This window comes from Cibotium barometz, chromosome 55, assembly GCF_041138505.1.
Source record: "Cibotium barometz isolate CiBa-2024 chromosome 55, ASM4113850v1, whole genome shotgun sequence".
NCBI lineage: Eukaryota > Viridiplantae > Streptophyta > Polypodiopsida > Cyatheales > Cibotiaceae > Cibotium > Cibotium barometz.
In genome coordinates, this window is record NC_141100.1 from 10950180 (window position 1) to 11022268 (window position 72089).

A 72089-nucleotide genomic window follows, 5' to 3' on the forward strand; every position below is an offset into this window, starting at 1 on the left:
AAGAATAGGGTTCCAAGTAGCATCCTCCTCTACGCGAGATGGTGCCTTGCTTTGATTGCAGCTCATAATTCCATTGAGCCAGACGTGCATACCCTTCCCTTTTTGTAATTGATTTGAGCCCTTTGCACTTGCCTGCTTACGACCTTTCACCTTGGTTGCTTGTTTGGCCTTCCCCACTGCGACACTTGGCATCCTTGGATGACAATAAAAGATGCATGGAAACAAAGTGTTAGCACCGCTTTTAGTTCCCAACATGTATTTGAGGGTCTTGAGATCACCACCAAGGTGCCACTCTATTTCAAAGTCACCAGTGCGGCCAGGCACATGCAAGACTTCACCATTTGATTGCCTGTGTATCACTCCTTGAATACCTGTATGGGTGAAGTACCACCTCAGACTGTCATGGTCCTCGTGCGGAAGGGTCCATGCCGCCTGCCACCATATGTTCTTCTCAGACTGCACTCTAAAGTAATCTTGCTTGCGTCGCTTTGTGTGCAAGTTATTCTCCGCATCACCTATTTCATCTTCGCCGTCTAAGCTCTTTCGCTTCAATGCCCTGCTCATGAGTGTCAGACTTGTACGTTCCACCCTTTGGCCCTTTACAACTTGACATTCATCCAATTTGAGGACAAATATAGCCTTTCCTTCCGTCTCCTCTAATGTCATATCATAAAACTAAATCATAGCTCGTTGAAGCGCCTCCACCTCGACGTAAACATTGTTAAACTTGTTGTAAGCAAAATCTTTTGAATTTGACATTGGCATGCTACCATCCACCCATCTGTAGCCACCTAGCAAGTCGGCAATATTGTTGTTTGCTGACTTCCTTGCCATAACTATACTGTATGGTGTTGGAAGTATAGATTGTGTCATTTCTTTGCCTTGTAGACGTGCTGTGATGCAAGTATACAAAGCCCTGTATCCCTTATCTCACTGATACCTGCTGTGTCGCACACAGTGAGCATGTCAACGGGACTGACAATCTGCTCGAATTCCTTGAGAAAATACTTTTGAATCCTGTCACGCAACGCACCATTTATTGGATTGGTTATCATATTGATTACTTTTTGCTCTGGAATAATGTGCTCAAGGATAGACTCCTCAGTATTGGAACAACCTAATATTGCTTTAGCACATTCCCTAGACATCACATAGTTCAGAGTCAATGACATAACTATATGAAAAAGGAATGTAATGCTAGTTTTGAAGCTGTGATTACCTTGTTTGACGCACACGTCGCTTGGTTGCGAGCCCCCCCATCTTTGGAAACAAGACTCAGAGGCTTGCGCTTTCGTTGCCTTGCATTATATCCCACGGGGAGGTGAGTGAAATGATCGACACGTCGGCGAAGGTTCCGAGTTGTCACACCTTCATCAAGCTTCATCTTATGCTCTGCATCCTCCTTCTCTAGATCCTTGACTCGAGCCAGCATATGTTCCTTTGTGGCCATGAAAGTTGATGCACATTCTCCCTTTTCCGCCTTGCATAATTCCAGAAGCTTCTTGAGGTGATTTTGATTTGAGAGTTCCTGCAAGTACAAAGAATAGAGCCTCTGACAGTACCCTAAGAAACCATTATAACCGTCACCCAAGAAGCGTACGACCTACGTGATATTACGAAAAGGGGGAGGTGCACCAGTCTGTGGATCAAGGGGATAAATGCTTCCATCAGTCCTCCAAAGATCAATGGCTTTTGCACCTTGAAGTCATAGCACCTCAGCAGGAATACATCCCTTCGTTCGATTACTTCGCATTGTGGCATACTCCTCGTCTAAGTCCACGTGTAAGCGAAACTTTGATTGCTTGTTGGTGATGTCCCGTAGAGCCATTGTACCTAGCAAATGGAGATGGAGGAGATGTAGATGGATACAGAGATGGAAATGTGGATGGTGATGGAGATGATGGAGATGGAGGATGGAGGTGGAGGATGGAAATGTGGATGGTGATGGAGGAGATGAAGATGGAGATGGTGATGGAGATGGAGGTGGAGGAGATGCAGATGGATACAGAGATGGAAATGGAGGCCTTGAGGAGATAGATATGGAGAGCTTGCTAGTGATGGAGATGGAGAGCTTCAGCTTGCAAGGATGTGTAGATCTGTACCTTCACAGGAGGGGATGGTGAGCTCTTCCATGAGAGCTAGTGGAGAGGATGATAGATATGGAGAGCTTGCTAGTGATGGAGATGGAGAGCTTCAGCTTGCAAGGATGTGTAGATCTGTACCTTCACAGGAGGGGATGGTGAGCTCTTCCATGAGAGCTGGTGGAGAGGATGATGGAGTAGGAGGTCCAGATCTGCAGGCCATGGCTCCTAGAGAGAGAAAAAGAAGCCCTTACCCAAGTAAAACACCCTAAACTCGTTTTAGAGAGAGAGTGTAGAGAGAGAGTAGGATTTGCAGCACCTCCAAAAAGGGAGGGAACAAAGTGACGAAAATTTTCAAATATTCTTTGTGAAAGGTACTTCACTACAAGACAAAAAGGCAGTTAGGTCCATATTCCTTCCCAAGGACAGAAGATCTAATGATTAGATCACCTTTTGGCCTATTTTCTTTTTTGTAGAAAAGGAAAAATGCATTTTCAGGCCTAGGCCACTAGCTTGGTCAAAGCTTGATTAGCATTTTAAGCATTTCGCTAAGTGTCCAAATAAAAGGGCCCAATAAGACCCCAAACAAGTCCTAATGTGTTATCATGTACCAAAGAGATAGGTGTGAGCTCACGGGATGTATTTGATACGTTGTTGCCTCTATTTATAGGTGGGAATTCAAATGTAAGTCCTAATGAGGCAAATATTCAGCCTATGCAGATTTCAAACGACATCATAGATCAGCCTATTTTTGATGCAGATTTACAGGATGTAATTTATGAGGATAGGGCTGAAAATGAGCAGGCTAGAGGAATGCCTAAATGGCTGGTGCAAACCTTGCGTGATAGTAAAATTGATGCACCTATTTCTAGTCGTACTCGTTCAGGTTTTCAGTATGCCTCTTATGCATCAAATTGTTATGCTTTGGCTGTGTCTAGTATGTGTAAAGAGGAAGAACCTCTTTCATTTGATGAGGCACAAAAATCAAAAAATTGGTTGGCTGCAATGCAAAGTGAATATGATGCTATAATGAAGAATGGTACATGGTCTTTGTGTGATTTGCCTATTGGTAAAAAGGTCATTGGATGTAAGTGGGTTTTTAATTTGAAACAAAAGCCAGATGGCAGTGTTGATCGCTATAAGGCTAGACTTGTTGCAAAGGGTTATGCTCAAGAAAAGGGCATTGATTTTGATGAGACCTTTGCTCCCACTTGTCGTATGACTACCATTCGTAGCATTTGTGCATTGGTAGCTCATAATGGTTGGAATGTACATCAGTTGGATATAAAGACTGTGTTCTTGAATGGAGATTTGCATAAGGAGGTGTACGTATCGCAGCCTCGTGGGGTTTTGTTCAAAGAGGGTAGGAAAACAAAGTGTGCAGGTTGAAAAAGGCTTTGTATGGTTTAAAGCAAGCTCCACGAGCTTGGTATGAAAAGATACATGCATATTTGACTGCACATGGTTTTCAGAATAGTCCAACAGAAAGCACTTTGTATGTTAAACGGGTGGATGATGTACATCTAATCATTGCTCTCTATGTCAATGACATGCTGCTCACAGGACCAAATGAGAGTCATATTGCTGATTTTAAGGCTGATTTGAATGCCTCTTTTGAGATGTCAGATTTGGGGCATTTGCATCATTATTTGGGGATACAATTTAAGCAGTGTGATGGAGGTATTGCTTTGTGTCAAACAAAATATATTGAGACATTGTTGCGGAGATTTGGCCTTGAAGACTGCAAGCCTATTGCTACTCCAATGGAGACAGGTTTGAAGTTGAGTCTTCATGATGGTGGAGATCACTTTGATGTTACACTCTATCAAACAGCTATTGGTTGCCTCATTTATGTATGCATTACGAGGCCGGACATTCAGTTTGTAGTCTCACAGGTGAGTAGGTTTATGCATAGCCCAGGGTCTCAGCATTGGAAGGCAGTTAAACGCATCTTTCGCTACTTGAGTGGCACCATACATCTTGGGTTGTTTTATCCCAAGGGGGGATCGTTGCCGCCAGATTTACATGCCCTTTCGGACTCAGATTGGGCTGGTTGCTATGACACAAGAGTGTCCACAAGTGGTTTTTGTTTCATGCTCGGTAGCTCATGCATATCTTGGTTGAGCAAGAAGCAACCTACTGTGGCCACTTCTAGTTGTGAAGCTGAGTACAGGGCAGCTTTCACAGCTACGGTTGAGTGTGTGTGGCTCAGACGGCTTATGGGGCTGACTTGGGTGTTGGACAGGAGTCTGCCACCTCTATCTACACTGACAGTCAGAGCACATTGGCAGTTGCGAGAAACCCAGTTTTTCATGCTCGCACAAAGCACATTGAGATGCATTATCACTATGTTAGGGAGAGACTCTCAGCAGGAGAGATCAGCTTGGCATATGTGCCAACACAAGACAACCTCGTCGATCTTTTCACAAAGGCGCTTCCTCATGAGAAGTTTGAAGCTTTCCACAAAGCTTTGGGCTTGCTCCCCTTTGTGGACTGATCTACTTTGGGCATGGCACTTCCCTATACATGAGTGCCAGCTCTTGTTCACACCATCACTCCCAGGGGAGATTTGTTGCCATATATATAGGTAGTGATGTGTGTGAACACACTTAGGACCGCCGGGGCACTTTTTCCCTCTTTAGAAGGTTTTTTCCCCCGGCTTGTATATACGCCCATCATTCTAGGGCTAACTTATCTTTGTACATTGACACAATCTAATACACTGTGTGTTGTGTGCATTCTTGCTTTTCTTCTCCAAGCTTTGTGTGCTTTCCTGCAACCCTAATTCCAACACTTCATTGTAGTACCTATACGAGTAAAGTCTACTGCCACGCATCAACATCTAATGATCTTGGGGATTTATAGTAGCTATACGAGTAAAGTCTACTACCACGTATCAACATCTCATGATCTTGAATCCCCAAGAAAAGGATGATGAGTAAATGTTGGGAAAAGAAGTAAAAGGAATTCAGAAAAGCAGTGGAGTTGGAGAAATCTTTAAGTTTGGAGAAGTACACACACACGGCCTACCCATTGCCCATGCACTTCACTTGCATATTTCACTATGGGCATCACTTTTTTTCTTTCTTTCACATTTGCCCACCATGGCATGCACATACACATTCACCTGCAAAACTAACCTCATGTCAACACCAACCCTCTAGGAACATCTCTGGATAGGAAAACCATGGCAAACCCCTAGTATGGCAGGCCCCCCTGACCCATCGCTAGGTACCCTCCAAAGAGCTTCAGTGCATGCAACCTCTGCTTCCACTCTAATTCAACACAACTCAACCTCATCCGCCGATGTATAAAGATGAGCATCATGTTGTGGGGTCTAGGCATATTATCATGTCACACGAACAAGGTTCATCATCTATTAGAGTTGTATGCCGCTTCGCACTGTCCTTGCCACATTGGCTCCATCCTTGGCAATCTTCCCCAATAACAAATTCATATTTAATTTGCCATGGATCTCAAAAACATGTGCATGCACAAAGCTTGTCTGTGCCAAATATCTTCGTATCTCTCACTAATGGTAGACAAAACTTTCTCTCTCACGTCTAGAGAAGTCGAAACTCCCTATTTTTCTATCTTGCATATCATTCTCTCTAGGAAGTGGGGGAGGAGGAATAATGGATTCTCTCTCTCTCTCTCTCTCTCTCTCTCTCTCTCTCTCTCTCTCTCTCTCAACAAGTGGAGTGCTCGATATATAACACTCGTCCCATGTTTGACATTTTGTATCGCATATGGCACGTTTTAATATAATGTTACCACCTTACGTTTTTAAAGGTTGTAATCTTAAATTGAATAATCCTTAAAAAGAGTTTGGCCTTTCGAGTTTAACGAGGCACATCTATGCCTAGTTGAGCCCAGCTCGAAAAACAAACAAAGTTTAATTAATACAACATAAAGAGTATTCTCAATATATATAAACCAATACTCAACCCGCGCGTTGCTATGGTGTAAAAGAGACATTAAGAAGTAAAATGCAAGAATGGAAGCCGAAATAGAAAGGGTCAAATCAAGAATGGAAGCCGTAATACAAAGGGTCGAATTAAGAATGGAAGCCAAAATACAAAGGGTGAAATCGATGGGGATTTTTTCCTCTTATTTTTTAGAAATTGAGGATTTCTTTTTTCTCTCCTCTCCTTGTGCATTGGTTGTCCATGGTTGATATGTAATAGATATGCAACCCAAAAACCTAAAAGGTACTCGCAATATAAATATGATATATACAACATAAAGAATGGCCAAGGTTAGGCTAATGATCCAAGATTAGGCTAATCATCTTTGCTTCATTACCTAGTTGTTAGCTAGACCACTATTACGCTAATCATCTCTGCCGCGGATCTTCATTACCTATGGTGTTTTTTTTTTTTTTCCCTTTGGTGGGCAAAATAGCAGCAAGCGGGTTCATGACAGCAACGGAAAGATGGCCCAAAAAAAAACTGTAGCGAAACAAAAAAATTAATTTAATAAATTTGAACGGCGGTGATGACATCGAGCGTCCGTAGTCCAACGGTCAGGATAATTGCCTTCCAAGCAATAGACCCGGGTTCGACTCCCGGCGAACGCATCCATTTTGAGAGGAAATATGGCCTTAAGAGGAAGGGTGTGTTCTTATGGCGGTCCATGTGGAGGATTTGTTATAGGACTTGTCCTCCCTAGGTCACCTTTTTTTGCCTTGCCTTTCAATCCATCATTGCCCTCCTCTGTGTATCGTTGCTTTAAATGCTATATCCACTCTCATGCCTGAGAAAATTTCTACATGATTCTCTCACCCCCACCCTGAACTCCTCTCTATGTTGGGCAACTGACACTACTTGTTGCTATCAATGGACGCAATACAGCTAATCCTATCCCCTTGAAGCTCTGTCTTTAGCACCAACCAATACATTCAACTTTGTTTTGAAGGTAATCCAATTCATCACAACAGAAGATGAAGGGCCTTTAATGGCATCAAGTTGAGGGGAATGGTCCACATCGAGGTATGAATAGAAGTAGCCATCTATATTCGCATACACTCTTTTTACAAGTATATTCACACTACTCATTTTGAGTGGTATATTGACTAATAGGAATGGCACCCCAACTAATCTCAATATAACCTCTTTCCTTTACTCCCCCCTCTGTGCTATTATCACCCTAACCTCATTGCCCCTTTCTTATATTCCTACCACCACTAACGAATCTCCCTTTCCCCTTCTAACCCACCTTCTAGAACCCTTTTCTCCCTTAACTCCTAAACTCACTTGTTTTCCCCTCCATTATCATGAGATAAAGAGCAAGGTATCACCCCTAGCTTCTCTCTAATCCCCTATAACACACTATACCAAAACTCTCTCTCTCTCTCTCTCTCTCTCTCTCTCTCTCTCTCTCTCTCTCTCTCTCTCACACACACACACACGTGTCCATGCATGCACACACGTTTCCAAGATAAACGAAGAGGTGAAAGGAAGCCCTATGAGAGAAACTTGGTAACACGTAAGCAATGGTTGCAAGGAAAATAAATGAAGTGAGTTAGTACCTCTCAAAATCCAAATAAGAAGATTATCATAAACATGCTTGATGAAAATATATGCTTGATTTGTGGGAGGGATTGCTTAATGGAACTACAACAATTAAGTGGAAAGGGTCGATATTAGTAAAGAGACGAGTAATTTGTAACCCTGCAGTCATCACCTATGGCCTTAGAGCTGCAAACTGCAACTTCCCTATGTGGGTGCGCTAGTTCATCTGTTGCATCCTCACTCTATTGTCACACTGAAATGCTCCTTTGCCAGTGAAAACTCTTCCTCACCATCCGATCTTAGACATTTGATCTGCATAGCTTTTTCCTTCTCGACCAACGCTTTACTTTAAATCTTTGAAAGTGAGAAAACACCTCACTTTTCACCTTCATAAAATAAACCCAGACTTTTCTCGTGTGATCACCATCAATGAATGTAACATAATACCTATAACCTGTAATTGTTGCAATCTTGGTGGTTGGTCCCCATACATCCAAATGTATAACATCCAATGGCTTTGCACTTACATGCTTTTCATGTGGGAAAGCATGCTTGGCCCTCTTACCAAGCTGGCATGCTTCACATACTTTATGCATACCATCAACCTTAAACTCTGGTACACCTACAACATTATTTTGAGCCTGCATAGACTTCAACCGCTATATATTCACATGACCAATGTGCTTGTGCCATATGTTAATATCTACAATGACACCTGTCCCACATGCGCAAACATGGCTACCTTCACCTCAGGCATATTCACATCCAAAGTAAACATCTTGCCATTTTTGTTACCCTTTGCAATCAAGGGATAGTGATTTTTGAAGTCTTCCACAAAACATGCTTGAGGATCAAACCTCACTTCCAGACCCTAACGATCTGTCTAACATATGTAATATTTAGAACATGAAGTACATCTACCAACAAGTACTTCATTTTGTCATCCTGTATAGACAATGGCACATTACCAACATGTGCAATGGCACATTACCAACATGTGCAATGGGATGCGCAGTATCATCACTTGTTTCTACATAACCTGATTTTTCCAGGGAATGCAAGGAGGTGATTATGCAAAACCCTCTATTTCAAGATATGGGATCTCTTACCCTATGGGGTGTTCGGTTTCCAATGGCACTTGTCCTCTGTCAACCTAGCTTTGAGGAGACAACAACTTCCTATGGTTGAGCACATGTTATGAGAATGCTCTCGTGGATCCCTTTGTGTTGAGTTAGTCTCCTTGTTGACACTAGCTCTTTACCCGTGTTCCTTATTCCTCATCCAAACAGAGAAGAATTGGAACTTGGTCCCGTGGTGGTAAAGGTGCTTCTAATGTGGACTCCTCTATAAAGAGTGGGACTCTTGCCTTGCGATGTGTGCTTGCTTTTGGGTGTATTGTGGGACATTTGTCCTTGGTGGTATAGCAAAAGAGAAATGTCTCATTTTATCGTAACTAGAACTTGGTTCTGTGGTAAAGGTGCTTCTATTGTGGGCTCCTGTCGGAGAACGGGACTCTTGCCTTGCATTATTATGTCTGCTTGCTTTGGATGTATTGTGAAACACTTATCCTTGGTGTGGTATAGCAAAAGAGAGATGTCCCATTTGTCGGAACTGTAATTTTTGGGCTACTTGTTGGTCATGGTAGTTATTTGGGATAATCCAAGCTCAAAGTTGACACCAAAGGTTTGAAACACTGCAGCATTGGACATAGCTTGACCGCTTCTTATGGGAGAGAACCTTGAGGTTCCTGGCTCGGCTTCGTCTCCTTCAATGGAGCTACGTCCAAAAAAAGGACGATTGCATTTCTTCTTTATAAAATTTAAGGCATTGTTTACAGAGTCAGTTAATAAATCCGAAGCTCGTAGGACTTTGGTAGCTCCTAATTCTAGGTGTTCCGTTGTTCCTCTGCTCACGCCTATGTTTTGTTGGCTCATTTCTTCCCAAAGCTTCTCACTTAAGATGGATACGAAGGAGTCTAGCCTTCTTAAAAGGGGAGCACTCTGATGAGTGCTCATCTCAAAGTCTTGGTGGTTTGAGGAAGTGTGGTTTAATGCACTATAGTTGATTGTGTTATTGTTTCTTGCAGCCCAAATTGGGTCCTCTAGACTCGCATCTACAAGCTCATGTATACAGGTTCCTATCTGCAAGTTCACGTCTTTTTTATATGAACTAGGCTCACGCAATTCCCTTTTATGAAATAAGCCTACTTAGGGCACAAAAATGTAGGAATTGGACTGGGCCTATGAAAGGGTTGATGTGCACTTTCCTTTTATGAAATAAGCCTACTTAGGGTATGGCAATCTAGAAACTAGGCTTATGATAGGATCGATGTGCACTTATTACGAAGGGCAAGAATTTTCCTTTGAGTTTGTATATGGTATAGATTATATGATAAGAAAATCTTCCAAGGACATGAGTAGGTGTGTCCGTACGAGTCTTTATGGTAGTAATAATTGGTTCATACAATGTTAGGTATACCTACCTCGACTCACATCTCCACGTTCTCGTGTGTAGGATCACGTCTCTTGTGTCTAGGCTCACTGTTCACATCTCCAAGCTCACATCTGCAAACTCATGTGTACAAGCTTATGTATTTTTGTGCGGGAGTGTGGGCTCACGTCCCCTACCCGAGAGTTGGTTTGGCATGGTTTTTGGTAGTTTTGTGGTTTTTTGGACTTGATGGTGTATGCTTAATGGTCCTAGTCATAATTAAGGATTGTTATACAATAAATTAAGTGTTTTTTAATTTTTTGTTAGTTTGGAATGCTTTTAAGCTACCAATTCAACAATGCATGAAAACATCATGAAAATTTATAAAATGCATGAATAAAATTGATAGCCCACTCTAATCTAACCTAATGGAGCTCAATGCTTCTTGCCTTAAAGCAATGAAATCTAAGCCTTTTAGGCTCAGATTTCATGCAAAATCAAGGCTTTTTTCTTCCAATTGATGAACAAACTTCAAACCAAAATCAAAAGCAACAAACAAACACATCCAAATCTCTAAAGCTATATGTTTTTCGAAGTGTGACCTTCTAATAAATACCGTGCGGCAATATTAGGTAATCCTAAGTTTGGAATGGAGGAAAAATGGAGCTAAGCCCTAGGCTAGTTCCTCAACACAGCGGCACCAAATTTGTTCAAGTCAAGAGCTTACCTTAGCCTTACTGAAGCGTGTTAGCTGCAAACTACAGCTTCCCTATGTGGGTGTGCTAGCACGTCTGTTGCATCCTCACACCGGCATGCTTCTTTGCCAATGGGGTGAAGGTAGGGCTCTCTATGCCTCGATGGAGGCAACAAAAGTTCTATCTTCACAGTGGTTCTCTGTCATGAAATGCAAGGGAAGAAGAAGAAGAAGCTGATGCAAAGAAGAAGAAGAAGCTAATGCAAAGAAGAAAACCTATAATAAAACCTGCTTAGCATATATCCATCAGGCAATCAAGATTCAATGGCATAGAAGCAATGCAAGAAGAGGGAAGAGGAGAGTTCACAAAGTAAGCTATTACAAGGAAATGATTGTGTCTTGCTTATTTCAAAAATGGTATGACCTCTATTACTAGTCTTAAGCAACTATGTACACGGAGTCCGTAGACTTTCCCTATTCGAAATTAAGTGTATGGTAAGGTTGCTTTATATATTCCAACGACGTCTTACAAAAAAAAGAAGAAGATAAGTGCACTTTCTAGCAAGTAAGATGGAAAAGCACCTCTTAGTGGGTCCGGCACGTGAAACCATGTTAACCTACGGAGTGGTTTGTGTGTGTGTGTGTGTGTGTGTGTGTGTGTGTGTGTGTGTGTGTGTGTGTGTGTGTGTGTTGTTTGGACCACAAATTTGGCATAAATCTTATAGGTCATTTTGGCATTTTACAGTTGTTAACATAATTTCTTTCTCTTCTTCTTCTCCTCGTCCTCGTCCTTCTCTCTCTCTCTCTCTCTCTCTCTCTCTCTCTCTCTCTCTCTCTCTCTCTCTCTGTGCATGCATGCATGCATGCGTGCATTTACAAATAACCTCTAAAATATCTTCTAATTCATAACACCATTATAGATCTCTCTGAGTGAAGTGTTTGCTTGCTATTTTCCACCCATGAAATGTCTGTAGATAGCACAATTATTGCATGAATTTAGCCTTAGAACACACATGTCCATCCAAAGATTTCCTACCAAAAATGTTAGTGTAAATTCAAATGCATGGGCCTTAGCATATTTTATTTATCTTAATAGAAGATATGGTTCCTATGTGGGAGTTTCCTTGGTGGTGGTCATGCAAATTAACTTGTTCGACTAGATGGGGCTCTAACCAAAAGTGGCCATTTTGTGCTTATGCACCATCATTTAAAGGCTAATGGTTTAGTAAGGTCGGCCTTGTGCAACCTTCACTTCTTATCGTGATAAATAGCACACAATAGATTGTTCTATTTGAGCTGAAGCACCTAGTTCTCACATCCCACCTCATCGTAGATGACACACTTTTTGAGGCTAATGTTTCTTTTGCCTTGAATGATTAGTTGGGGTGTCCTCCCACTCTTATGTTCCTAGAGCTCCATGGAACTTACGGGATCTTGTATGTCACTTGGTGTGTCTTCTTCTTTTTTGAGCTTTGCAAGACTCTTTTGGGGACTTGACCTTCAATTAAACCACCATTTACATATGGTGCTTTGCATGGACAACACCTTCCTTGTGGGTTCTTCAAGCCCTTCCATGTTGTTCTTGAGCTTTAAATATTTGCTTGCATCATAGCATTCTTGTTTGAGGCTTGATGGTAAGGAGCTTATCATGTAAGGCTAGTACAAGAATCAGAAGAAGGGGCTCAAACTTTATCATTAACCCACATACTAGCAACAAGAACCAGGTTGACATTTTCTTTTAATAGAATCATAGTGAGTCCACCAACCCTTAGAAAAGTTGCAATAATAATGACTAGAATATATTCCAAAGATCAAGCACACACACACACACACACACACGCACACATACAATACATCATAGTACGGACTTCTTTTCATTCTTGATATTCATTGGTTTCATGCTCTTCTAACCTCCACCAATGCATGCCCACACGATTTTCCCGGATGGATTCCTAACACACATTTATCAACAACTCATGATTTATGTGTCTCTTCTAACCTCCACCAATGCACACCCACGATTTTCCCAAATGGATTCCTAACACATGTTTATCAACTACTCGCATGATTTATATTTTAAAATGTCTCTACAACCAAAGCATTTGTGTGTACATATTGTCATTTTTTCTTCAACACACAACATACTAATCTACAATATTTTAAACTAATCTCACATTAAATAACAAAAGGGTGCTCAATAAGAGTGTCTTAGTTCTTTAGAAATAATGAAACTAGACATGCACAACTCCCAACCAACGCTACTCCAATGGGAATATCCCTTTCTCATTTTCTCTAGTTTTCACCAATCAACAATCAGTTGGGTGCATTATGGGACTCCATCCTCCCTTCGCCTTTAAAGCTAGGCAAATGCCAACATGACTCATCGAGAACAAAAAGCACAACTAAACTTAACACACACCAAAGGCTCAATTGTCAAAGGTCTTAGGTCTTCATTTGTTGTGTACCTTGTTTTTCACCATGTCTAGTGCATGCATGATTTTTCTGATTTGATTTTTATGATAGAGTCCGTTTGTTGTCTTTTGCCATGTATCATGCATACCTAATTCTTGTTGATTTGATTCTCATAACAACATGGTTTCTATGCAAGAATATCGTGTCATACAAAAGTGTGAATGAAAGGTGGAGTGCTCCTCCTCTTGATGAAACATATTGTTCCTATATGTTCCATGTTTCCATGTGTTAATTCATTATCGTGTATTGTTCTCTCTTTTTTTTGCCGTGTAGCATTCATAGTATAATATTTTAGTATGCCTTTATTTACTTCACTCATTCTCATCAATCTACTTTGAGTGTCATGCTTCTCCTTATCTCTACTTGCTTACTGCATCACCTGTGCAAAAAAAGGTTTATCACACACGAGAGAATGAGTGATTGTCCCTCTAATCACTCCCTCTCACACGAGAGAATGAGTGATTGCCTCTAATCACATGTTTAATATAATGTGTGGTATGAGTGGATTTGGTTGCCTACTTGGATACTGATAAACAAAAATAGAGTAGAGAAATATAATGATCTCTGGAAGCAACTTACACAACTAGAAAAGAGTAAAGCAGCCCTTATTTTCATAGCACTAGTACTTTCAATACTCAAATTCATTACATAGAAACAAAAATCTTAAAAATGCAGCCTTACTGCTGCAATCCAAGTGCTTACTTCCATGTGCACCTTAAATCTTTGTTCGATAAAAGCAAATATCACAACAAACCATAGAAAATATGCACAGTATGGAAACACGGGAATGGCAACTCAACGTTACAAGGTCACATGTATAACAAACAAATATTGATGCAAGAATCACCTTCATGCCAATGTAGCAATGGGAGAGCTCACATGTATGATCACTTAAAACTGTGCGCCCCATCTATCTTCAGCCTTCTCAACAGCTGAAAGCCAATTTTTTGCAACAAAGCAGAGCATTTACCATGATGAAGGGCCATTTAAACCAGCCACATCTCTCTCTCTCTCTCTCTCTCTCTCTCTCGTGGCATCCTCCTGTCACCCTTGTATAAGGCAAACAATGCATGATTGTGGGAGGTTCAGATGTGAAACTTCATATGAATAATGGGCAAATCAGACAGGTAATTGAACTGTACCACCATCGGCTCGAAACCGCTGTTACATCTGTAAAAATTTACCTGGCACCACCATCCTTCATTTTCATTCACGCGCACAACGGAGAACATATTGGAAGCATAAGACTACAAAATCACATCCACAGGCATAATATCATGCTATGTTGGTAAGGAGAGAGAAGAAAGATCACTAGAGTCCTCTATGGCACCATTAGCCAACGATATTTTAAACAAACACTTGACCATGATAAATTGAGCATATCAAAAGCCTCAACTCTGGGAATGCACTGGTTTAAAACCCAATAAAGTGTCGCTGACAAATCATCACCAACCCTATCATCATCCTGAGAGAAGATCCAGAGTTGCTGCTACCAAGTAACACAGGTGGTCTATGAGGCTCTATGGCCTTCAGTTAAAAGGAAAATGTGAGTGACACAACTAAAGAAACCTTCAAAGATGCAACTTCCTAGTGCTTGAATGTAGATAAACAGCATTAATTGTACCATGGGATGTTCTCTACTGCCATCCACAGGGGCATCACCTGTCCACCTCAGTAGGATCTCATGCTTTCACGACTCTAGGCAACATGCTCAACAATCCCTCCATAGTTTCCACACCAAAATGTCATTCTGCACCAAAATCAATGCTGATCCTCCTCCTCAGATAAGGAGCTCCTGGCTCTGGTTCTCCCACAGCATAAAAGCTTTCCTGCATCTCCGCCCCTCTCTTTCTTCCAAGCTTTCTTTAAGCCTGCCTCTACCAAGTCAATATACTGCATGGTTGCATGATGCATCCAAGCTTCTCAGTGTTCATATCAACAAGCTTATGAAATCTGGACCTTACACCCTTCGTATATATTTCAATCAAGAAATATTATCAAAAACCTTGCTTGCGAATAGATGTCTAGTAAGCTCATGAAGTATATTACCCTACTTTGACCATGGGGATTCAACCATCAAATTTCCAACATGTCTATGGCAGGATAAAAAGTATTTGTACCAAAATGAGAACTGGAAGACACAAAAAGTGAACAGCTAACTGGCTCAGATACAAAGAAAGCTTTATAAGAGAATTGATGAGCTATTACAGAAACAACTCAAGCCAGAAGGAAGAGACTCAAGTTAAGTAGTGACAGGAAAGGAGAGACCACATCAGTGAGTAGTGACTCAGGCATCGAAGAGACCACAACTGGAGAGGAGAGGCAAAGATCTAACAGAACCATTAACTAGATAATTGTCAAGCCCAAGTACCCTACATGCTTAAGCGCTAGGATATAGACATAAACATGCGTCTCTAAGAATGCCATAAAGCTGTGGACTTATAAGATACAAATAAGATATGTGCCATTGATTATGGTAACGTCTAAGCTATGACAAAAGAAATCTTCCTGGGGGACTCAGGAGATAAAAAGGGCAGCTGAGAGAACCTAGCCCTGCCCACTTTGCTTTGATATAACTCTTTAACCACATTAAGACCTTGAAGCTTTACTCCTTAAGCATCATTTATCACATCCATTATTATGTCCATAAGGCAAGTGTACATTACATTGCAAGTTAAGTTGATCTATAGGATCTCATAAGCCAGATTTGGAACTACGATGATGCTGATGCTTGTGCTTTGACCTCTCCCTCCGAAGACTAACGTTGTTGTCGTCCAGCCCATCATCCATTTGCCACCTACTCTCTTCTATATTGTCCTCCACAGGTGGTAATTCTACCAGATGGAGACTTCTCAACTTATGTTTATCAGAGATTTGTGGAGAAGTATGACTTGATTTGTGTTTCTTGTGGCTTGGAGCTTCCATGGCAACATCCTCCAGCAAACCGGTTCCTGCTGATACATCCTTCAGACCTTCTGACTTATGCCTCTTACGCCGCCTCTTCTTCTTCACTTCATCTCCAGAATCATGGTCTATCATCTCAGCTTTAACGTGGCTGTGATGCTTCCTTTCACTGTGTGTTTTCTCCATCTCGATGCTACCTCCATCGTCACTGAGAAAATCACGGTGGTGATGCCTATCCTTTGTTTCTGAAGCACCCTTGACATGTAGATCAGAATAAACCAATTTTTCTCCTTCGAAAGCCATCCTCTTGGTCCTGTGACGGCTCAAATGAATACCCTCTGCAACAGCTGCTTCGAAATTTGACACTCTGGTGCCATCGTGTTTAACATAGCTACTGTACGCGTGCTTCTCAAAGGTGACAGCATCACGTCTCCCTAAACTGCTTTGTTTGCTCAACTTGAGAGGGCCCTCCTCTCTCAAGGCCCTTATCCTAGCATTTTGGTTATCTTCCCTGTCAGAGTTCACTCTCTCAGAGGTGGACCGGTCATGAAACTTACTACTTTTCCTTGTCACAGAAGAGAGAGGCTTAGTGTTTTGCTGCCTCTTTTGAGAATACAATCTGTGGTCCATAGAATCATCAAAAGCTGAATCATCATCTGACTCATCATCAAAGTGATGGTGAACCGTATGCTCGTCTGGTCTCTCTAATAAAAGTTTCCTGCTGTGCTTTAGTTTGCTCTTACTGCTCACTGTCTCCTTTGAGTAGCTCTGGTCAAAATCACGCCTCCAAGAAGTGCCCTGAAATTTATCACTCGAAGGCCGCTGCTTATGCAGGCTGTAGTCGGAGCCTGAAGAGAGAGATTGCCCACCAACACCACCACCTACCGACTGAGGCTTTTCTTCCGATGGTTCTCTGATTAGCACAATCAAAACAAACCAGAGAAATGGATGTTTTACAGATTGCAAAAATCCAAAACAGCTAATGTATAAAAATCAAGCTGCTGGCTGCCACCTTTCCTGCTGCTCCTGCGTGATCCTGCGCCTGCGCTCACGTTCCTGAAGTTCCATAAACTCCTCCCTGCTTAAAGGCCTCTCCCTTGGAGCCATCATTCTAGGAGAAATACCACTCAAGAATCTGCTGACCATACAGGATAGATTGGAAAAAAAAACATATTAGAGAGTGAGCTACACGTACTTGCCCCAAAGAGCAAGCAACCTGCATATCAAGGTCCACTCACCCATGCATTGGGGGATTTGGATACATTGGAGGTGTGTAAGATGAAACGCCATACGGACCAATTGGTAATGCCGGGGCACCATACGGCATGGCTGAGCATGGGCCATACATTCCTTCCCCATAACTCAAAGGCAAGGGTCTAACATGTACAACTGGTTGTCCCGGCCAGTACATATCCTGACCATATGGAGTAATACCTCGAGGAGGAACTGGTCCCACTGGCAAGGTAAGAAACTGGGTAAGATTTTTAGAAGCGAAGCCATGGCTTCGAGTCATCGTTTCTAAAACACTACATGGCTACTGACCTGGATGAAACATACCCCGCTGTGGCGGATAGGTTGCAATATTGTCCCCTCCGTTTCCAGTACAATGGCGGGCTAAATGATCTGGGGAGCCGCATAGATAGCAAAATCTGTTTGCCTAAAGTGGGTGCAGAAGAAACACTTTATTACACTAATAACTATCATGAACTGGGAGAAACTTGGTATGCATTCCGAATCAGGGCCACAACATACCTTCCTGGGTTTGCCTGTAACGATGTGTTCAGCCACACCATCTGACACAGAGGCCGGACGAATGTACGGCTTCTTTTTCTTCTTACCTGGTACCAAATAAAAAAACATTACAAACTGTACACGACACCCTTCTTGGCATCTTTTGCATATTGCTTGCATTCTCTAACAAACCTGACCCAAGCATAATCATTTGGCCTCATTGCCACTAGCTCTGCTACAAAAATCAATACTACACTTCCATCTGTTTCATGTTTACACTCACCTGCAAATGAGGCATCTCCTGCATGTGCCACAGATTTACTGCCCTCAACTACACTCTTCTCTTTCGAGCCAATAGCAGACTCACAAACAGAGTCATCAACCACCAACAAATCAGGCCGATTCTCAATCACCACCGTAGTCAATGCATCCTTCATGCTAAAAGATGGCTTGCGCAACTGTGTCAGGGTGGGGGAGGACACCTTAGCAGCTTTGGTGGCAGACTCCACATCTGCAAGCCAACATGACTTGACTAACCTAGTACAAATCAAGCTTTAAGCAGATTAAGATGGCATCTCGAGCCAAACTTTTACGTTAACTTTCTTACCGGCACCTTCATCGGGTAGTGTTGGATCTAGCTGTGCATTCGTGAACCGATCAATTGCTTGACGTAGGGCTACGTTGGGAAGCAAATCACCATTTTTTGATTTTCCGGAGCCACATTGAGGACACATCCCTTTCTCCAGCAAAGCTTGCCTTATACCTATATAACAGGTTGCCCAAACACACAAGCTAGTCGCATTCATATAAAACATCTGAAATTTCATGCTGCCAAATGCACCTTATTGAAACAAAAAATGAGAAGCTTCCAAGGAATAGGACAATGTTACTGAAGCCGCCTACATGTATCACAAAAGCTGTATTGACAGCAAGGGATCATTACAGCCTCCTTGAATATTCCTTGGCACAAAGAGCACAAAAGCTCGGGAGGAAGTGGATCAGCCTCCTTAGCAAAAACACTTGAGAAATTGAAGCCCAAGAATCAGTTGAAAATGCAAAATAAATAAGCCAAATTATTGACAAAATTTCTGATGAATGTCTGCATTTAAGGCCTGCATCAAGACCAAAAATATTGATAAATGTCTGCCATAGTGCAAGAAAAACTTCATTACTTATTTGGTTGCATAATGACTGCTCCCAAGATACTCGAATCTTCATGATCCACTTTCAGCCGTGTTCCCCTCTTCATGTCATAAGCTGGATTCCCATTGGTTGGACAGTGCTGAATAAAATGTCCTTGTTTTACCCAACATAAAAAAGAAGGCCACCAATAAGTAATAGCTTTTACCAAATCGTAGTGAACCCCACTCCCCCCCCCCCCCTCACCCAACCCCCCAAAAGGAAGTTAGGGTTACAACAAAGACAGCCAACAAAATCCCACATAGATTCTTACCACGCTGACCACATCGATGACAAACATAGCCTGAAGGAGGAATAGCCCTACCATAACCATGTCCTGTATTCAAAAACAGCACTTTTTTGAATTTATGCAAGATCCAATAAAGCTTAAACTGATTGATGCCCATCAAACAGGAGCTCCCTCTTACCTTTTGCAATGTTTCCCCCAATAACATCCCTTCCATAGCCTCGAGAACTAGAAAACGTTTCTTGAGTGAGCCTGCCAACCTTCACCCATTAGGGACTCAAATCACATTGAGGCAAGGGAGTTGCACTCATGTAACACGCAGATGCATAAAAAGGAAGGGTTTTTTTAATGTAAAAACCTAAGTGTATGGGGTGAATAAAGGTTAAAAATCTTTGTTTCATGTATATAAGAGGGTATACACTCCACACTTCTTGCAAACACGTGGGTATTTCTCAAAGAGGTCCTGCATGCAAGTGGCGATTCCAGCATCCCACTCTGATGTGTGCCACTTGCATGCAGGATCCCTTGAGAAATACATGTGTATGCAAGAAGTGTGGAGTCTATACCCTTATATGCACGATTGAGCCCGATTCCAGCATCCCACTCTGACGTGTCGGTTAACCATTATGCTCAAAAACCAAAGAGTTTTCATGTAAACAAAAGATAGCTCTCTTATTCTGGCAGAGAATCTCTAGCCCTCTCACTTGGAACCCTGCTGCAGCTGTCAGTTCACGCTCCTTGCTATAGCAATCTTCCCAACACAGGCCGAGCAGCTAAGTGCCTAGACAGTGCCAAATAGGCTCTTGAGGGCAGTAGCTGGGTGGCAGAAACAGCTAACCGACCAGCGGCCAGCCTTTTAGGCCATTCAAGCCATAAATAGCACCCCATCCCCTCCTTAAGGTGAACTGGTCCTTTAAAAGCCAAAAGAATGGTTCATATTACTCCTAAAAAAAAGCATTCAATAATGACCAACACCTAGGAAGGCCCAAAATGTTTCTACCTTTGCCAGGTTGACCAAATATCACTGTGAAAAACCACCAACAATGCACAAAAAAGGAAGCACAGACTACACCCTATCTTAAAGACGATGTTAAATCTGACCTCTTCCCGTCTGTAGCATTCTTTGCAATTAGAGCTGACGCATTGCTGATCTCATCTGCTTCAACATGTGTCAAAGCAGACTCATCAACTGCATAGAGATCGACCCCAAAATCATCCATATCATAAAGCTCATCCAACTGCCAAAACAGTCAAGCATGGAAACTCAAGAAAGGGGGAAAAAACAAGCCAGGTGCTGCTGCCAAGGCAGTCATACAAGTACAATTGCATGTGAAATAGCAAAAGGGGGGACTAGTATGATCAGGGGAAGGAGAGCTAACAAAAAATCCGCTAAGGTGCCACATTACCAAGCAGTCCTTACCATCAATTCCACCCAACAGCCTTCTAACCCCATGGCTTGTACATCCATTTGGAGTGTCCTACAAGAGGGCAGCATACTTACATGTCATAGAAGGCAGTTAAGCAGAAATCACCTGAATGACTTGGTTGTTGGTGGGTCCCATTGACATAGAAAGTAGCAAGCCTCACAAGTTTTTATCTGATCAAACTACCTTCTTGGTCAGAAGCTCTTGGTACCAAAGGCCACGAATACAACTCTGTTTCACCTTGGCTTCTTGCCCTTCATGATGGATCCGGCTTAATAGGGCCAACCGGGGCAGACTGGCATAACATGGCATGAAACCCTCAAAATTTATGCACCCAACTCTACACAGGAGAGGACTTTTTGTCACTCAGCACCTATGTCTATGTTGATGCAAGGATCACCACAAGGTGTAGATTTGCAAGGTTTGAGAAAATGCATTAAGAGACCAAGGTTAAGGATGGTAAGTAGGTGTGTACACTACGCTAACCACCCAAGGGTATAAAGATGTCAGGTACCCTATCTATTTACACATGCTATAATTGCTGAAGCAATGCCTCGGCATCCATACATTGGGCGCTTCCATATCAATACTGGGAAACATCAGGTCAAGCAAAACCACTTACAGTTGAAGTCAAAGCCAATTGTGCGGCATCACCATTCTTGTTGTCAGGGGGAGATGGTCGTTCCTCCAAAGCATCATCTTCAAATCTGCAACAAAAGTGCAAAGTATAGGTTGATGAATAAAAGCCCTAGAAAATCTGCAATAGGTGTATACACCGTATGCAGTCAGACAGCTCAAAACAACACCATGCCTGCCAGAAAATGGCAATGTTACAAACACTAGCGTTCAGCAAGCTCCACAACCCATCTTCCCTATACAACTCAATTGGTCTGATGTCAGCAATTTGCATGTTCGATATACACAGCTATACCTGTTCATACCACCCAACTTACAAGATGCAGTCTGCCACAGATCCCAAAATGGCCCCATGCATGCCCACAGACGGGGTCACAAGAGTTGATCAATTGCTGGGCAAGATGGTGATGCACTTACCATCTCAAATACGTGCATCACTTTTTTAAGGGCTGCTCACATGTGCCCTTTTTTATAGCCTGGCTAGGATTGCTATAAATCTACGCAAAATTTATGCTTTCTGTTTTTTTTAAAACATTCTAGAACCTTTGCATTCATCAAGCAAGCATGAATTCAAAAGCATACAAGCAAGCAAGAAGAGGGAAGGAGAGCTCACAAGTAAACTATTGCAAGGGAATGATTGTGTATTGCTTATTGTCAAAAATGACTTATATACAAGTGACAAGTTTTCACACTAGGCCAGCCAAACTTAAAAATGGTCCGGATTCTATATTCGTTGATCACCAGTGGCAGGCTCAGCACCATCACATGGGAGGAGCTTGTGCCCATGGTCTTGGACCAGGAAGAGCGATTCACGAACCCTCCACAAGGCGGAGGTTTTGAGGCCTTAACTGGCCAACGGTCGAAAGGCCGTAATAACAACAACAAGGGCAAAGGGAAGGCTTCATTGGAGAAGTCTTTTGAGAAGAAGCCCGACTCAGACCGAGAGAAACTGAAGGCCGAGAGGACCTGTAATGATTGTGGTGAGAAAGGCCACTATTGGAGGAAGTGTCCTAAGCGGACTGGGAAGAGTGTCGATTCTTCAGCTTCAGCCGCAATGACTCCAACCTTTGTGCACTTGGAGATGTTGGTCACGGATGTTTCATCTTCTTCGAGCGAGGAGGCAATTGGAATTCTTGATAGTGGTGCTTCCAGGCACATGACTCCTTCCCGTGACTTCTTTCTGGATCTAAAACGGCAGTCAGGTCGCATTTTCATTGGCGACAATTCCACCACACTGATACACAGTGAGGGCCGGATGGAGATCATTCCGGATAGCAGAGGGGGGAAGCATTCCTCTCGTGTTCTTTACGTCCAAGCACTTGGTTTCCATCTGTTGTCAATGCATGAGGTGTGCAAGACTAGCTTCCGGGTGGAGTTTGAGGAGCATTCTGTTGCTCTACGGGACCGCGAGACTGGCCAAGTTGTTTGGGAAGGCAGCGTGGAGAATGGTATATACAAACTCTCCGCACTCTCCTCTTTGACAGGTTCTCAGATTGGTGATTTGTGGCACTTTCGGTTTGGCCACTTGAATGTGGATGCACTACGGCGAGCTTTCCGGGACCAGATGGTGGTTGGCTTGCCAGATGTTGGCAGCAAGCAAGGACGTTGTAGTTCTTGCATTCATGGTAAGCAGCACAAGGAATCTTTTCCAAAGCAGGCTTCCAGGCGGGCTTCGAAACCTTTGGAGTTGGTACACACTGACTTGTGTGGACCTAAGTAGACTACATCCTTGGGAGGTTCTTTGTACTTTATGCTGCTTATTGATGATTGTTCCAGATTCACATGGGTTTATTTCCTTTCACAGAAGGACCAAGCTTTTGCTCGGTTCAAGGAGTGGCATGTGATGGTGGAGAAAGAGTCTAGCTTGCAGGTGATGACTCTTCGGGCTGACAAAGGAGGAGAATTTTCTTCCAATGCTTTCGTGAGATTTTGTGCGGAATATGGCATCAAGCGGGAGCTGGCCAATACAGGTTCACCGTCAGAGAATGGAGTAGTTGAACGTAAAAACAGGACTGTGGTGAGATGGCGAGGACGATGCTGGAGCATCGTGATCTTCCTCGTCCACTTTGGGGAGAGGCTGTGGCTATGGGTGTCCATATCCTCAACCGTTCTCCGACGACTTCAGTACCGAGCATGACTCCCTTTGAGGCATATTTTAGCAGAAACCTGATGTCTCCCATTTCCATGTGTTTGGGAGCGATGCATATGTTCACATTCCGAAGAAGCAGAGGGGGAAGCTCAACTCAAAGTCCCAAAAGCTTGTCTTTGTGGGTTATAACTCTCTTTCCAAGGATACAGGTTGTATGATCCAGAGAGGAACGAGTGTCACATGCACTCTGCACTCAGTGCATGGTGACAAGATGGCTCATCATCAGAAGTGCAACATTTGTACAGTTTTAGAACCCAGTAGGATGATATTTGTCGTACGCCGTGACCCCATTGTACATCCTCAGTCCAGGATAAGTCAGGCACGAGCTACGCAGGTCATTCCTCAGCCTTAGTGGGTCAGTCAGTCAGTCAAGTCCCTTAACCCACTTGGAGAGAATCATTCATGCATGTAGAGTCAGTAGAAGCCTTAGGGTTTGCATCAGAAAGCACTCTGCATCTTGCATAATATGCATACATATGCCTGTGCATCATTTAGAACATCCCCAAAGCCTTAGGGAATTTACTGGGATTTATCTGGTATTTTTTCCATATTTATTAGTATTTATTTATCATTATTTGCATTATTGGGCATTTATAAATATTAACTTTATTAAATGACCAACCTCCAGTTAGTATAAATAGGCTTGCCTAGAGCCTCTTTTGCTCATTCAGTCTTCATTGTGCTAAGAGCTCTCCTCTCTCTTGCTTTCAGCCTAAGACTAATCCAGCCCTAGTGCCCATAAGCTTTCTTCTCCAGCCCCTTGAGATCCATAGCTTCAGCCCAGCCCTAGGTGCCTGTCTTCAGCCTCTTTCAGCCCTGAATTCAGCATCAGTTCATGCCCACAGTTCAGCCCACAGATCAGCATAGTTTAACGCCAGCAATCAGCCTTCATATCTGCGTTTTTGCACAGCCGTACAGCAGAAGACCTCTGCGTTTTTCTGTCCAGCAGCCTCAGTTCCCTGCAGCTTCTGTCCAGCAGCCCCAAGACACCTGCGTTTCAGTCCATCAGCACTCCAGACACCTGCGTTTCTATCCACAGCAGATTCCAGCCCTGAAGCAACAGTCTACAGCAGTTTCCAGCCCTGAAACAGTTGTTTGCATCAGTGTCCAGCATTCTGTGCATCATCAACACATTCAGCAGTCATCTGGTGAGGGTAACACAGCATTCATATGTGTTTTCAGCATTCTAACAGTGTGTAGAACAGTCCACCTTCTTCTTCTTTGAGCCTCAGGTGTGCAGCCCTACCTCATGCCCTTGGGAGGAGTGCATAGGCTCGAGATCAAGTCATTGAGGTGTTTCTACAGCAGTGTACAGATCAGCCGCTCTCCGATCCTCCGAGATCTTGCGTTTGGCTTATCTACAGTCCAAAGTCATTCTCTCTAAAGTAATAAAGCAAATACTATCTCGTTATTGGGATAGGGGGCCCTTCAGTGGGTAATTCGGGACCCCATCTGGTGTACAGTTCTCATATCTCTCTCTCTCGTCTCTTTAAAGTTTGAAGTAAATGAAATGGATTGCTAAACTCACGAAACTCAGGATACAGAAGACGGTGTGAGCATATTGTGTGACAGGATCAACCAATACAAAGACTTCCGCTGCATATCACAACGAGGTTGTTGTCAGCACGGATGTGGTCTTTGATGGGCATGTTCCGGTTTCCACTGTTGATGAGCCGCCACTTCTTGGAGATCTAGAAGTTTATGATGATGATTCCCAGTCTATTGTTCCAGCTCGACAGCCTCAGTCAGTTGAGGAGGTTGAGCCCGCAGCTGGAGATGAGCCCCCACAGCATCAAGAGACTCCGCGTTCTGTTCGAGTACCCAGGTGGTTGGTGGACACCCTTCGGGAGTCAGGTGTCACGGAGCTTCCCTCCGAATGGACCACAGAGGATGGACCTCGAAGATCGCACAGAGTTCATGATAAAAGTCATTCAGCAAAGCTTTTACAGGTAAACTATGCTTTGATGTCTCGTATCATGCGGGGCAAAGAGCCCACCTTCCACAAGGTGTAGTTGGAACCATCCAACCTTGCAGACTCAGAGAACATATGAAGAGAAGTCGGAGCAGCCATCACAAAAGCTTGGGCTCAATCTCAAAAATATGCACAATCTCAGAAGAAGAAGTGTCCTCTATAGGTACCAAGTGTCATGTGCACAGTGTGTATCTACCGTGTGCTATACGCACACAAGACTAGCTTCGAGGTTTGGGGAAGCTTGGAGCTAGGCAGGCTGATTGGCGAGCTGAGTTACGGATAGACTAACGGACGGGCACCCTAGTATGGACGGGCGGGCGCCCAAGTGTGGACGCCCGATGACCAGCCAAGAGCCTATAAAAGGGTGGCCAAGGTTAGTCATTAGTTCATAGTCTCGCGTGTCTTTGTGAGAGCTCTATGGTCACGAGCCTGGATCTAGTGCAGACGTGCACCTGCTTAATGTAGCCGAGGCCGGCAGCAGTCTCGAGGCCCGCAAGGGTAGCTTCGTGGCGGTATGGGACGTCACAAGGTAGAGATTGGTCGGTGCGTCCATCTAGTTAGCTCAGCTCATGGCTCGGTGGGGACAACCAAGACTTGTGGGCTTACCCATGGCTCTCAAGGTTGGGAGTGAGTCAGGCCTGCACCCCCTTCACGTTGTTTGGTTTGTTTGCAGGTTTCGAGTCTTGTACCAAGAGCGTTCTACGAGGTGATTCTATGGGGATTTGACAGTGGTATCAGAGCAAGCCTCGAGAACAAGTAAGTCGGTAGGTAGAGAAAAAGAGGTCAAAGAAAGGTATGAGTTCGAGAAGATTGCTGTTTTTTCTGTGCATACTACTGTTTTTCAAATTCAGCATGATTGCTTTTGCATCGTAGGAATCCGTGATGAAGGTTTTGGTCTTGTATGGGTTGTATTTTACAATAAGAAGGGCTATGTTTGCAATTGTGTGAACTCTTGGGAAAGAGAGAGAAGAAGTAAAAGCATGTCGACTATAAATCAGTAAGAAAGCGAGAGAGAGAGAGAGAGAGAGAGAGAGGTAGCGATGTCTGTAGCGTTTGACGGCTGTGTGTTGTTTGAGTGCTGTGTGACGCCTGATGGGTTGCTCAGCTTTATGAGCGAAGAAGGCCGTCGAGTGGACAAGCGCTCGTAGGCAAGCCTCGCACGTGGGCTGGTATGTGCACGCAGGCAGTCGGGCCAGGTACGTGTACTCGCTGGCGGCCAGGTACGTTTGCAATCGATCAAGTATGCACGCATAACCAGGCGTAGGCGCACGTGTATGCGCACAGCCGATTGCAGGTGCATGAAAACAGGCGTACGGGTGGCAGGCGATGGGCGCTAAGGTACTGCAAAAATTAGCGCAAAGCATATGCGTGGTGATTTTTTTTTAGCTTTCGTTTTTTTTTTAAAAAAACCCATGCCTTGTTTATTTTGCTTTTGTTTTTTGCTGAACCTTAGTGAAAGGGTTTAAAAAACCCAAGTGTTGCTTTATAATTGTTTTTTTTTAAGAAAACAAAATATATATATGTTGGGTTTTATGCTGTATATGCACCCAGAGGAGTGCTAGTGATCATCAGTAGATTACTGGGGCACTTTTTACTTCAGTTAGTGGAGGTTTTTTCCCCCAGTTTAGCTTAGTTTCACTTATAAACAGTTTATAAGTGTTTTGGTCCACCCGGCACATTTTATGGCCGGACATGTGAACACATCTTTTAGGTCACTTTATTATGTGGCTATTGTACTTCACATTATCAACTGAATACACAACAAGAGTCATGTTCTCTCTCTGCTTCCCACGCTTGTGTTTGCTGTACCTCCAAACCCTAACCCTAATAGCTGAAAGCCTTCATTTGGTATCAGAGCCTCCAGGTTGCCCTTGCCCTGCCCATACTCTTCAACACTGGTATCCGTACTGTTCAGTAGCTCTATCGGCAACTGCCCGTACAGGTAAAGCTTTGCCTGCAACAGTCCATACACAGTAGCTGCTCGTACAACTTCGCCGACAGCTACTGTCCTGCTCCGTACACTTGTGCAGTACCCGTACTGTTCTCTGTCTTCGCAGACTGCGCCTCTGTACAAACCTGCACAGGACAATACTGTACTGTGGTCGCCTTGTTGTGATCTGCCCAGGCGACCTACTCTGTAACTGGTCGCCTTGCTCCGTACAGTGCACAGTACAGAACACGACTGCAGTCGTACAATCAACGTACCTGCACAATACAGCTGACCAGAACCTGCTACGCACATCTGTCTACATTCGCCTCCTACTTCCGTACTGTACCTGCTCGCCTAGCTTCCGTACCTGCTTCCATACAGTACCAGTCGACTATACTGTGCTACCAATCGACTGTACCTGCACAGTACAGTCAACTGTACTTGTTCATTACAACTACCACAACCTACTCAGTACAACTGTGGTAAGCATTACAAGTTTTGATTTTTGGGCATTTTTATTTTCTCTGTGAAAATCTACAGGCAGATACAGGCAGACTTTCTTGCAAAGAAAACTCTACAAGTTTCTTGCAAGGTTTTGGTTGCAGTAATTTTGGGCATTTTTGGGCATTTTGGCACTGTGTAAGCCATTTTTGCTGCTCTACTCAGTCACTGGTGCATTGTGTTGCACATTCAGAGGATTGAGAGTGCAGGCATATTTGGGTAAACTGTATTCAGTGGAGTACAATTGCTTTCAGGATTCTTGCTATTGGGTTTTTTGATACACAGGTACAACATTGTGCATTGGCATAATGGCAAATCAACAGCAGAGTGATGTATTCACGTATTTGTCTAAGGAAGACAAATTGGACGACACGAACTACTCCTTGTGGAGTTTTATGCTGAAAAATGTGCTTGTGGCAAAAGGTCTTTGGGATTTTGTTAGTGGTGATGAACCACGTCCAGGTCCATTGGCTTCAGAGACTCCTCCCCAAGGGGGTGCTCGTGGACGAGGACAACAAGTACAGGCTCCAGGTCAGCCATTGCCTGTTCAAAGGACAAATGCTCAGAAGACATGGGATGCCAGAGATGCACAAGCTTTGTCACTCATTGCATTGTCAGTACAGAGGTCTATTATACCTCATATTCGTTCAGCTGGCTCTTCACAGAATGCATGGGTGACTTTGGAGCAGATGTATGCTGCTCGTAATGAGGCTCGGATCTCATTTTTGAAAAGAGAGCTGGATAATCAGAAAATGAATGAAGGAGATGATATGTCTAGCAGCTTGAACAAGCTGCAGGATTCGAGAGAGCAACTCATCAATGTGGATGAGATTATTCCTGAGACACAGCTTGTGTCCACCATCTTGCACTCTTTGCCAAGATCTTACTTGGCTTTTCATACCTCTTTGAACCTCAGCATGAGGAATGCTGTTGAACCCCTCAAGTATCAGGAACTTGTTGCTCTCTTGGTACAAGAAGAGCAAATGAGGAAGAATATGAATATGAACACAAGTGCTTAACAAGCATTTACCACAGGTCAAAAGGGAAAAGGCAAATCTCAGCCACAGAGTTCAAATCAGAATTCAGGTGATGGTGGTTCATCTCAGGATACCAAGAAAAGTGATGGACAGCCCAAGAAGAAGGGCAAATGTCATTACTGTAAGAAGCCAGGTCACTACATCACAGAGTGTAGAAAGAGGATTGCCAAAGAGAAGGCAAAAGAATCTCGGATGTCTGTAAATGATGCCTCTAAAGCTCCTCCAGAGACTGCTTCTTTTGTTGAGGACAGGGATTACTGTTTCTATACATGCAGCTATGATGCCTCTTGGTCTTCACAGGCACTCAGTATGACAGAGCATGCATGTACTTGGTATTTTGATAGTGGTGCTTCAAAGCATATCACATCTCGCAGGGATTTGTTTTGTCATGTAGGCCCTGCCCCTGTTGGCAAAACTGTGCAGTGTGCCAACAATGCTTCATATCCAGTTCGTGGCATTGGGGAGATTCAGCTCACAGCCATTGATGGCTCTATTCTTCGCCTTACAGATGCCTTATATGTACCATGGATAAAGAAGAATTTGTTGTCCATTTCTTCTTTGGCACATTGTGGTATGCAAGTCCACTTTGATGATGATAAATGCATGGTCAGAGACAAAGCTAATGCTTTGACCTTGATGCTTACTGGTACATTATGTCATGGACTTTATCAATTGGATGCATTTCAGCCAGTGGATCAGTTTGCTTATAATGCATTCACTCTTACTCCAGCTATGGTTGATGCGGAGTTATGGCATGCTCGCATGAGGCATGTAAATTTTGGTAGTCTTATGCTTATGCAGCGACATAACATGTTTACAGACCTACCTCTCATGGAGAAGCCTCCAGATCACATTTGTGAAGGATGTATTTTGGGAAAAATGCATAGGTTTTCCTTCCCACGTGATCAGGCTCTACGAGCAACTGCAAAGTTGTAGCTTATACATAGTGATCTTTGTGGTCCCATGCAGACGAAGTCATTAGGTGGTTGCTTCTATTTTGCTACATTTATTGATGACTTCTCTCGTATATGCTGGGTCTATCCTTTGACACAGAAATCACAGGTATATGATGCATTTTTGGCCTTTGTAGCACTTGCTGAAACAGAGTCAGGATGCAAGGTTAAGACTCTCCGTTCTGACCGAGGGGGGGAATATATGTCACACATGTTGAATTCCTTTCTTGAGAGTAGAGGTATAAAACATCAGTTTACTACTCCTTATACTCCACAGCAGAATGGGGTTGCAGAAAGGAAGACTCGGTCACTCATGGAGATGGCCAGATGTATGCTAAAGGCAAAGAGGCTACCACATATCTTTTGGGTGGAAGCTGTCATGTGTGCTTGTCATACTTTGAATCAATGTCCCACAAAGGCATTGGTTTCCATTACTCCTTTTGAGGCTTGGCATGGCCGCAAGCCTTCCGTATCACATTTTTGTATCTTTGGGTGTCTTGCATATGCACACATACCCAAAGAGTTGAGGAGGAAGTTGGATGATAAAGCCACAAAATGCATTTTTGTTGGGTATAGCCGTGAGAGCAAGGGCTACCGGTTATATGACCCACTATCCAGGAAGATATTCACTAGTCGGGATGTGATTTTTGATGAAAAATCAGAAATATCCATGGCTGGTTATGATGCAAATCAGGCTAAAAATGATGTGTTTGAAGGTCTACTACCTATGGAGTTTCATTCCACAGTTGGTGATCCAACTCATGAGGGTACAAGACAGCCAGCAAATCATGAAGGTGGTGCAAAAATTCAGCAGCAAATTGAGCCAGAAGCTGAACCAAATATGGGGCAGCAGGCACCACAGGTTAGACACATACCTAGATTGTCACGTGCACACCAGTCAGGTGTACAGTGACATGGCATCATATTAGCATCATAGACATCATCAGGCATTTTAGGGTCATGGTATGAGTTGGATTCAGCACATTAGCCATATAGACCAGCATTTAGGGCTTGTGGAGGCAGCCGACAGCCTGTGTACGTCAGCCGACAGGATGCTTACTTCAGCCAGCATTTATGCTATTTATTGGCATTATTTATTCAGTCGTGGGCTTCTGACATCTGGCCGACTGCATTAATGCTGGCCGACCAGCAGCTTTCATGCATATATATACAGGCGCCTCTCCATTCAGCCAATCAAGCTCATCATTCAAGCATTCAGCAGTGTACTCCAACGCATCTCCTCCAGGAAGCTTTGGGAGCAGCAGTTACAGCTAACGCATCATCATCAGCACCATCTTCAGCAAACGCATCATCATCAGCACCATCTTCAGCAAACGCATCATCATCAGCCATCAGATCTGCAAACGCATCTGCGTTTCATCATCAGGTCAGCATTCAGCATCTGTTCCAAAGCCTCCCTTCAGCGTTTCCTTCCCAAGAGACAAGGGAAAGATAGTGGACAGCAGTTCCTACAGTTCATTCAGCATATTCAGCATATAGGCAGCATATTCAGCAGTATAGATCCATTTGGATCTCATTGTAACCGCATTCATTCATCTAATATAGCTGCATTGCATTGACACATATCTGTCCATCTCTTAAACATCATTAAGTGCAGTTTAGTTAGACTAAGGTTGTGATTACTACGGTCTTAACCCCTCCCATGTCACATTGGTATCAGAGCGTTACAGGGTAACCAGCCTTAGAGCATGTTCAGTTCATCAGTCATTCAGTCAGACATCATGTTAATCGCTTCCGCACAATTAAACCCAGTTCTCAAAATTTTGCAAGCCACCCTTAGGGATTTTCCCTTAGGTCTGCATCAGTAACCCATCCATCTGCATTCTTGCACAGCATATAGGGTTGCACATGGCTTGCATAACAGGCATCCTAGCAGTCATCTTAGCAGTCAGTCTTGCATACATGTTGCCCATGAACTCTCAAGGAAGAATGACATCCATCATCAAAGGAGGACATAAGTTTTGGACTTCAACTGGCAGCAGTAGGGGGTTTCTCTTCCACAGAAGACGGAAGTTTGCTCCAACATCGCCTCACGAGGTTCAGAGCTTCAGGTACGACGGAGATGGTAGGTGAAAGGTTTCCAGAGGCAGGTTAGAGGTGACTCAGGTATTTGCCATTCAGTTCCCGCAGTACATAGAGTCTTGGCTCAAAGGATTTCACTCCTGCAGACGGCCTCAGTCCCGGCAGCAGAAGACAGAAGGGGGCAGTGGTTCGGAGGAGAAGGATCACAGAGGAGTCGAAGGTTGCCAGATTTATCACCCAGCAACAGTTTAGCAGCGGGGAATGTCACGTGCACACCAGTCAGGTGTCCAGTGACATGGCATCATATTAGCATCATAGACATCATCAGGCATTTTAGGGTCATGGTATGAGTTGGATTCAGCACATTAGCCATATAGACCAGCATTTAGGGCTTGTGGAGGCAGCCGACAGCCTGTGTACGTCAGCCGACAGGATGCTTACTTCAGCCAGCATTTATGCTATTTATTGGCATTATTTATTCAGTCGTGGGCTTCTGACATCTGGCCGACTGCATTAATGCTGGCCGACCAGCAGCTTTCATGCATATATATACAGGCGCCTCTCCATTCAGCCAATCAAGCTCATCATTCAAGCATTCAGCAGTGTACTCCAACGCATCTCCTCCAGGAAGCTTTGGGAGCAGCAGTTACAGCTAACGCATCATCATCAGCACCATCTTCAGCAAACGCATCATCATCAGCCATCAGATCTGCAAACGCATCTGCGTTTCATCATCAGGTCAGCATTCAGCATCTGTTCCAAAGCCTCCCTTCAGCGTTTCCTTCCCAGGAGACAAGGGAAAGATAGTGGACAGCAGTTCCTACAGTTCATTCAGCATATTCAGCATATAGGCAGCATATTCAGCAGTATAGATCCATTTGGATCTCATTGTAACCGCATTCATTCATCTAATATAGCTGCATTGCATTGACACATATCTGTCTATCTCTTAAACATCATTAAGTGCAGTTTAGTTAGACTAAGGTTGTGATTACTACGGTCTTAACCCCTCTCATGTCACATAGATGGTATTTGAGAACATTACAGGACAGCCATCTAGAGCGTCCTCTTGCTGGTCGTACTCGTAGGGAGACACGGACCAATGAGCATGCACACATCATGGATTTGAATATGGTTATGGCAGCCAGTTTATAGGATGATAATGAGCCTGATTCATTTGTGGATGCACGAGATAATGTGCATTGGAACAAAGCCATGCAGGATGAGCTTGATTCTATTAAAAGGAATCAAACATGGGATTCGGTTGATCTGCCCAAAGGCAAGAAAGCAATTGGTACTAAGTGGGTCTATAAGTTGAAAAGACATGCAGATGGATCCATTGACAGGTACAAAGCCTGTCTAGTTGCAAAGGGCTATGCACAGAAGAAGGGCATTGATTATGAGGAGACATTTGCTCCTACATCCCGTATGTCGACACTTAGGTGTGTCATTGCATTGGCTGCACATCGTGGTTGGGTTGTTCACCAGTTGGACATAAAGACTGCTTTCCTACATGGGGACCTCGAGGAGGAAGTTTATGTATATCAGCCCATAGGTTTTGCAGAACATGGTCATGAAGGGAAAGTATGCAGGCTGAAAAAGGCCTTGTATGGTTTGAAACAAGCTCCACGAGCTTGGTATGCAAAGATAGATGCTTTCCTACTCACTCAAGGATTTGTGAACAGTCCATCAGAAGCCACCTTGTATGTAAAGAAAGAAGAGACAGATCTGCTGGTCATCAGTCTTTATGTAGATGATCTCTTGCTCATGGAATCTAATGATGACAAAATTGCAGCTTTTAAAGAGATACTGCAACAGACATTTGACATGTCTGATTTGGGGCTTGTACACTACTTGGCATACAGTTTGTGCAGGATAACAGAGGCATTGGGCTATTGCAATCTCGGTATGTTGCTAAACTTCTGGAGAAGTTTAAATTTCAGGATTGCAAGCCTATTAGCACTCCTATGGAGCCTAGGATGAAACTGTCACTAAAAGATGACAGTATTTCCTTTGATGCCACTACATATGCTCAGGCTGTTGGGTGCCTTATTTATTTGTGTACTACACGGCCAGATATTCAGTATGCCGTATCTCAGTTGAGCAGATTCATGCACAGCCCGCGGTTGTCACATTGGCAAGCTGTGAACCGTGTATTCCGGTACTTGCAGGGTACCTTGTCTCTTGGATTGCTTTATCCTGAGGGGGGTGACATGCAGTTATACGCTTACAGTGATTCAGATTGGGCTGGTGATTTTGATACCAGACATTCCACTAGTGGAAATTGTTTTTTTCTTGGCTCTTCATGCATTTCTTGGCTAAGCAAGAAACAGACCACAGTGGCCACTTCGTCTTGTGAGGCAGAGTACAGAGCAGCCTACACTACTACTGTTGAGTGTGTTTGGCTGCGTCGTCTCATGACTGATATGGATATTTCAGTGGAGGAGCCTACACCTATCTATGCTAATAGTCAGAGTGCCATTGCTGTGGCCAGGAATCTTGTGTTTCATGCTCGCACGAAACACATTGAGATTCACTATCATTTTGTTCGGGAGAGACTCCAGGCAGGTGATATCAGTTTGATCTACTGTCCTACAGATCAGAATGTGGCAGACATCTTCACCAAGGCATTACCACGTCCGAAATTCGAAGCATTCCGCACTGCTTTGAATTTGTTTCCTTTTGGTGGATGATGTACAGTGATCACATATCACTCCAGGGAGGTTTGTTGGGTTTTATGTTGTATATGCACCCAGAGGAGTGCTAGTGATCATCAGTAGATTACTGGGGCACTTTTTACTTCAGTTAGTGGAGGTTTTTTCCCCCAGTTTAGCTTACTTTCACTTATAAACAGTTTATGAGTGTTTTGGTCCACCCGGCACATTTTATGGCTGGACATGTGAACACATCTTTTAGGTCACTTTATTATGTGGCTATTGTACTTCACATTATCAACTGAATACACAACAAGAGTCGTGTTCTCTCTCTGCTTCCCACGCTTGTGTTTGCTATGCCTCCAAACCCTAACCCTAACAGCTGAAAGCCTTCAATATATCTATATATATATATTGTAATACGCGGAAGCTCTGGGTAGTCTTCTTTCAGCCCTAAACACTCTTGGAAACCTTCTGATGCAAAAGTGCACCATCTGATGCAAAAACGCAGGTAGAGAGAGAGTAGAGAGAGAGAGTGAGAAGTGCTGGAATTTCAGTGTATACTATGGTACAAAAAGGTACATATCTTTGCAGCCCTTGGCTGCCCTCTTGAAAAGGTGACAACACACCAAAAACTGCCCTAGACTAGGACTCCTAATGACTCATACCCCTAGTGGGTTGAATGAATAAACCATAGAGCAAGGGGGGCTATTTATAGCCCCTTGGACTACATGGGGAACTGGCCGACTGCTGGTCGGCCAGTTCATATTTCATTAATTCCTTTTCCAAGCACAGCCGACTGGATCTGATCATGTTCTTGAGGCGCCTGCTGCCAGCACCCTCTGTCCTGCAGCCGACAGCCCTCTGGTACTGCTGACGTCAGCCTCCATGCAGCCGATAGCCTTCTGATCCATGCTTTGCTCCAAGTCCTGCTCCATGTCCATCTTCTACTGGTTCATGGTCTTTATCTGTTTGCCCCTTCTGGATCTAGCCCTGAGAATGTCCATGGCATCTGTGATGCACATGACATATATATATATATATATATATATATACCCAAAAAAAACACAAAAGCAAAAGCTAAGAGTTTAAAGTTGCTCTCGAAGAGTTTAAAGTTGTTCTCGAAGCTTCTTCCTCGGAACTTCAAGCACAAATCACCGCGCAAATGCAAGCTTTATAGAACTCCGTCTCTTTGTTGACCACTACCCTATCTACTCTTTCGGGTATGGATACTTTGGCATCTGCTTTAGGCCCCAATATTACTCCGGAACAGTTTGGGGGCGAGCAAAAGCAACGTACCAAGGAGATAGTGGACACTAGGCTACATAAGTGGCAGGTCCATTTTCAGTTTCATCCATATGACGATGGCAAAAAGATCCAATTAGCAACAGGTTTCCTCTCAGGCAAAGCTTTGCTTTGGTGGAAAGAACTCAACCCTAAACCAACAACTTGGGCACAGTTCGAAGAAGTCTTTAACAGAAAGAGTTCCTCAAGAAAGAGGATGACTATGATGTTGTTGCCCGGTTTGCTACTTTGACCATGACCTCGCAGAACCTTACTCGTGAGGTCTATCTCCAGAAATTTAGAAACTTGTAGAAGAAAGCTACGAAGATGGATCTTACAACTCTTTTGGGTTTCTTCGTAGCCGGTTTACCCGACTCATACCGTTTACAGTTTAAAAACAACAAATGCAAAACTTTGGACAAGGCCATTCATTCTGCTCGTATCTATGATGATACAATGGTCTCTTCCAAGTCTAAACCCGTGACCGAGCAGAGGAACAAGCACAAAAGAAAGTTCTCCGCACCGATGGCTAGCACGACAGAAGGAAAGTCTTCGAACCAACTTTCGAAGAATTCAACTTCGACCCCAGCGAAGAAAAAACGTCTCCTTAAGGCTTTGAAGCTCAAGAAGGAGAGACATTGCTTCATCTGCGAAGAAAAAGGACACATGCGTAACGAGTGCCCGAAGCAAAAGAGTGCAAAGACCAACGCAGGACCCAAGTCAAAGGAAGCTAACTAGTTGTCTTCGACAAGTACGTCAGATACTGTACTTTCTCGCTCTAGTTCATGTTCTGATTGTCTGTTCAACTCTAAATTTTTTGGCGTGCATGATCTTCTCTGAGTTTATGGGGAAGTGAATGGCCATAGACTCCACATTCTTCTAGACCCTGGCAGCTCACACAACTTTGTTAATTACAAACTTGTGCAGAAATTGGGTCTTGACACAACACCTAGTGATCATACCTATGAGGTACGCCTACCTACGGATCGGCAACTATGGGATCGAAAGGTGGAGACACTACCGATCCGGATTCAAGACTACGAAGATACTCTGGAATGCTATATTATGCACCTAGAGCATGTAGACTTGTTATTAGGGATTGAGTGGTTTAAGACTCTTCAAGTCCAGTTAGATTGGTTTCATACTTTTTCTTTTGAACATAGGAATACCCAGTATTGTATCTTAGGTGATTGTATATAACCCTCTCAGGGACCTCTTGTAAATACAGTTGATTTTGGAAATATAATGGATTCTTCTTTGTTTTATGCTTTCCATTGTATCTTGATTCCACTTTCTTCATTTCTCATACCTACTATGGATGTTAATGAATTAAGTGTGTTTGAAAGCAAAGAATTAAAGAAGATACTTGATTCGTTTCAAGATGTATTTCCTAAGGAACCGCCATCAGGCTTACCACCCGAAAGGGCAATAGATCATCGTATTGACCTGGTCCCTGTTGCTCACCCTGTTAGTATTCCACCTTACAAGATGAGCCACACTGAGGAAGATGAGTTGGCCAAACAACTCGAAGATTATTTGAGGATGGGCCAGATTCGTCCAAGTAAATCACCTTGGGGTGCACCTATGTTGCTTAGGAGAAAGAAGAACAACACCTAGAGAATGTGTATAGATTATAAGAGATTGAACAAGCTGACAATTAAGAACCGTTATCCTCTCCCTAGATCAGATGACCTGATTGACCAATTAGCCAGAGCAAAGTATTTCACAAAGATAGATTTACGTACTCACTATCACCAGATACGTATTCATGAAAGGCATGTCGAAAGAACCGCCTTTCGGACTAGATATGGCCGTTACGAGTTTCACGTCTTACCTTTTGGGTTAACCAATGCTTTAGACACTTTCCAACAAATGATGAACGATTTTTTTCGAGAACATTTGGAAAAATTTGTGGTTGTGTTCCTAGATGATATTTTGATATATAGTCGTACTCTTGAAGATCACGTTAGACACCTCACGATTGCTAGAGATGGATTGAGCATTGACTATGACCGAGTTCAGAAGATTCTGGCCTGGCCTATAACATAGACAGTGAAACAACTTCGTTCTTTTCTCAGTTTTGTTGTTTTTCTTCGAGAATCTATGCGGGAGTACTCTCAGCTCACACTACCGATGACCAACTTGTTGAAAGGTCGTGGACGTAAGTTGAATCAGCCTATCACTTGGAATACCGATCTGGATATGGCCTTCAGACTTTTGAAAGATAAAGTCAAGGAAGCACCTATCTTAGCATTACCCGATCCTAGTCGGTCTTATGTTCTTGAAACTGAGGCCAATGACTATGGAATCGGGGCTGCTCTATTTCAAGATGGTAGACATGTTGCTTTCGAGAGTAAAAAGCTAGACGACACTCAATTTCATTGGCCAACCCTTGAGAAGGAGCTTTATGTTGTCATTCACGCTCTCAAAGTTTGGAGCTCCAAGTTTGTGGTATTGACCGATCATCAATCAATCAAATATGTGTGTGATGCAGATGATTTGAGAGGAAGGAAAGCTCGATAGACTGAATTAATGCAAGATTTTGATTTTGAGATTCGTTATAGAAAAGGATCCATGAATAGTGTCGCAGATGTGCTTAGTCGAATTAGAGAGGTGAATACTTTGTCGTTCACAGAGATTACTACTGACTTATTTGAGTCATTGAGAGGACTTTGCAAGACTGATAGTTATTTTGGTCCATTTTGGCAGAAGATCCAGGAGGGGAGCTCATTGATTGACCAAGACTCGATGACTGAGTAGCCTACCATTTAGGCTGCAGGAGGTTAGTGGATGATTCGGAATGGTTTACTATTCCGTGATGACAAAATTTATGTACCACAGATCCCGAACATTAGGTCCAAGATTCTTAAGGAGTGTCACGACGCCCCTTCTGCTAGACACCCTGGGATACACAGGACATTATCGTTAGTGAAACACACTTTTCATTGGCCGAAGATGAAAGGGTATGTAGAAGATTATGTTCTCAAGTGTCAAGTTTGTCGAGCAAATAAAGTTGAACGCTTTAGATAGGCTGGGCAGTTGCATCCTTTGCAAATCCCAGGTAATAATTGGGAAAGTATTTCCATGGATTTTATTACCGGATTGCCAAGAACACATCAAGGCCACGATTCTATTTGGGTTGTGGTAGATCGCTTCACAAAAATGGCTAGATTTTTACCAACACAGAAGACCATTACAGCTACGCAATTAGCAAGACAATTTATCGAGCAATTGTTTAGACTATACGAGTTACCGCAGAACATAGTCAGTGATAGGGACTCTAAGTTTACAAGTGACTTTTGGAGACTTGTTTTTGAGAAGTTGGAAACAAATTTAAATTTGAGTTCCTCACATCATCCTCAATCTGATGGCCAGACTGAAAGAGTGAATCAGATTTTGGAGGATATGCTTCGAGCATATGTATCCAAAAGACAGAGTTCATGGGAGGATTATCTTCCTATGTTAGAATTTGCATATAATAGTACTAAGCATACAAGTACAGGTTTCAGTCCTTTCATGCTTATGTATGGTTTTCAACCTAGATCACCTGTTACAGTGGGATTCTCAGGACTTCAGCATGATGCTGTAATTTTTTACAAGATATGCAAGAAATGTTACAAGTTGCGAAAGAATCTATTAGAAGTGCTCAAGACAGAGACAGATTTTAACATCGTTCACCCAGAGAGTTCTCTGAAGAAACGATGGTGTATTTGCAAGTTCCGAAAGATTCCTAGACTTTACGGACAGGTCGATCTCTGAAATTATCCCCTAGGTATTGTGGACCATTCCGTATTACACGACGGATTGATTTAGTCGCATATGAATTGGATTTGCCTTCTCATGTGAAAGTTCATTCTGTATTTCATGTCAGTAGACTTAAGGAAGTACTGGGTGGAATAGATCAGTTAGTTACTCCTCAAGAAATCATAGATGTCGAGGACATGATATTTGTTCCACACGAACTTGAAAAGATTCTTGGATTTCGTGAAAGAAGATTGCGTAATATGCTTATCGAGGAATACAAGATCAAGTGGAAGGATCGTGTTGAGGAGGACGCTACATGGGAGACATTGACTACTCTTCAGAGAGATTACCCTGGCTTTTTAGTGAGCTCAGGAGTGAGCTCTTAGAGGAAGGAGAGTATGTCATGTGCATAGTGTGTATCTACCGTGTGCTACACGCACACAAGACGAGCTTCGAGGTTTGGGGAAGCTTGGAGCTAGGCAGGCTGATTGGCGAGCTAAGTTAGGGATAGACTAACGGGCGGACATCCTAGTATGGACGGGTGGGCGCCCAAGTGTAATATGCGGAAGCTTCGGAGAAGGATCGGTAACTTCAATACTCAGAATTCAGCACTCTTTTTGCGACGGAAATTAACGCACAAACTGAAAGGAGATAGAGAGAGAGAGAGGGAGAGAGATGGAGAGGACACAGTATTGGGTCCCAATTACCCTTTGTAGGGCCCCCATCACGGATGGTGTATTTGCTTTATTAGAATGATGAGAAATCTGAAAGAAAATACAGCTATCTTGGACCTTTTCTTGGCCGGAAAATCCCTGCCCTTGACCTTCAGTTCTCCACCCCTTTACTTAGCAATTCCCTTGGCTTGTCTAGCCCTTGATTTGCTTGAGCTCCTGGTGAATAATGAGATGAATAATTGGGATTGTGGCCTCCACTATTTATACTACCCCATCATGAGCAGTCGGCCAGCATCAAGTGTCCCACGACTGGTGAAAATTCAGCAATAAATGCTGAAAATATTCACATAAAATGCTGCTTTTTTTTCTTAAAAGCCTGGACATGATGCGCCTGCTTCTGATTGGCTGCTTCTGATTGGCTGGACACAGCTTTTGTCCACAATCCCAGGGCTGGGCAGCCTGAATGGGCTGCCCCATACATGCCCTACAGCCATGTAAAGGCTGAAAACTCTTGGAAATTGCCTTATCTGTGCCCTAGGGCTGTCCTACAACCCCTACATGGCTGGTGGGTTCAGCCTGGGCCTTCCTGGCCCTCATGGGGGTGGTTCCACACCATTCACACTAAGATCCGGGGTAGCCCCCCTTCTCCTAACCACTATCTACTCAGTGATCTAGCATCCGGTACCATACCAGATACACAGAACCACTGACATCATTCTAGAGGGAGACTCACAGCGCGGACTGGCACTGTTTCATGTGCAGGACAGTGCACACCTGACCTTGGATTCATGTGCAGACTTGTGGGCTTACCCACGACTGTCAAGGTTGGGAGGTGAGTCAGGCATGCACCCCCTTCACGTTGTTTGGTTTGTTTGCAGGTTTCGAGCCTTGTACCAAGAGCGTTCTACGAGGTGATCCTATCGGGATTTGACACCAAGGGTGCCACCAAAGCCCAAACCACCACAATCCCCCTCTGCACTAGGGAATGACCACCGGAGAGGAAAACGCAGCAAAAGAAGGGCTGCTGTCCTGAAAAAACAGGCCGCCTATGTCCAAACTCCACGTGGAGTGAAACGCTAATCAGAAAATTACTTGATGGTGGCTGCAAGCGATGAAGCCAATCTGAGGAGGAAGTGATCAGCAGATGCCGTCCAGAAAACGCAGCAACAAAGAGGCTGCAAATCTCAGAAAAACGCAGAGGAGAGGGTGCTGAAAATAGGGCTGAAGCTGGGGCAGCAGAGGAGTCGCTGAACCGAGAGCGATGATACCATGAAAGAGTGCATAGAGCGGAAGCAAAGGAGCACTAGAGTGTGCTGAATAGAGAGTGCAAGAGAGAGAGAGAGATATGGAGCAATATATTGAAGCAAAACAGTCCCAAGCAAGAGACACAAGAAGTCTCTAAGTAAGGGAGCAAAATATGTACAAGACTGAATGAAAAGTGAGAAGCCAGCCCCACCTATTTATAGGTGGGTAGTTCTGGCCGACTGGGGCTGAATATGCTGGCCGCCTGGAGCAGAGTAGCTGGCTGACTGGTAAAATACCAAATGGGCTGGGAAAAATCCCAGGAAAATATGGAAAAAAGGGGTGGCCAGCCCACAATCAAGGGCCATGCGAAAGGGACCAAAAGGACATTAAAAATGGGTAGAAACTGGGGATGAATGTGCTAACAATTATGTACCGGATTCAGTGTGTATATACCACAATTTCATAGCGCATCTCTTCTCCAGCACTTCTGCGTTTTCTGCTCTCAATTTTCAGTCTCATTTCCGCTGCACATTCCGACAGGACTTTGCACATGGAGCCATGCTTCTGATGCTACTACCCTCCTATGCTCAAGGGTGAGCTTGAATAGCTCTATGGTTGGGAGGTGAGCTAGATGCTTGAGTCTGTGTGTGTTTTTCTTTTCATTTGTACTTAATTGCAAGGTCTATTAGCCTGGGGGCTTGACACTAGCATTGCTCTCCACTAGACACTACACAATACTTTGACCTTCTTGGACTATTATGGACCTGCTTTCGGGGAGCCCCTTCAGCTGCGCATTAGGCTACTCACAGAGCCGCTCTAATTGTATCTGATTTGAGCGCCCCTTTTGGGTGCATTTTGTTGCGCTACAGGCCATCCCTGATGTATGTTTTGCTACACTGAAGATGGCTGCATTTTTGCTCTATCAACTGCCTTGGTGCTGTTTGTTAATCTTTGGATGGCGTTAATCTTTGGATGACTGCCCTTTGCTTGTTGATCTGTTCGTCCTCTTTATGCAGTGCTTTTGCATCCCTTTCTACTCAGGCTGAGAGGTATATAACCCACTACAGTGCTTGCAGGTTGAGAAAACGCATTTTATTTTTATTTTTTATTTTTTTTATTTTTTTTTTTGGGGGGGGGGGGGGACATTGATGAGAAGATGACAACTTCAAAAAGAAAACGCTACATTGACTGTGATGATGGTGGCAGCTCTGATAAGAAATGCACAGTTCAGAAAAAAACACAGCATTGAAGGCATATGGAGCATAGTTAAGGTGGCTTTGATACCATGTTAGCATTCATGGTGCCAGGATGGAGCAAGTGCAAAGAGTGATGGACATTGAAGCTATGACTAGTTGATGCACACACACACACACAGAGAGAGAGAGAGAGAGAGAGAGAGAGAGATGTGATAGCAAACAAGAAAGAAAAGATTGCACAACTCAAACGATGCTCAATGTTATTAGAACCCCTCAAGTACATGCTTTTATAGGCATCAAGCCTTACCTTTTGACCAAAACTAAATAAGGGTTGTTCACACCCAAAGAAGGTGTTCACACTAACTAACTCCGAAATACCCAACACTAGTACCATTTTTAATGGGTTCATACACACCTAGGCATGACCTCTAACAATGACTTAATTGTGGTAGGCGCCCATCCACCTGGCCAAAGGATCTAACAAATGTATGGGGCGTCCTGACACCATTACATCATTTAAGAGGGTTACATCATTGTGTAGGACTAGAACGACTGATGTGTGGGTGTCTGACCACAGGTTCTTGCACTTTTCATGTACAGTCATGTCCACAGCATCAAAGTGCAGGATGCACGTGACAAACCGATTCCTTCACATACAAGAGAAAAGGGAAGAGAGGGAAAGGGGGAGGGGGTAGGAGAGTCACTGCTCAAGTCTCTTCATGAATCACTCCTTGTGTGAAAATTAATTGGTACAAAGCTTTGCAAGAGGGGTTAATTTTCCTTGATGAGTGTTTGTGTGAATGTGCACGTGAACCTTCTTTAGCCATAGATGTGACATGGATTTCATGAATGTGAAATGTCCATGGAGTTCAAGGACGCTTGAAAACCCTAACGATGGGCATGTATGTGAACTCACCATGTGTCTATGGGTTCTATGGGTGGAAAGTATGAAATTGGGCCTTCAATTTATAAATAATTGTTTTTTATTGGTTTTAAGCTTGGTGCGTAGGAAGGGCCCAAGGCTTATTGGGCACCATAGTGATAAAATCCTGTGGATCTTGGCAAAAATACATGCCAAGTATTTGAATCAAATACCATGTGCAAAATTTTCATGCAAATAAAAGTGGTCGACTGGGAAAAAGAGGCACACAATCAAGGAGAGAGAAGGCACAAATCAAAGGGGAGAGATGGCCAACCAATTGCTATACAGCCTTTTTGTGCAGCTGTATGGCTTTTTTGCTCAGTTGTACTGGCTTCTCTAACTGGTATCCCAGCTTACCACCTCTGTCCCTGTTGCCAGGGGCTGCTCGTGGCTGGTTGTGGCTGCCCATGTGAACGAAACTGCTGCCCAAGACTTACTCTTGCTGCCCGGGATATGAAACAACTGTATGGTTAAGATTATTAATGACTTAGCATGTATTTTTGGGTTGTTTTTGCTTATGCTATGCAAGGCTTTGAAGATGATTTCAGAAACCCTGAGGCTTGGGGTCGAATCAAATACCCAAGGGTTGCTCTACTACTGCTTAATATAAAGTTAAAATTGTTATGGAATATTTTGCTTGTGGAGTGCCACGTTTTTCCATACCCTGGGCAGGTCACCTGGAGGGTTGGGACAAGCCTGAGGAAGAGCTTATGAAGAACCAACTTACCTAGCAGTGGGTAGGTGATTGGTATAGACTTAAACCTAGAGCTAAGTCTCAAGCAAATCACACAAAAGAGAGCTCAAATTGAAGCTAGAGGCAAGCCTGTAAAAACTCTAAGTGGGCTGGCTACCAGCTTTTCCGGCCACGCTTGGAACAGGCAGTCGTCTTACCTGAAGGGTTGCTGGCAAGGGATTCTGTAATAGATTTCAGCATCAACAAGTGTGGTTATATATAATCTCTATCTTGGAATAATTTGGGTGCAATGGACTTCCCCGAAAACCCATGAACCCACAAAGCTTTGTAAAATATACAAAAACCCTTTTTTGGTAATAGAAATACCAAAAGGGAAGGGGATAGGGGAAAGAAAAAGGGGGGGAGAGAGAGAGAGAGAGAGAGAGAGAGAGAATGGGTCTCATCTTTGGCCCCCAATGTGATATTCGATACACGATGACACTGTAGCATGTGCATATCTATTGCAGATGTTTATTTTCCACTTGTGCATTATGAGAAACAATTATGTGAATTATGCAGTTATGTGTGATTAATTAGTTAATTAAGGTCTCCAGCAAAATGAGTGTCATGACAACAATTGTCTTTGAGTCATCGCACCATCGTTATCTATGTGCTCCGCTAAAACTATCACCACCATGTGACCAAATAGATGGATGCTTGTAAACCTTGGTTTTTGCATGCAAATAACTTAAAAGATGGACCCATGCATGTGAATGTGGAATGCCACCTTACCGAACCAGAAGATAAGTCTGATGTTTTCACACCTCAAAGAGGATCCACTCTATCAATCGCCACCCGGTTCACAATCTCTTAATTTTTGACTCCTTCCGGCAGCTTGACTTCCACCTCCTTGCCTTAACGATGCTTGTCCTCTTCCACTACTTTCCTCTAGTTGGGCTTTCTACTGTGCCAACTCGTTGTTGCAAGCATAAGGGAATCTCCTGCAAAGTACTCTCCAATGAAGGGAGCCAAACAAACCCTTGATTCGGCAAAGCTTCTAATGTGATATCACATATCATACTTCGCAAAGATTGTCCAAGGAATCAAAGAAGATGACACAGCCAACCTCTTAATTGGCAGTGCAAAGAATCCAACAAAGCAATTCAAGAGGGGCAAAGATAAGGGCATATGAGCACCAGCATTGGCTGGCCCAACCTTGGCAGCTACCGGAACTTCAGATGTACAACTAGTTTCTGGTTGACTAGGTCCCACTACATTTGGATGTATCATAGAGACCGGTTGCATGGGCATATCCAACTCCTTTAATGAGCATAGAAAACCATGTTTGTGACCAAGTGTAGTGTCATAGAAAACCATGTTTGTGACCAAGTGTTATGTAGGCACATCCACCCCCTTTAGTGAGAGTGCCATAGAAAACATTCAAGGCCGCATGGTGCTTAGTATTGCAAGGTGAGAAGAAGACTTCGGCCAACGAGTACCCATGTATGAGGGCAAAGTCAATGTATCAAAATCAGATACTCATACTTCATTATGCCAACCATAAAGCTCTCCTATTGAGCCTTGTGCATTTGCTTTCAGAGGCAAGTTAGAAAGGTCTACATCATGAGTATCAAAATCAGATACTCGTACTTCATGATGCCAAACATAACACCCTCCTATTGAGCCTTGCGCATTTGCTTTCATAGGCAAAGTGGAAAGGTTTACGTCATAAAGCTCTCCTATTGAGCCTTGTGCATTTGATTTCATCAGCAAGTTGGAAAGGTCTACGTCATAAGCCCATTGTTTAATTGGAGTAATAACTCTAAAGGCTTAGAATTAGCTCTCAGAATGATCAACTTTATCTTGCCGTGAATAGAATATACACAACAAGGGCTTTGAATGAGTATGAGCTCACCATTAATTTGATATTTTTTGTGGTTCTTCCTAAATCTTCAAGATGCATATTTGAAGAGGATCAATGCAAGCAAGATGGGTTTTGAAACGTACTCGTCATGTACAAGAAGTGTTGCCTTTGCATGTCTAGCCGGAACCCTTTTAATGATCACGCTTGTATTTTTGGGCACAAGGAAACTATCCTCGGTATACTCTGCAATCCATCCAAATCGACTTGTAAAAGTCAACTCATCTAGCATTAAAGTATATAATACCTTTGAAAACCCAATATGTGGTGTTGTGTGTGGGGGTTGTGGGTGTGGATGTTGGTGTGATGTGTGTTGTGTGTGTGTGTGTGTGTACATACATACACATGCACGTGGATGTTGGTGTGATGTGTGTGTGTGTGTGTGTGTGTGTGTGTGTGTGTGTGTGTGTGTACATACATACACATGCACATGTATACATACATACTTACACGCAAGCATGTACGTGTGTGTGCAATGCAAGCAAACAAGCAGGAAAAGGCATGCCTCCTATCAATGTGAGCTAAAATGGCACTTTTAAAGGGGACAGAACAAGATGTCAGAAAAGGAGAAACAAGTGATGGGTCAGCATACCTTCTCCGGACTCAGCATTTGTAATGACAAGGTCGAAGTCGGTGCCCCTCCCCAGGTTCTTTTGCTCAACAATTTTATCTTTCAAATTGGCGATGGTGATGCCGTTGCCGTCGGTGTTAATGGAATCGAAATCAACGGCACTCCTAAACTTGAAATGAACAGCCATGCGTCTCTTCTTCCTGCTTTCTATCACAGAAAAAATTTAGAGCTTTCTGCTTGTTTCGTCCAAGCTAGGATTACACCAAGTTAGGGTTTCGTAGGATTACACCAAGTTAGGATGACACAGAACTGCGTTAGAGTTTCATCCATAAGATGTTTTTTTTTTTTTTGTTGGGGTGCTTTCAGAGGAGTCAGGAAATCTTTTCGTTCACAAATAGGAACAATCTCCAGTAATCTGAAGCGACTGTTTTCAACAGCGTGATGGGGAGGACGCAGAGCTGAACTGTGGTTGCACAGAGAGGCATTGCTCTCTTGAGCAGAGCACAAATTAGGGGTAAAGTGATTGGAGCACGATCCAGATTAGTGATTAAAGCACATGATTAAATCAGATTTGTGCAGAGATGTGCTATCAGAGCAAGTGATTACGGCACGGAAGTCATTAGGGCACAGAAGCCCGTGTAGCCATTAGGGCACAGAAGCAGGGTTAGGGTCGACAGCTAGTGCAGGGGAGCAAAATTAGGGTTCTGTTTCACACACTGGGTATTATTAATTCTATCTATTATCCATTCACGTTGGGCAAATGGCAAATAATAAACAAACGCATTTATAATTTTAAGGGCCTAAAATTTGTTGATCAGCAAGGAAAAATAATACACTTCTCTAATCTACTGTTGCAAGGGTGTGAAAGGTTATATATAATATTTACAAGTTTTTATACTCGTGTGTGTGTTTATATATATATACATATATATACACCTAGATGAATCCAGGAACATGCCCAAATTCACCTTTTAGGCACGTGCATGTTATATACTCGTAGTAGTCAGCCCACAAGACTATATAACTATCAACTCCATTATGCATAGTATGGACTAGATACTACGACATCCCCATTAACGTCATCAGAGGCTACCCAGGGTGTCCACTTGGCATTGGCCAGTGTGTGTTTATGATTCTAAGTCTTAAGACTTAAGCATAGAGGCTACCTAGGGTGTCCACTTGGAATTCGCCCAGTAATCTAGTCACCATTGCAGTGTCAGAGTGCCCAATGCCCAAGCCAAACATGCCCACCTAATTAATAGCACTCGTATGACTATGTTTTTTTCATACAATTTAGTGTGATGTAACCTTTGGTGCTTAAGTAGTAAGGAGAGTTTTGGTGTTGCTCTTTATAGATCTATTGTTCGCCTCGGTCTATTGCTACTCAAGGAATATATTGCCTTACAAAAAATGAGTTTCGTATGTAATAGCAAGTTTTTTTGGAGCATAAAAGTTTTTTTTTTAAAGATAAGACTAATATGCCTTTATTTTCTATGGTGGGTATATGGCCTTTTTTAACATTTGGATGCTTATCCCTTTTTATGTAGCCTTGATCTTTTAAATACCTAGCTCTTTGACATTTGCCTAGCTCTTTTCATGCAGCCTTGATCTTGCAAATGTTGTGTATATTTTCTCTTCAACATACTTCATTCTACAATAATGCATTTTACATACTTCACTCTACAATAACACATTTTAATTTTTTCCTTAAACAGTTAAAAAAGGTTTTTATAGGCATACTTTTGCATTTGAATCTCAAAAAATAGATCCCCACTGGTAGCTTTGGTGAAAGGTTTCCACAAGACCATGTTTCCCTTCATTCTCTTGATGTGCTATTTTTAGTGCCTTTTTGCATTGTTTATATGTGAATATATGCATACTACACTTCCATATGCATTAACTTAGTCTCAAATGTTATCATACTACAAATGTTGTGATACCAACTCTCAAAGTCAAAACCCCAACGAAAAATTGACACATATACATATTGGATGAGAGAGGGAGAGGGAGAGGGAGAGAGGAAGGGGGGGGGGGGCGGAGGATTCAACATATTGTAGGAAGGGGTAAAGTGATTGAAAGAGATTTTGTGTGTGGGGGGGGGGGGCGGAGGATTCAACATATTGTAGGAAGGGGTAAAGTGATTGAAAGAGATTTTGTGTGGAGGAATGCTGGATCCAATAAAAAGGCATTGGCCTGGCTTGCTTCGGACAGACTTAGCGTGCCTAAAAGTGATAGAGGTTTCCCTTCTCATACAATTGCCAAGCTAGCTTTGCTTCTACCCAAGTGTTTGCCAACAGAAGGAAATCTAGTCAAGGATGCTAAAAGAACTAGTGGACTGTTCAACTATCTATTTTGATGGAGTCTTGCAAGGTCTAGGTTGGAAAGACAAATTGTTTTCTCATGCTCCTCTCAAAATCACCGGGTCCTCATTGTGCAAGATGCTTTGCACTAAATGGAAAGAGGTGTTGGAATTAATGGTTTGGGATGGGTGTGGTAGAGCTTCAGGGAACTATTTGATGTGTCTAGGGATCTGGTGGACTCACAAGTCTAACCCTCCTTTAGCTCTACAAGACCCTAGAATAGCCAAAACTTTGAACAACAAAGGATTGAGGAGATGACTGCCGAGATAGGGCATCAATTGGGTGGAAGGAGCCTGAGCAACTAGAGATGGATCTTGCCTTGTCTCATAGGGAAGCACAACTTGTCAAATATGTGTTGGATGAGGTGCACAAAGGTTGGACATCCACAGCAGTGGATGAATCTTACTGGGTAAGGGAGTGCGCCTAGTTTAATGGATTTAAGCTGGACAGAGGTACAACCAAAGTCTTGTACAATACATTGAGAATGAGTGAGAATAATGTCATTTATTGTAATAGAATTTGGAAAGTGAGCTAGAGCTCCAATTGTTGGAGAAGGAGATGGAAGGCAATGTGGGAGATTGAAATACCTACTAAATCTCTCGTTTTTTCTGTGGAGAGTATGCATGGGAGCTTTGCCTATTGGCTCTAAATTGGTGTAGAGGAATTTTACCAGTGGAGATGTAAGACTACTTTGGAAGATCGGAAGCATCCATTTTGGGATTGTCCTACCACTAGGGGTGCCTGGTCTAAGATTGGGAAATGGATCCATAGTAACTTAAGGATACAAGAACAATGGGGGAATTGGTTAATTGGGAGATAGGCAACAAATGGTGGACATGTTGACTTGATTTTTAATATTGTCAGATTCTACTGTTTGTGCGAGATCTGGAATTCCAGAAACTGTATTGCTTTTTAGAAAGCTTGTGACACATGAAGTGATGTGAGTGGGTTGATGCATAAGTGTGTATATGTACGTGCTAGTCTATATGCTTGGTTAATAAGTTGAATGGGGTAGAGCTAGTTCAGTTGATTCAGGCTCTACAGTCAGCTATCACTTAATCCCTTTCCTTTGGGTGTGACCTGCACAGACATACTGGGCTTTGCCTAATGGTGTGGTGTTATTGTTTTCAAGTCTTGCAAAGCTGAAGTTGGAAGCTAAGATATGGACCTAAAACTAAGAGATGGTACAAGAAGGTAAAGCAAGTAAGCTACACCTTTGTTGCCTTTATTGAGAACCCAACTGGCACCAGCCCAACAGTCAAAATATGGTTCAAGAAGGGGGATGTGAAGGGTGATGAGTCGGAGAAACAAGCTCCTAGGGGTTGCACCACTAAAGCTATAGTGAGTGGAAGCCTGCATTCTGCTTGGTTATCAGATTTCTTGGGAAGAATCATCCTTTGTATTTGAGGATGATAGATGGGAGCTGGTTTGTAACTTGCTTAATAAAGGATGATAAATTAGCTGTTGTTGGTTGCCTGTGGTGGTTGGGCTGAAAGGATGCTATGTTTTTTCAGTTATATATATATATATATATATATATATATTAGCTGTTGCAAATATACAAAGGGGATAAGAAGAAGGACCTTGGCATCCACATACTGGCCTTGGGCTATGAGGTATAGACAAGGAGGAGTGAATTGATTATTAGAGAAGGCTCAAAGATGGTACTACTATCAGTATTCTCCCGAGAGAATTCCATAATACGACTTACAAAGGCAAGATTTCTTGAAAAGATATAGAGAAACTCATAGTGATGAAGTGTGTGAGTTGAGGAAAATCAAGCAAGGAGTTCTGTCAGCAAAGGGAGTTTATGGAAAAGATCAAAGACTATCCAAGTAGTTAATTGATCCTCCTACTATCGAGTAGAACTTAAGATCTTGGTTCCTGAACGGGTTAAAAGTAAGAAACAAAAAGAGAGGCAAAGTGCTTTCACCGGATGAGGGGACTAGAAGAAATCTTGGAGAGGGCACTAAAAGTTGAGAGCAGTGCATGCCGCAAGCACAAGAGTTATGAAATTAAAGAATCACAAAGCAGCTTGAAAGAAGAGAAGAAAACCAAGAAGAAAAAGAAAGGGAGAAAGTATGAAACCTCAAAAAGCAAGGACTTAGAAAGTGAAACGGACAATAAGAAGAAGAGAAGAAAAGAGGCTAATTTGGGGAAAAGACTAGAAGAAATCACTAAACATCTCAAGGAGCTAACACACAAATGAACGAGTCCGCCTCACAAAAGGGAGGTGTGGTGTACCAAGTGCAAGAGGCTAGGACATTCAATGAAAGATTGCATTAGTTGTTGGGACAAATATAGAAAGGCAGCAGATTTAAGAATTGTGACAAGAGAAGCAATAGCAAGAAAAGTGTCAAGAAGAGTCATCACATCTCGAATGAATTGCTATGCATGTTTGGCAGAGAAGGACATTTGGCTAGGAACTACACGAAAAAGGCCACAACAAGTGAGAAAGGTCCATGAGTACACTTGGTGATCCAAGGGATTTAAGAGCCATAGGTGAGAGTAATCACTAGCATCACACAGAGAAGCAAGGCTCCCCACCGGCTTCCTATACACAGACTCCTCCATAAGTGATGAAGCATTCTCTAGTGAAATCTTCAACCTAATCTCCATAGGTGTCACTTTTGAAGGCTGCCACCTCTCTCCTCCAATGCATAAAAGCATGTGACCAACGTTTGACATTTCAAACTCATGGCTAAAAGTGTCCTTCACTTGGCATATCTTCTTTCCACGAGACTACCTATTATGATCAAGTTAACCACATACAAAATGATGATCCTGCGTCCATGAATCTCCAGAGAAATGAGTCAGTGTGCTTCTAAAGAGCAACCATAAAACTTGAAGAGAACTATCCACCACTGGTACCCTGTGTCGGAGATCATGGTTCACCCTCGCTCTAGATTTGTATGGATATAGCTAGCTTCTGTTTGTAAGGCCCCCTTTATGAGCAGAAGCTATGTTTGAGCAGCATGCACATCAGCCTAGTTTAGACACTAGATGGTGGCCTTTGTGGTGGGATGGTTTTGGTAGGCCCGCCACACAACCATGCAAGCTAATGATAGGAGCCAGCCATTGAGGAGTTAACGGCATGGAGCCAAGTAGCTGTGCATTGAAGCTAGGCCCTTGCCTAGACTTCCGAGGCCTAACCACAGGGGGCCTTTGATGATACTTCTCCTATTGAAAAAGGTGACCCCTAGGAAGCTTCTCACTTGAGAAGGTTATCACTTAGGCAGGTGCCATCCAAGGACGGGCCTTGTAAAAGGACACCCTAGGCTTCCTCTCCCTAAGTTGTAAAGCTGCAAGTGCATAAAGCAAGTTGAGTGCTCATCACTTAGCAGTGCCTCTACCTTATTAGCCACTCTATCTCCTAGAATTTTATAGTAGCCATCTAAGCTTGTCTCACACAAGTGCACAGTGTGGAATGATACCATCTTTGTATTGGTGTTATGTTTTCACCACACTAAAAAGTCTTCTCTTTCACTAATAAGGCTTTTCCAACATGGTAGCACAGCCTTGGCTCTAGGTTCTTCTTCTTTGCTATATAAACAAGGTCTTTCCTCTTTGTAGTTTACCCTAGGATCTTGAGAAATGGCTATGGAAGTGGATGATGGACCACTACCACCACAATTGGTTGACAACGAAAAGCTAGATGGAACAAATTACAACCTATAGAAGTTGAAAATGAGGATAGCTCTTGACTCTTCGACTTGCTGGATGTGGTGCTTGGCAATGACGAGAAGCCGACAACCAACAAAGATGATGATAGCAAAACGATGTTCCAAATTTAGCTCTTCTTCTTGTGCTTAGAAGAAACGACAAGCCGATTCTCTTTATGCACTCACAAGTAACATCTCTGATGATGTGATATCTTCAATACAACATCTAGATTGTTCCTTTGAGATTTGGTTTGGTTTAAAAAATCAATTTGACGCTGCAAATCCAGCTAGGAAGTTGAGACTTGAGACAACAAGCTCAAATCACAAGAAGCTTTGGCAAGAGATTGTCGTGCATCCTTCCCCAAGGAAGATCAAGGATCATGACTACATGACTTCAAATGGTGAGAGAGTCACCAAAGAAGGTGTGGCATCAAGGTGTGTGCATTATTTGTCCACAAAGCTCAACAACATGGAGACCATTCTTGAAAGAAGGAATCAGCCCAAACTTGTTAGTTTTGGGAAATTAAGCACCGTACTCCTCAAGGAGGAGACTAGGTTCAAACTTGAGAGTGATGGAAAGGTAGCTCTAGCTACCAACACGAGGGAAAGAGGTGAAGACTTGAGTACATCCATTTTTATGAAGAAGAGGCATGTAACCCAAGAGTGCATCAAGAGGCATACACATGCTGTGAGTAGCACCCTAAAGAGCAAGTCTCCCAACACTGCAACTTTATTGCCAACACAAGCGGAGCTATTTTCAGATGTCAATGAAGGTATGGCACAGAAGCAGCTTATGTGTCGATGGGCAATGATACATGGATCATTGCAAGTGGTTATTTACACCACATGACCAGGTGTTCCTCCCCTTTACCAATGGGAGATGGAAGCAAGGTGGTTGTCAAAACAACCATTCAAAATTTCCATTGGAGGGCATAGATAGCATCCCATTTATCCAGTCGGAGGTGCCATCCAACGAGGGGCCTTATAAAAGGATACCCTGGGCTTCCTCTCCCTAAGTTGTAAAGTTGCAAGTGCATTCTTTGTATTGGTGTTATGTTTTCACCACACTAAAAAGTCTTTTCTTTCACTAATGAGGCTTTTCCAACATGGTATCATAGCTTTGGCTCTAGATTCTTCTTCTTTGCTCTATGAACAATGTCTTTCCTCTTTGTAGTTTACCCTAGGATCTTGAGAAATGGCTATGGAAGTGGATGATGGACTACTACCACCACAATTGGTTGACAATGAAAAGCTAGATGGAATAAATTACAACCTATGGAAGCTGAAAATGAGGATAGCTCTTGACTCTTTGACTTGCTAGATGTGGTGCTTGGCAATGACGAGAAGCGGACAACCAACGAAGATGATGATAGTAATGATGTTCCAAATTTAGCTCTTCTTCTTGCATAGAAGAAACGACAAGCCGATTCTCTTTATGCACTCACAAGTAACATCTTTGATGGTGTGATATCTTCAATACAGCATCTAGATTGTTCCTTTGAGATTTGGTTTGGTTTAAAAAATTAATTTGACGCTGAAAATCCAGCTAGGAAGGTGAGAAGCGAGACAAGCTCAAGTCACAAGAAGCTTTGGAAAGAGGTTGTCTTGCATCCTTCCCCAAGGAAGATCAAGGACATGACTACATGACTTCAATTGGTGAGAGAGTCACCAAGGAAGGTGTGGCATCAAGGTGTGTGCATTATTTGTCCACAAAGCTCAACAACATGGAGACCATTCATGAAAGAGGAAAGTAGCCCAGACTTGTTAGTTTTGCGAAATTAAGCACTGTACTCCTCGAGGAGGAGACTAGGTTCAAACTTGAGAGTGATGGAAAGGTAGCTCTAGCTACCAACACGAGGGAAAGAGGTGAAGACTTGAATACATCCATTTTTATGAAGAAGAGGTATGTAACCCAAGAGTGCATCGAGGCATACACACGCTGTGTGTAGCACCCTAAAGAGCAAGTCTCCCAACACTGCAACTTTATTGCCAACACAAGCGGAGCTATTTCTAGATGTCAATGAAGGTATGGCAGAAGCAGCTTATGTGTCGATGGGCAATGATACATGGATCATTGCAAGTGGTTATTTACACCACATGACCAGGTGTTCCTCCCCTTTACCAACGGGAGATGGAAGCAAGGCGGTTGTGAAAACAACCATTCAAAATTTCCATTGGAGGGCATAGATAGCATCCCATTTATCCATTCGTTAACTGTCTATTGTGTTCAAGACCTTGGTAGGAACCTCTCGTCAATCTTGGCTACAACTAATAGCAACTTGAAGGTGGTCTTCATAAAGAAAGATACGATCATCTTGGATGGCAAAGGCAAGGTACTTGGACGAGGCATCTATAATAACCTCTACAAGTTGGCGGCTCTCTTCCCTCAGTCTATTGCAAGGAGTAGGAGGGTATCGCATGAGCACTATGGAAATTCGAAGGTTCATATCATATGAGAGGTATTTGGATGCATGAACTTAGGATAATAAAGCCAATTAACTTTAGAATAATAAAGACCTTTTGTGGAGGCACAACAAAACAAGCCAAACACATGAAATAAGAGACTCTTTAGGAATAATGTTTAGATGAAAGGAGATTTAGATGAAAGGAGATTTCTACCTAGTGGGGACACCACTTTGAAAGAGACAGGAGGATTTACTTAGATACTACCCCAGCTCGCGAGATGAGGACATCTCGAATCTTTTAAGTGGGGGAGATTGTAAGGTCCCTCCCAAGCCATGTATGTATGTGTCTCTTTTAATATAGATTTCAATAAGGAAAGAGAGTGCACTTAGAGAAGTGTGAGACAATAAGGCTAAAAACATTAGGAAAGCGTTAGAATAAAAATATTAGCTCCAAAAATCTTTAAAGAAATAAGAAGACAAGAATAGCTCTATTAAGAGATAAGTATCTCCAAAAATAGAAATTCGAATTTAGGTGATAGGAGGTCATATTTAGAGTACTTTTACATATTTAGAATCCATGCACACTAAAAATGTGGAAAAGCAATGTGTTTCTAAATATGGCGCGTTTGCGGCTATATACAGATGTTTTTGCCTATTCTATCACATAGGCTGGTAGACTAGATGCCTTTCGGTTGTTTTGAGTGGTTATACAACCATATTTTGAGTTTTTATCAGAGAGTTATGGCCGAAACAATTTGTTGATTTTGTCAGGGTCTCTACATAGGAAAAACTGTAAGAAGACAGCAAGTAGCCTCAAGGTAATCCTAAAGCTTGAGATGTATATATCCCTTCATTCTTATCTAATATCTTAGAACATGTTTATTTATGTCGAACAGTGTGGTAGGATTAATTAGAAAACAAATTGACGCTGCGTGAGTAGGGTGGAAAGTGGGAGGATGAAATGCCCCGACGGCACCATCCTACGGACAGGTGGACCCGATTAGTCGGGTAGCTTTCCAACATATTAAGTGAAAGCCCTACGCTAGATAAATAGGTTCTCGAGTAATTTTATTCTAGAAGACTAGGCCAGCGGCGGCTGTGCCTTGCATATGGATAAGGAAAAAGCATTGTCTCTAGGAATGAAGGCTAGTAGTTATCCAAATTATGATCAATTACCCTATGGGTGATTTGATTTTTAGAAGACCACACTCCCCTGCGGGAGAGAACTAGGTCTTACCTATGAATCGCATCCTTGAATCTCTGCATGGTCAAGGTGTCGATGAGTAGGAAATTTTCTCCAAGATAAAACTTAGTGGACTATCTTAAGTGTTTCCCCTATTTTGGAAGGGGGGAACCTTACAAGTGGTATCAGAGCCGATCCTGATTCCTAGGATTTGTTTTTTAAAGGTTAACTATCAAGGGATTAAAACAAGTGATTGTTTATCATATAAGGACGAATCAATCATCTCTACTAGCCATAGAAGTGATTTGAATATCCTCACATGTTGAGACAATCATCCAATGAAATTGTGCTTATATCTTGGGGGTGCACACGCAAGATATTTGTACAATAAATTTGAGAAATAAGATTGGGGAGGAAACATTTTGAGGAAAAACATAGGGCGTTCAAATTAAGAAACTAGTGAGAGACTGAATGACTAGAAGGATAGAACGAAACTTTGGTAGGAGAAATTTTCAGGATATATCTTATTAACTTGCATATTATAAATTATTAAGATTATAACTCCATCAAAGTTTGAATAGTTGATGTGTGAATGCCATCCATTGGATGCTTTACACTAGGATGATCATCCAAGATCTTGAACCCATCTCAGACAACTTCGGATTTGTAATTCCCAGAGGATCATGCTATTAGATATGTTAATCCCAAGATACTAGATGTGTAATTTTCAGAAAACTAATCATCTCAGATGTGTTAATCTTGATTATCTTTGGATGTGTCAATCCCAAGGCACCAGATGTGTAATTCTAAAAAAATGAAGATCTTAGATATATTAATCTAGAGTGCCTTTAGATGTGGCGCTATGATAAGTATTTGATAGTTTTGAACTTTTCATGGATACAATGAAAGAACTAAGTTCACCCTTGCTCGTCTAAAAATCGTAAGAAATGCCGAATTAGTTGTAAGCATTGTTGTCAATCTAACCACCACTGGAACTAGAATCAGTTATGAGATGCCATGAAATTACACCTTCGTGAAAGGTTTTGTCCTCTAGGATTTCGAGAGGATAAAATGAATGAATTTTTTGGAGCTAACCCAAGAAAGGAAGACCCTAAAAGAATACCACCAAAACTTCTCCGATTTGCTCCAGAGATGGATGAGGTAACTCTTCTCCATCGATTCATTTGGAAGCTTAATCTACCTTTGAATAACCTCAACAAGAATTAGAAACCATCCTCTATACCAGAGGCCATAATTATAGCCAGAGACTATGATAAAGTTGTTTTTTTATATGAAAAGTGTCGAGAGGGACATGAGTCCTTCCATGTTAATCAAGAAGAGGTCTCCTAATTCAAGAGGAACGTCAAGCCCACCCTTGGCTACAAGGAATCATGAGCTCGAGGAAAATTAGGTCAAGAAATAGGGATAGCAAGCTTAAAGAAAACCGAATTCAATAAGTATTTCTATGAGTAAATAGAAGAGGATTGGTGCAAGATTCATGTGAAGTAATGTACATGATGAATAGAGGTATTCTAGAAGACAATACTAAGATTATGCAATTACTATCATAGGTTAGATTACGTAAAGGATTTATTCCCTTACATTTTTCCATGACAATTTGTTAAGTACCATATTACATGGGGGTATAGAATAAGGAATTTGAAGGTTCATATCATATGAGAGGTATATGGATGCATGAACTTAGGATAATAAAGCCAATTAACTTTAGAATAATAGACCTTTTGGAGGCACAACAAAACAAGCCAAACACATGAAATAAGGGACTCTTTAGGAACAATGTTTAGATAAAAGAAGATTTCTACCTAGTGGGGACACCACTTTGAAAGAGACAGGAGGATTTACTTAGATACTACCCCAGCTCGCGAGATGAGGAAATCTCGAATCTTTTAGGTAGGGGAGATTGTAAGGTCCCTCCCAAGCCATGTATGTATGTGTCAGTAAGGCTAGAAACATTAGGAAAGTGTTAGAATAAAAATATTAGCTCCAAAAACCCTAAAATAAATAAGAAGACAAGAATAGTTCTATTAAGAGATGAGTATCTCCAAAAATAGAAATTCAAATTTAGGTGATAGGAGGTCATATTTAGAATCCATGCACACTAAAAATGTGGAAAAGCAATGCGTTTCTAAAGATGGCGCGTTTGTGGCTATACAGATGTTTTTGCCTATTATACTTGCGTTGGCTTGTAGACTAGATGCCTTTCGGTTGTTTTGACTGGTTATACGACCACATTCTGAGTTTTTATCAGAGAGTTATGGCCGAAACAATTTGTTGATTCTGTCAGGGTCTCTACACAGGAAAAACTATAAGAAGACAACAAGTAGCCTCAAGGTAATCCTAGAGCTTGAGATGTATATATCCCTTCATTCTTATCTAATATCTTAGAAGAAGAGAAGGTTAGATTGCTATGGTCTTTCAGAGGAAGAGACCAAAACTCCATAGCTTTTCTTTTAAAGAAAGAATAGCATGCCGTAGCCTTGCAAGAGAAGGCTATTTTGCCATAGACCTTCCAAAGAGAGAAAAGTTAGAGTACGAGTAAGAGGAGATAAATATTGGGGATGATCGGATGAGTTCAATCATAAGAGAAGGTATTAGAAGACTCTCTATTCTCATATATCAAGTTGTGAAACTCTTATTAACGAGTAAAGACAACGATAAACGATAAATTTCTATAAGGTTTTTTTTTTTGTTTTTCAATTATATATCATTCTTAGGGGTCGAGGTATGGCCTCGGCTTCTCTATTAATTGTGAATAGTGATCTATTTGATTGATTTACGAGTTAAAGTTTGTATTTTTTTAAACAACAGCATATGCCTTAATAAAGAATGTCTTATCGGAATCTCAAGTTGAAATGCTAAAATCTTTGTGAAAAGGATTGTTTTCTTAAGAAGGTAACAAGGATTCTAGTTTAGTTGAGTAAATGGATTGTTATCTTGGTTAAATTAAGGTACAGGTACAACTCTCCTTGCCTTGACGCTGCCCCGTTCTTGAGCTTATGTATCCGGACAGTGGAGACGTTAGTAAGGCCCGAAGTTAGCCCATGGTATCCCTCATACCATTGGGAGAATGAGGTTCGCCAATTGAGGCGAGTGATTGTGATGCTGCCTAGTTCTGAGGGCCTAGGCTAGTACGGTGAATTAGCCCACCCTAGTGCGTAGACATCCCTCTGAGGGGCGGGAGGATCGAGCGGCGACAGGCCGACTTGAGTTCTCGCCTAGTGATCGACGATGAGGTGTATGGTCCCATAGGGTTTTGCCCAGCATGTAGAGGTTGGAAGGCCGAATTCTAGATCATCGGCAGTATAAAGGAAAAGAATAAGAGAGCCGGTTTGGCTTGTATGGAATTGATTCATGTATAAACTCTATTTATAAATCTTGTCTTTGGCATTATTGTACTGTGGAAGAAGGCTGTTTTAACAAACCTTGTGTGAAAAAGGACCTTAACTAAGGAACATGTTTATTTATGTCAAACAGTGTGGTAGGATTAATTAGAAAATAAATTGACACGTGAGTGGGAGGATGGAATGCCTTGATGGCACCATCCTACGGACAGGTGGACCCGATTAGTCGGGTAGCTTTCCAACATATTAAGTGAAAGCCCTACGCTAGATAAATAGGTTCTCGGGTAATTTTATTCTAGAAGACTACGCCAGCGGCTGTGCCTTGCATGGATGAGGAAAAAAGCATTGTCTCTAGGAATCAAGGCTAGTAGTTGCCCAAATTATGATCAATTACCCTATGGGTGATTTGATTTTTAGAAGACCACGCTCCCCCTACGGGATAGAACTAGGTCTTACCTATGAATCGTATCCTTGAATCTCTGCATGGTCAAGGTGTCGATGAGTAGGAAATTTTCTCCAAGATAAGACTTAGTGGACTATCTTAAGTGTTTCCCCTATTTTGGACGGGGGAAACCTTACAAGTGGTATCAGAGCCGATCTTAGTTCCTAGGATTTATTTTTCAAAGGTTAACTATCAAGGGATTAAAACAAGTGATTGTTTATCATATGAGGACGAATCAATCATATCTACTGGCCATAGAAGTGATTTGAATATCCTCACATGTTGAGACAATCATCCTATGAAATTGTGCTTATATCTTGGGGGTGCACACGCAAGATATTTGTACAATAAATTTGAGAAATAAGATTGGGGAGGAAACCTTTTGAGAAAAAACATAGGGTGATCAAATTAAGAAGCTAGTGAGAGACTGAATGACTAGAAGGATAGACAGAAACTTTGTTTAGAGAAATTTTCAGGATATATCTCATTAACTTGCATATTATAAATTATTAAGATTATAACTCCATTAAGGTTTGAATAGTTGACGTGTGAATGCCATCCATTGGATGCTTTACACTAGGATGATCATCCAAGATCTTGAACCCATCTCAAACATGGGTCTCACTTCGGATGTGAATGCCATCCATTGGATGCTTTACACTAGGACGATCATCCAAGATCTTGAACCCATCTCAAACAAACATGGGTCTCACTTCGGATGTGTAATTCCAAGAGGATCATGCAATTAGATGTGTTAATCCCAAGATACTAGATGTGTAATTTTCAGAGAGCTAATCATCTCAGACGTGTTAATCCCGATAATCTTTGGATGTGTCAATTCCAAGGCACTAGATGTGTAATTCTCAAAAAATGAAGATCTCAGATATATTAATCTAGAATGTCTTTAGATGTGGCGCGATAAGCATTTGATAGTTTTGAACTTTTCATGGTGGATACAACGAAAGAAGCAAGTTCACCCTTGCTCGTCTAAAAATCGTAAGAAATGCCAAATTAGTTATAAGCACTGTTGTCAATCTAACCACTAGAACTAGAATCAGTTATGAGATGCCATGAAATTACACCTTCGTGAAAGGTTTTGTTCTCCAGAATTTCGAGAGGATAAAATGAATAAATTTTTTGGAGCTAACCCAAGAAAGGAAGACCCTAACAGAATACCACCAAACTTTTGTTAAACTTCTCCTATTTGCTCCAGAGATGGATGAGGTAACTCTTCTCCATTGATTCATTTGGAAGCTTAATCTACCTTTGAATAACCTCATTAAGAATGTGAAACCATCCTCTATTCCAGAAGCCATAATTATAGCCAGAGACTATAATAAAGTTATTTTTTTATATGGAAAGTGTCGAGAGGGACATGAGTCCTTCCATGTTAATCAAGAAGAGGTCTCCTAATTCAAGAGGAACGTCAAACCCACCCTTGGCTACAAGGAATCATAAGCTAGAGGAAAATTAGGTCAAGAAATAGGGATAGCAGGCTTAAAGAAAATCGAATTCAACAAGTATTTCTATGAGTAAATAGAAGAGGATTGGTGCAAGATTCATGTGAAGTAATGTACATGATGAATAGAGGTATTCTAGAAGACAATACTAAGATTATGCAATTACTATCATAGGTTAGATTACGTAAAGGATTGATTCCCTTACGTTTTTCCATGACAATTTGTTAAGTACCATATTACATGGGGGTATAGAATAAGGAATTTGAAGGTTCATATCATATGAGAGGTATATGGATGCATGAACTTAGGATAATAAAGCCAATTAACTTTAGAATAATAGACCTTTTGGAGGCACAACAAAACAAGCCAAACACATGAAATAAGGGACTCTTTAGGAACAATGTTTAGATAAAAGAAGATTTCTACCTAGTGGGGACACCACTTTGAAAGTTACTTAGATACTACCCCAGCTCGCGAGATGAGGACATCTCGAATCTTTTAAGTGGGGGAGATTGTAAGGTCCCTCCCAAGCCATATATTTATGTGTCTCTGTTAATATAGATTTCAATAAGGAAAGAGAGTGCACTTAGAGAAGAGTGAGACAATAAGGCTAGAAACATTAGGAAAGTGTTAGACGGAAAATATTAGCTCCAAAAATCCTAAAAGAAATAAGAAGACAAGAATAATTTTATAAAGAGATAAGTATCTCCAAAAATAGAAATTCGAATTTAGGTGATTGGAGGTCATATTTAGAGTACTTTTACATATTTAAAATCCATGCACACTAAAAATGTGGAAAAGCAATGTGTTTCTAAAGATGGCGTGTTTGCGGCTATATACAAATGTTTTTGCCTATTCGACTTGCATTGACTTGTAGACTAGATGCCTTCCGGTTATTTTGACTGGTTATACAACCAGATTCTGGGTTTTTATCAGAGAGTTATGGGCCGAAACAATTTGCTGATTCTATAAGGGTCTCTACATAGGAAAAACTGTAAGAAGATAGCAACAAGTAGCCTCAAGGTAATCCTAGAGCTTGAGATGTATATATCCCTTCATTCTTATCTAATATCTTAGAAGAAGAGAAGGTTAGATTGCTATGGTCTTTCAGAGAAAGAGACCAAAACTCCATAGCTTAAAAAAAAAAGAATAATATGCCGTAGCCCTGCAAGAGAAGGCTATTTTGCCATAGTGTTACATTCCCGTAACGCCGCTACGGGCATTACCACAAGAGGGGACGGCCTCTGGCTCACCACCCAGCCATAGAGGAAGAATGAGGATTGCCCCTCATCCCCCAAGCTATATAGTGTGTGACCTGCCGTCCACACTAGCCTGGCCGCCCATGACTCCGCACGGACGTCCTCTCCCACTGAACCCCGGACATGGCCATCCGGTCTGCCGTCGGTCACAGGCATTACAGCCTACGTGACATTACCCCCCCCTTAAGAAGAGTTTTCGTCCTCGAAAACAAACTGGGGAAACCTTTTGGAAATTGCACTACGGCGTTCCCAGGTTGCCACTTTCTCATCCCTATCTGTCCATTTAACAAGTACCTCCTGGTACATTTTATGTCGGGTTTGTGTGTCTCGATACCCAAGAATCCTTTCTGGTTAATGTGGTATCTTTGGTGGAGTGATCAATTCCACCAAAATATCTAGAGAAACTATGTTCTCTAACCCGTGAACTGATTTCTTCAGTTTACTAACATGAAAGACAGGATGAACTTGAGAACTCTCCGGTAACTCAAGTTTCTAGGCTACGTCCCCAATCTTCTTAAGGACCTTGAAAGGACCGCAATATCTAGGAGAAAGTTTATCACACTTTTCCGTTTTCATGGTTGCTGACTGCGCAGGAACCTTAAAAAATACAAAGTCACCTTCTGCAAAGGTCACTTGTCTGCGTCCTTTATCTGAAATGTTTTAGCGCGATTCTGTGCGCTACGAATGCTCTCGCGTGCAGCTTTGAGCATATTATTCATATGTTCAAGGGAATCCTTGACAGATTGAATCTTCTCCTTTTCTAGGCCTACAGCCATTGGAGATCTCGGCTGGAATCCATACATTAACATGAATGGTGTAAATCCAGTCGTCTCGCTGAATGCTTGGAGTTTTTATAAGCAAACTCCAATATGGGCAAATATTCTTCCCAATTTGATTGCTTCTTACTTACATAAGAACGCAACATATCCTCGAGTATTTGGTTAACTTTTTCAGTTTGACCATCAGACTCCGGATGATCTACCATACTCATACTCAGAGTAGTATCCAACTTTTTGAAGATTTCCCTCCAAAAATGACTGTTGAACTTTTATCTCTATCCGACACTATATCTGCGGGCAGGCCATATAGCTTGTAGAGATGTTCAATAAAGAGTTTTGCTAACTCTGGCATTTTCTCGTGGTAATAAACTTTGCCAGTTTATTCACCTGTCCACTACCACCCACACTGAGTCATTCCTTCGACTCGTCTTGGGTAAACCGGTAATGAAATCCATGGAAATGCTTCCCATTTCCCTTGAGGAATCTCCAGCGGGGACGGAGAGTCCTCCAACCTTAAAACGTTCATGTTTATTGACCTGGCACTTACTGCATTTCAGCACATAAGTCTGGACGTTCTTAAACAAACTAGGCCAATAAAACTGTCTTTTTACTAGTGCATAGGTCTTCGAATCCCAGGGTGACCCACAGAGTAAATGTAACTTTTGAAAATTTCCTTTCAAATATAACAATCAAACTTCCTATCTCTTATGCCATATTATATTTGCGAGCAGATCATATAGTATGTGGAGATGTTTGATAAATATTCTTGCACCACTACGGGTGTCTGGAATTACATCCATTCACTTACAACTCTTTGTTGCTATTACCAGACATATCCCTTCAAGTATTGTCTGGACTCACAAAACTATTCGAGTTTATGTGATATTTGAGGATATCCCTCCTTTCCCTCAAGAAAGGTTTTTATCCTCAAAAACTTTACTCTCAAGCGGACTACGCGCTAGTGTCATGGGTCCAAGAACAAATCTAGACCATGTTTAATATATTTTATTCTTGAGTCCTTCCAAGAAACTTTTAAACATCTTGCAACGAAGATGTGGTATAGTGTCTACGCACATATGGTGGTACTATTTATAAATTGCTTTGCAACAGATCAGTGGTTTCACACTTGTAACAAAGTGCTTCATTGTTGCATATTATTACCCTTCATAAGCGGTTACACACTTATGAATAATTTGGGTGGGTTGTACCATCCATCAAGAAAAATTACAAACTACTAATAACCACATTATCAATCCACAGATAATGACTGAGCTTGCTGCTGCGAAGCCATAGGTTGCTAGATAATTGATGGTAATTACACAAGCCCAATGTATCATTACATCATACATTCAATATAAATGCAAACTTCACAGTACTTCGTGATGATAAACTTAGGAATTTCATCCTATCCCTGTTTGGTGTTGGTATGAAGTATAGCTATGAGAACATTATTTGCTGCCTCCTCATCATAGCGGCAAAGCTACCTACCCATCACAGGTGGCAATCTCTACCAAGCTATAACCAATGACTAGCAAATAAACGAGTACTCTTGTAAGAACTTCATAACTATATCTCACACCCAACTCATAATCACTACGGATTAAATGCCAGGGCTTGCAAATTGAATGTTATCTGATAGGTAGAGGGGATCATCAAACTACGGATGACCTCGACAACTCACTAGGACTAGTGACGTGTAACTTTTAAGTTACTCCACCTTCTTGCTTATTCCATACCATCGAACAAATCGGTCCCTCGATTTGAGCAACGTCAACATATTTATGAGTACCTCGATACTCATGGATTGTGGTTCGGTAATTTAAAATGTTGATCTAGAGTATCTTTACTCGAGGATCTTAATTTTATTAGCAGCTATGTATTAGTAGTGAGTAACTACGTACCCACTATCATTAACTAGTAGCTCCATACTAGTCTGTGAGTAACTCCGTACCCATGGCGTACCTCCCCCGAGTGGGAGTACCATATACAGCCATCTATAACAAGATGCTTAAGTCACTTGCTGTGCTAAGAAGTGACTACACAAATTGACCTTTCCATTGCACATTGCAGTACAATTTCTGGTATTACAACACGAATTTTCGGACGTCCTTATCATAGAGGTCAACTTAAAAACTAGTGCATAGGTCTTGTGGAGTCTCGGCCAACCTAACCACACCACTAGTGACTTCCTACAAAAAATGTGGCGCCGAAGTCACCACCTATGTACTTTAACTCCGTAAAGTACATGGTCTTCATCTATCATTTATGGAAAGTTGTAAAACATTCCTGCGATGGATTTTTATCACCCTAAAATTATTGTGCACTATTTTAGTGTGAAGAGCTTTTTTTTTTTTTTTTTTCTGGGTACCATGGTTCACCCCAAGCTCATCTTTTGCTAAATTCTCCGATTTAACAAAAGGTATGTCTGCCTCCGAACACTCCGGTTCAGCCCCAGACTTTGAGTTTACTTCTTAACACTCCGGTTAAGTCAAAACTCACCAGATACAGTAGGATTTACCACTAAGCTCTCCGGCTTAGCCTTCTATCCTAACTTAGCCCGAGTTTATGTACACTACATATGTCGGATCCGATTCTAACAACAACCAGGCTCATCTGGAGTGAGATACTACTCACTATTGCCATGTAAAACCTTATTAAATCCTAGAAATGCTCCACTCATTCCTTAGGGGTCATACGACTCATAGGGTTTACACGCACATGAACTTTGTAAGCAAAATAGCCTGTCATGCAATATTACAATTGCTTATGTAGGAAAGTAATATATTTCCCAAATTCATATGGTAGCAACTAAAATGTGCTCACACAATCGCACACTTATGTTGAACATAGGCAAGACTACGCTTGCAAAATGCTATAGGGCGTCCCCCATGCATGAAACTGTCCAACCAAGCTAGTCTTACTGCTAACCTCTAGATTTAGATCACTCCGGAACTAAATCACTCTGTTAGCACTAGCACACCATCATGGTCTTGCTACCTAGAGCTTCTCCGAACTCTGTAACTGGGTTTTTATCCCAACTCATGGCTATATTTGTAATTTTCAAAGTTCAAATTTTATCTTGCACACTTTATCACTACGGACAAGTGTACATACAGACCTGCCAAAGAGTCAAGTTACATGCACAAGCCTTGGCGTCCCATTCCACCAAGACTACAATCGATTCCGTGAGAATTAATGTCCCATACCATCAAATTACCACCAAACCAATTGATGTGACATATAAAAAGGCTCTTTCCCCCCTCGAAAGCTCACCACCAACTCTCGAGCAGTGGGATGTCAACGCATGGCAATAAAAAGAAGAGAAAACCATGCTAGTAAGTTTAAGAACAGTTCTCTTCGATCAACTTCTATAAGGGCATTGAGCATTACATCTCAAGATTATACCCCTTCAGATTTGTTTGTCACTACAAAACAAACACAAATTTGTCCGAACAAAACTTTAACTCTAGCAAGACAACGCTCACAAAAGTGGAAATTGAAATCTGGCGAGGCTACGCTCCCAGAGTCGAACACTAGCAGCAAACGCGATCTCAATTGCAGCTATCTTAAATGCCATTGACCAATTTTAGAAGTCATGACCATGGCAAGACTGCGCTTGCAAAAGTGTCTCTACGGACTACATTTGTTCGTCACAATGGACCATGTCCAAGTAGACATTTTTCATTGGGCACGAACTTTTTCTTGTGGACTTTCAACAAGAACAATGTGTCTGATCCGCTCTCATATTACCTTGTGGTAAACCACATGGTTAAACCACTAACAGAGAGAATTTATATCATGTATTTATGTATTGTCAACGATAACTTCTCGAACTACGCGAGAACATTACCATCGATTTCCCTCTTGCCACTTTAAAAAAATTCTAGTGCACTACGGCACAATGTGGGTATGAGTGCACTTACTACGTGACACCAACATGTGCACGCCATGACATGACGTGTGTGCAAGATTGTCAATGGTTCAGCAGACATGGGCACGCTACGGCACCCTTAGACGTACGTGCACCGCACGAGCAAGTGCGTTATGCCACAAATGGCCAGGGTGCACTACGGCACGACTGTGCCACACTTCTCCCAAAGATTTTACTCCAAGTGTTGGTGGGGGTTATGCAGGCATTGCGCATATTCTCGCGGGCTACGGTCATAAGCGTGTTCACTAGGCACAACGGCCATAGAACGGCTTTGTCTCGAAGGACTCGGCACTACGGCCGTGGGATTTGTCTCTCTCTTAGCACGCAGCGCTACGGCCGTGTGCGGTGGGTCTTTCTTGTTGAAAACAGGCAGTACGGCCACACGGCACAACGGCTGTGTTGGGCTTGTTTCGTGGGGTGTACCGTTGTTTTGTTTGTGTGTTTTTTTTAAAAAAAATAAAATAAAATAAAAAAAATAACGGGCCGACGAACCGGCCCTCGTCGCTTCGGGCATGGCCGCCCGCCCGTAGGGAGTGAAGGACGCTTCCGGGATGCTTCGATCCACGAGAAAAATGCCGAGAGGTCCATTTTTAATTTCATAAAAATGAACAATAAAAATATAAATAAAAGAAAAAAATGGTTTTTTTTAACCCTTTTCTTTCTTTTTCTTTTTTTTTTCTTTTTTTTTTTTCTGCAGCGTTTGCTGGTGGCTTGCAGCGCTGGTGGCTGGCGTTTTGCTGGCCGCCGGTCTTGGTGGTCGTTGCCGCCATTTGGCTGGCTGGCCTGGCTAGCCTGGCTGTGGCCGCCTACCTGGCTGGGCGCCTAAGGCTGGCCGCCCGCCTGCCTGGCCGGCCTGGCCGCCCTAGCTGGCCGCCTAGCTGGCCCGCCTGCCTGGCCTATGGCTCAGGCAACACAGCAGCAGCGCCATCCTACACCTGTGATGAAACGTCTTCGCCTGCTGCCTCCCCCCTTCAAACGTGGGGCTGCTTTCGAGCCAGCAGGTCGTGGTAGCCATTAGGTCGTGTCTTTGCTTCTTCCACTCAGCACAAGTCGTTCCACCCAGTCTCAGCAACGCAGCCTGGGCTCTACGCCTTGGGGCTGGTGTCGCCCCCCACACGCAGGTCAACGGGCGTCGCCACCTGGTCATTACAGCATCGTGGGCTGGTGGTCTTCGCCCCCCCTTACACAAGCTTCAACGAAGCTTTAGCAGTTGGCTGCTCTTCGCCCCTTCCACCTCCCCCGCACACAGTCTACAGATAGGCGATTCTCTCCTTCCAAAAGAATTACCTTTCAACGCAGAGAGAAAAAAAAATAAAACGAAACAAGATGCTTACTTGCAATTCGTAACACGGGGTTCGAGAGAGAGAGAGAGAGTTCTTCCCCTCCATTCTTCCATGGCTGCCTCTCTCCACACCTTCCATTCGAGATAAGGATAAGGAGACGAATGGTCGAAAACCATCGAGTGGGCTCCGGTCCCCCAGTCACGCGCGGGCTCTGCCATCGAACCACGCTCTGATACCAGTGTTACATTCCCGTAACGCCGCTACGGGCATTACCACAAGAGGGGACGGCCTCTGGCTCACCACCCAGCCATAGAGGAAGAATGAGGATTGCCCCTCATCCCCCAAGCTATATAGTGTGTGACCTGCCGTCCACACTAGCCTGGCCGCCCATGACTCCGCACGGACGTCCTCTCCCACTGAACCCCGGACATGGCCATCCGGTCTGCCGTCGGTCACAGGCATTACAGCCTACGTGACACATAGACCTTGGAAAGAGAGAAAAGTTAGAGTACGAGTAAGAGGAGATAAATCTTGGGGATGATCGATTGATTTCAATCATAAGAGAAGGTATTAGAAGACTCTCTATTCTCATATATCAAGTTGTGAAACTCTTATTAAAACGAGCAAAGACAACGATAAACGATAAATTTCTATAAGGCATATATATTTTTTTCAATTATATATCATTCTTAGGGGTTAAGGTATGGCCTTAGCTTCTTTATTAATTGTTCATAGTGATCTATTTGATTGATTTACTAGTTAAAGTTTGTATTCTTTTAAACAATAGCATATGCCTTAATAAAGAATGTCTTATCGTCGCAATCTCAAGTTGAAATGCTAAAATCTTTGTGAAAAGGATTGCCTCGGTGGCACCATCCTACGGACGGGTGGACCTGATTAGTCGGGTAGCTTTACAACATATTAAGTGAAAGTCCTATGCTAGATAAATAGTTTCTAGGGTAATTCTATTCTAGAAGACTAGGCCAGCGCGACTGTGCCTTGCATGGATGAGGAAAAAGGATTGCCTCGATGGCACCATCTTACGGACGGGTGGACCCGATTAGTCGGGTAGCTTTACAACATATTAAGTGAAAGTCCTATGCTAGATAAATAGTTTCTCGGGTAATTCTATTCTAGAAGACTAGGCCAGCCGGCGGCTGTGTCTCTAGGAATCAGGACTAGTAGTTGCCCAAATTATGATCAACTACCCTATGGGTGATTTGATTTTTAGAAGATCACGCTCCCCCTGGGATAGAACTAGGTCTTACCTATGAATCGTATCCTTGAATCTCTGCATGGTCAAGGTGTCGATGAGTAGGAAATTTTCTCCAAGATAAGACTTAGTGGACTATCTTAAGTGTTTCCCCTATTTTGGAAGGGGGGAACCTTACACTACTGCAAGGAGTAGCAGGTTATGGCATGACCACTTTGGGTATCTCATTTTTCAAAGCGAAGTTTGGGATAGCAGTGGATTGATGCCATTGGCTTGCAGCAGGAAGATATGGAGGGCTTGCATGATTAGAAAGCATCACAAAGAAACCTTGCAGCTCCTCTTCAGCACATGTATGTAGTTCTCTATGGGAAGATGAAATTTATGGCACTGGGCACTATGATCAAAGACTATAATAGAAAGTTTTGGGTTTGTTTCCTCATGGATAGATCACATGCTCTTAAGCAAGATTGGCTCACTCTTTTCTAATTAGAAATAGGCATGGTCGTGCCGAGTAATGTAAAGAGGAGACCGGTTGTCTTTAAGAGCAGGAAATGCATCTTTCTGGGGTATGACACGGAGTATTCAGCATATACACTATATAGCCCTAAGGCCAAGAAAGTGCCAGTGATTTGGGATCTCTTGATTAAGGAGGAGTCTCAAGAGATGCTAGAAGCCTCATCTACTTCTTCATCTTATAGGCGAGGATCAACAAATTCAAGGAATCACACCCCTAGTAGCTACGGGGCTGGCTCCCCCTTCTTCGAGAGAAGGGCAGCCGTCGACAATCCCACATGATGTGGATTCAGATGATGATGTTGAGCCCTAGGAAGCTTCTCTAGAAGTGTCTCACTTGAGAAGGTTATCACTTAGGGAGGTGCCATCCAAGGAGGGGCCTTATAAAAGGACACCCTGGGCTTCCTCTCCCTAAGTTGTAAAGCTGCAAGTGCATGGAGCAAGTTGAGTGCTCATCACTTAGCAGTGCCTCTACCTTATTAGCCACTCTATCTCCTAGAATTTTATAGTAGCCATCTAAGCTTGTCTCACACAAGTGCACAGTGTGGAATGATACCATCTTTGTATTGGTGTTATGTTTTCACCACACTAAAAAGTCTTCTCTTTCACTAATTAGGCTTTTCCAACATGGTATCACAGCCTTGGCTCTAGGTTCTTCTTCTTTTACTCTATAAACAACGTCTTTCCTCTTTGTAGTTTACCCTAGGATCTTGAGAAATGGCTATGGAAGTGGATGATGGACCACTACCACCACAATTGGTTGACAACGAGAAGCTAGATAGAAAAAATTACAACCTATGGAAGCTGAAAATGAGGATAGCTCTTGACTCTTTGACTTGCTGGATGTGGTGCTTGGCAATGACGAGAAGCTGACAACCAACAAAGATGATGATAGTAATGATGTTCCAAAATTAGCTCTTCTTCTTTGCTTAGATGATGATAGTAATGATGTTCCAAAAATTAGCTCTTCTTCTTTGCTTAGAAGAAACGACAAGCCGATTCTCTTTATGCACTCACAAGTAACATCTCTGATGGTGTGATATCTTCAATACAACATCTAGATTGTTCCTTTGAGATTTGGTTTGGTTTTAAAAATCAATTTGACGTTGGAAATCCAGCTAGGAAGGTGAGACTTGAGACAAGCTCAAGTGACAAGAAGCTTTGGAAAGAGGTTGTCGTGCATCCTTCCCCAAGGAAGATCAAGGATCATGACTACATGACTTCAATTGGTGAGAGAGTCACCAAGGAAGGTGTGGCATCAAGGTGTGTGCATTATTTGTCCACAAAGCTCAACAACATGAAGACCATTCTTGAGAGAGGAAATCAGCCCAAACTTGTTAGTTTTGGGAAATTAAGCTGGACACACACGTTATGAGTAGCACCCTAAAGAGCAACTCTCCCAACACTGCAACTTTATTGCCAACACAAGTAGAGCTATTTCCAGATGTCAATGAAGG

General features: G+C 42.5%; 1 protein-coding gene and 1 non-coding gene across 2 annotated transcripts; one reads left to right on the forward strand and one right to left on the reverse strand.

Moving 5' to 3' along the window:
- The first annotated feature begins 6588 nt into the window (after positions 1–6588).
- Positions 6589–6660, forward strand: TRNAG-UCC (transfer RNA glycine (anticodon UCC)). The gene has a single exon. It is a non-coding gene; the product is annotated as a tRNA-Gly (tRNA).
- An 8694-nt stretch (positions 6661–15354) lies between these two features.
- LOC147607370 (uncharacterized) lies at positions 15355–47627 on the reverse strand. Its single transcript, XM_086790335.1, has 15 exons — positions 46802–47627; positions 46296–46395; positions 21298–21382; positions 20353–20489; positions 19433–19503; positions 19279–19341; positions 18998–19121; positions 18729–18844; positions 18433–18588; positions 18109–18336; positions 17847–17932; positions 17637–17751; positions 17333–17549; positions 17107–17229; positions 15355–17007 (listed from the first exon to the last, which is right to left on the reverse strand). The coding sequence occupies exons 1-15, from the start codon at positions 46965–46967 to the stop codon at positions 15885–15887; spliced, it is 2910 nt and encodes a 969-aa protein (XP_086646461.1). The 5' UTR covers positions 46968–47627; the 3' UTR covers positions 15355–15884.
- Between the last annotated feature and the right edge of the window lie 24462 nt (positions 47628–72089).

Coding starts and splice junctions, on each gene's coding strand:
- LOC147607370 (XM_086790335.1), bottom strand. CDS start 46,967: ATGGCTGTTCATTTCAAGTTTAGGAGTGCCGTTGATTTCGATTCCATT. Junction 21,383..46,295: donor ACACTTCTTGTACATGACGA/GTACGTTTCAAA, acceptor CTTTTGTTGCAG/ATTTGAAGATGATGCTTTGG. Junction 18,589..18,728: donor ATACAGCTTTTGTGATACAT/GTAGGCGGCTTC, acceptor CCTGTTATATAG/GTATAAGGCAAGCTTTGCTG.